Source organism: Nelumbo lutea, chromosome 1, assembly GCF_056320005.1.
Source record: "Nelumbo lutea isolate HS-2025 chromosome 1, American lotus-T2T, whole genome shotgun sequence".
In the NCBI taxonomy this organism is placed as follows: Eukaryota; Viridiplantae; Streptophyta; class Magnoliopsida; order Proteales; family Nelumbonaceae; genus Nelumbo; species Nelumbo lutea.
The window spans coordinates 49649516-49721604 of record NC_142684.1 but is presented as its reverse complement, the minus strand read 5'-3'; the positions used below and the strand labels follow the sequence as shown (position 1 = coordinate 49721604).

General features: G+C 39.1%; 2 protein-coding genes, 1 non-coding gene and 1 pseudogene across 3 annotated transcripts; 2 read left to right on the top strand and 2 right to left on the bottom strand.

Annotated features, from left to right (window-relative positions):
* The first annotated feature begins 28374 nt into the window (after nt 1-28374).
* LOC148874588 (UV-B-induced protein At3g17800, chloroplastic-like) lies at nt 28375-33876 on the top strand. Its single transcript, XM_088982557.1, has 3 exons — nt 28375-28847; nt 29042-29340; nt 32913-33876. The coding sequence occupies exons 1-3, from the start codon at nt 28704-28706 to the stop codon at nt 33715-33717; spliced, it is 1248 nt and encodes a 415-aa protein (XP_088838683.1). The 5' UTR covers nt 28375-28703; the 3' UTR covers nt 33718-33876.
* An 11081-nt stretch (nt 33877-44957) lies between these two features.
* Nucleotides 44958-48179, bottom strand: LOC148874587 (pentatricopeptide repeat-containing protein At3g21470 pseudogene; annotated as a pseudogene).
* A 2347-nt stretch (nt 48180-50526) lies between these two features.
* On the bottom strand, nt 50527-50964 carry LOC148874586 (uncharacterized). The gene has a single exon (XM_088962181.1). It carries the CDS (start codon nt 50962-50964, stop codon nt 50527-50529), a length of 438 nt encoding a protein of 145 aa, XP_088818307.1.
* Nucleotides 50965-52342: 1378 nt separating this feature from the next.
* LOC148874585 (small nucleolar RNA R71) lies at nt 52343-52449 on the top strand. The gene has a single exon (XR_016106048.1). It is a non-coding gene; the product is annotated as a small nucleolar RNA R71 (small nucleolar RNA).
* Nucleotides 52450-72089: the final 19640 nt, after the last annotated feature.

Below are 72089 nucleotides of genomic sequence, written 5' to 3'. Positions count from 1 at the left end.
AACTTACCTTCTTCCTTTGCTTTCTTCTCCACCTCTTGCAGATCTTTACCACTCCTCAAAGTAATGGCTTGCACCTGCTCTCTTGGATTTGCTTCAGTATTGCTGGGTAAAGCACCTTGAACTCTAGAGGATATCATCTATGCCAACTGCCCCACTTGAGTTTCCAAGTTCTTGATCGATGCCTCTTGGTTCTGAAATCTCATTTTTGCACTTGCTATGAACTTGGTCATCAACTCATCTAGATTAGATTTCTTTTCTGGCTGAGTGAAATTTTGATGGAAGGGCTTCACCGCATTTTGATTTGACCAAGACAAATTGGGGTGATTCCTCCATCCGGGGTTGAATGCACAAGGGTACTGATTACCTTGCTGCCTTTGCAAATTCCCTACAAAATCTACTTGCTTGGGGGACTGCATGAACTGATTTCCAACTTGACATTCGGTGCTGATATGACCTCCCCCACACCATTCATTGACTATGGTTTGGACATGCATGGCTGGCAACTACATTTCATCTATCTTCTTGCTAAGGACACCGATTTGTGTAAATAGTATTGTATAGGTGTCTACATTGTGAAGACTGGGTTGTCTCCTAACTTGGGCTCTCTTAGAATGCCACTAGTAGTTGTTTGCAGCCATCTCATCAATGAGTGCATGGGCAACTTCAGGGGTCTTATTATTAATGGATCCTCCAGCTACAATGTCCATAATAGTCTTATTTTCTTCGGTCAAACCATTGTAGAACGTCTAAACTTGGAGCCATACGGGAAGTCCATGATGAGGGACCTTCCTCAGTAATTCCTTGTAACACTCCCATGACTCATACAATGACTCCCCGTCCTATTGAGAAAAGGTGGTGATATCATTCTACATCTTTGCACTCTTGGGCGAAGGGAAATACTTGGATAGGAAGCAGCTGGCCATTTCATCCTAAGTAGAGGTCGATCCAGCTGGTAGAGAGTTCAGCCAAGTCTTAGCCTTGTCCTTCAATGAAAAAGGAAATAATCTGAGCCTCACCGCATCATCACTGACTTTGTTGTGCTTGAATGTGCCGCATATCTCCAAGAATTTGGCGATGTGAGTGTTCAGATCTTCAATGAGAATGGATTATCTTAATGATTGCTGGTTTGATCTCAAAGTTGTTAGCAGCTATTGCCGGTCTCACGCTCGAGGCTGCCCCGGTGAGGGTTGGTTTGGCATAGTCCATCAAGGCTCTTTGCTCGGCCATCTTTGTACTTTCAGCTTTCTCTTTCCTAGAAGCTCTAATGCGATGGCGGAGAGTTCGTTCAATCTCTAGATCGTAGCTTATGCTCTTCTTTTCACTTTTGTGTGTCATAAACTGTACAAGTCAAAGTCATAAAGATACTAATCCACATATATCATGAACATATTGCACAAAATCAGATTAACAACAGTAAATGGTTCCTAATATTGTTGTGATAATCCCCGGCAACGGCGCCAAAAACTTGATGCGTTTAGAAGACACTAGCAAGTGCACTAGCCGACCAAGTAATATAATGATGTGTAGAGTATCGTTCCCATAGAGATTAATCCAACAACTACTAGTACTGAATCAACCTTTTGTTATTTGACAAACCGAAAGATTAAACAAAGAAAAACCTAACTCCCAATTAGCAAACTACCCTAAGCATTCTCGGATCAGACCGCCTTTAATGATGAGAAGAATTACTGCATGCAAATACTAACAGAACTAGTTCAGCAATTAAATCATTAAGCTGTCCAACCAAAGTGAATTCAATCATGGGTTGGCTAACCCCTAATTGTATGAGCAACCTCTCTCGAGCACAGCCCATTCAATCTTTGAGCAACAATTCCTATATCTCTATCAGAAATTTAATTGTCATAAATGCATTAAGAACAAGGATTTCGACAGAAATTAATTCTAGTTGAATGAATGCCAAATGAATTATGCATATTATCACTAAGATGCATTCAATCCATTTCCTTGATCAATTAATCAGATTACCTAAACCCTTTCTCAAGCAATTCAAGCAATCCAAGAAACAAGAATAATTCGGCCAAGATTACTCTATTAATCGAAAACCCTAATCAAGAAATCCCAAGAATGAATCACAATCAATCGGATCTGCTTAAATTTTTAATTACAAATCTGAATTAACATCCATCTTGGTTCAAAGAATAGAAAGAAGGAAAGATTCAACAAAGAAAAACCATGAAACCCTAATTGAATCTAGGTTACCAAATTTGCATAATCAAAGAAGATAACCTAGGATTTCTACATCAATCTTCAATCTTCTCTTCAATTTGCATTCAGCAACCTTCTCTCCTTCTCCAACACTTCTCCTCTTTGATTTTGTCTTCAAGGGTCCGAACCCTAATTTCCTTTTTTTCTTTTCTTTCATACTCTTCCTTTCTACCTCTTTCAATTCTCTAAAATCAGCCGCCTTTTGGAGCCTCCCTTAGGGTTGTGGTTGGGCTACTGTTCTTGGTGGGCCAAACTGCTATTGGGTTGCTCTCCTTGGTGGGCCGAAGTGTCTCCCATAGGGTTTTGGTTGGGCCTTTCTTCTTGATGGACCGAAGTGCTTCCCTTTCCACCATATCAACATGTCTTCATGCTCTCTTCACCCTCCCAAACTCCTAATTTCTTGAAATTCTGTTCAATTAGGGTAAAAACCATTGAAACTCATCATCAAAACCATGTATAAAGAAATAAAAATAATGTGTAGCATGCGCACACATCGATAAACTCAACCGATCCGTATATGGACTTAATTAAGCTTCTAGGAGTTGGAACATCTGGTTTGACTCTACCGTCAAACAGTTTGACTTTGAGCAAAATTCAGATGAACCTTATGTTTATAGGAAACCAGTGGTGATAGGTTAAGCTCTTGAATCTGTATGTAGATGACATTCTACACATTGGGAAAGATGTAGGAATGTTAACTACAATGAAAGTGTGGCTTTCATAGCAATTCTCCATGAAAGATCTTGGAGAAGCCTCCTACATACTAGGTCTTCAACTCTATAGAGATAGATCGAAGAGGATAATAGGATTATCCCAGTCTGTTTACATTGACAAAATAGTCAAGAGATACAACATGGAGAGCTCTAAGAAAGGAAATGTTTCTTTCAAGCCTGGAGTCACTCTCTCCAAGGGTATGTCTCCCATGACTCCTAAAGAGATTGAGGGCATGAAAGAGGTTCCCTATGTCTTATCCATAGGGAGCATCATGTATGCCATGTTGTGCACTCATTCTGATATTTTTTAGGCAGTAAGTGTGGTAAGCAAATACCAATCTAACCCAGGATAGGAGCATTGGACCGCTGTAAAAAAAAATACTAAAATTCCTTCGAACGACAAAAGAGTTTTGTTTAGTATTCGATGGTAGTTCACTATAGATCTAGGGGTATATTGATGTCGTTTTCTAGTTAGATCCAAATGGTAGAAAATCTACATCTGGTTATATCTTCATGATAGGATTGTGTGTTGTTTGCTGAAAAAGTAGCAAATAGGAGTCCACCACAGACTCCAAAACCGAAGCCGAATACATTGCTGCAAGTGAAACTGCCAAGGAAACCATTTGGATGAAGAAGTTCATTCAGGAATTAGGAGTAGTTCCATCTAGCACATCACCCATTCCATTGATGTGTGACAACACTAGAGCATTGCTCAAACTAAGGAGCCATGAGCCCGCTCGAAGTCGGAGCACGTCGAGAGGAAGTAGCATGTACTACAGAAGATAGTTGGAAGAGGGGATGTCCTGATTTAAAAAGTTGCATTAGCAGAAAATGTAGCAGACCCATTGACTAAGCCACTAACATAGAAAGTGTTTGAGAAACACGTGGAAAGTATGGGACTCCGGCTTGTACCTTTTGACATTTATTGTAAATGAATAAAGTACATAATTGAATCATGTCATTGTGGTGTATTTCTGTGTAATACCCTTAAACTAGACACTTGTGAGACTCCTGTTAGTTTAGAATATTCACAGTCGTTGGATAGATCTGGGGAGATTTATCCTACCAAGGTTGACACTAATGTACCGCCAATTTGGTTGGGGTGGGTTGCCTCAGCTGCTAGGGTGAGACCTGAGGTACATGTAGTGTGAGTTTTCTTGAAACTTTGAACCGTACCAAAGTTCCAGTATTGTCCTATACCTTGGAGATAGATGGGCAAAACTAAAATGTTACTGCTGACCCCTAGACTCGATTATGATAATGCACTAGGTGTCGAATTGGGTTGTCTTTAATATGCCAATCAGTGGAATCCTTGGAGGGGATCAAAACTTGTGTATGTTGGGATAGTCCGAGAATCCATCTGAGTGGGTGATCATAGTGACAAGATCAGCCCCTTTATCAAACAAAGTGATTGTTCGGGGAAGCACTCTCTCTAATGGAAACCTAAACTGCTGGTAGTTTATTTCAACCATTGAAATTTGTTTTTTCAAAATATATTTATATAAATATATATATATATATATATATATATATATTATGGTTTTAAAATGCTTGCAAAAGGTTTTAATTCCCGGGATCCATGTGAGTAGAGAGTGTAGAACTTTACCTTGCAGCCGAGGGAGAGGTCCTCTCTTGTCGGGCAATGTTTGATCATTATGGGCTAAGAGGTTATGTATAAGACCATTAAGGATAATACCTGATGGGCTAATCTTGCATCTGCCCATAATCATTGCATTTTCATAAGGTGGTTGGACCCAAGGACCATTTAGTGTAAATGTTGGGCCCATTAAGAGCCCATGGTGATGGACTCAGGGGTTCACTGTCTCCTATAGTGAATTCGGCTAGGCCTTGTAACAAAGGCTGGGATGAACCCATGTGGTTGACGTGTAGATCAATGTTTGCATCCAATGCCATACAAGGATAGCCAACCGGGTAGCAGGTTAAGAGGGCTAGTGAGCACATAGACTTAATGGACTTAAAGCCCATCCAAACTGGCTTAATAAGATTAATTAAATAAGGGGTGGTTATGGGATTTGGATCAGTTGATAGGATAAGGGATTATCCCTATCCACTCAAGGAGTCCAGATCCAAATAAAGATTTGGATCAGGAAATTCCTAATTTGATTAGGAAGGCTGACTTTTATCTGCAGATAAGATAAGGAATTACCCTTATCTCTTAAAGAGAGTCCAAATCCAAATATAAGATTTGGATTAGGAAACTCCTAATAGGATTAGGAGAGCCTCTCTTTAAGGCTATAAATAGGAGAGTAGGGCAGACCTTCAAAAACACTCACAGTCTGTTGAATTAAGAGAGAAGACACTCATAGTTTGACTGCTCCTATCTTTTGCTCTTTTCTTCTTGTTCTTGTCGCTCCTACCTAGTTCGATCTCCACATGTGGGAGTGATCAAGAATAGTTTTTGATATTGTTTCTTGCTAGAAGAGGAAATTTGAAGTTGTGCTCACTAGCCCTTTACTACATTCTTGCTGAAGAGTCGTCCTGCTGATTCTGCTTCACCTCACACTATGTCATCTTCAGTGGGAGAGGATTTTGGTTTTCTCCTTGAGCGTGAACACCTTCATTGGGAGTTACTATTACTTTGTATTAGGTATATCTCTCTCCTCCCTTTTGGTTTCAGATTTGGTCTAGTTTGTTTTAAGATTGATCCTTGAAAATGCAGTTTTTTAAAATAGGGAATATGATTCCTAGATGGGAGAGAGAAATTTTTGAAATTTTGCCCAACCTTCCTGTAGGGTTCAGCCATCCATATGATCGATCTCTCATCCCTTCAAAGGGCTATGGAGCCAAGCTAATAAGAGACCTAGTCACCTCCTCGCCATAGGCAATATAAGACCTAGTCGCCTCTTCGGCATGGGTACCATAAAGCAGCTCATTTTTCAGCCTCACTCGTGTGCAGACAGGTCAGGTTCATACCCGACAATGTCTGCTCACTTCAGCATACATTGACTTCAGATTATTTTTACGTATGCCTGGCTTGCCAACTCGGCACTTTGGGGTAATCCACACTTAGAAAAATCTACGCACATTCAGAATTTGCATGCGAGATGGAGAACAAATGCATTCTATTCATCCAAAAGCAAGTTCGAGTATATTTGCAAAAAAATAAACAAAAAATAAGAAAAGAGACAACTACTTATCCGAGATCGGAGGCTCGGGATATTACATATGTACGGGGGATCCAAGAAAAGAGGCAGCAAGTCAATCATTACGAGGCTCCTCACCCCCACATTCGGCATCTCCAGATGGGTTGATCTCCATGGTGTCCTCGATAGCTACATCTTCCTCAGCCTCCTCTATCGCTTCCTCACCGAGGTCATCATCACCCTCTTCCTCAAAGCCCAGGTCCTTCTCCACTCAATGAGCATTTCATTAGTGACCCCGATCATGGATGGCCTTGAGGTTGAGGTCAGGGAATTTGCGTTAGTTGAACCACCTACAGAGTTTGAAGCCCCTCTGGCATGCCAACATGCCGATCTTCACCCTCAACTTTCGAAACTCCTATGGACTCTTGTAAGCTTTAACGGCAGCCTTCCCGACATCCTTGATCGCACCATCAAAAATGGCTTTGCACTCCTTCATAAGGGCTTTCAGCTCCTTGGTCTCCTTCATCAAATGCTCAATAAACTCCTTATGGGCTTGCACATCCTTCTCCAACTTGGGGATTTGACCATGGACCTTTTTCAGCTCACCTTGATCACTCGCAGAGGTCTACTCGGCTGCTAGGGCCCTCTTCAGGTGCAGTATGGATTGCCACACAAGAGAGTGAATTAAGGAATTCACCTACCAAAGAGAATAAGAAAAACATAATTTTCTAAGTATCAAAAGAGAACGAACAAAGAAAATGAGCTCGGATATGTACCACCATACAGTGACCGACTGCCTTTTCCCCGAGTTGAGCAACTAGTAGCTCAGAAAAATGAACGACCTCCTCGGGGAAGACCTCTTCCTTGCTCTTGCAGAGACTTAGCATGGGGTTCATGATGCTTGAAGACGCTTCAGAGCCTTCTCCTGAAGAAATGACTCTGTAAGTGGCTTGGAGCTCAGACGCTAGAGTTTCCTCAGGTAGGTGAGGCCAGGAACCCTTACCTCGGTCCTCTTTTACCAGGTCAATGACTAGAGGGTTCTCGGTAGCAATGGACTTGACAGGGGGCCGGGCAATGGTCTCCTACACATGGGCTCTTTGAGCAGCCTTTCTTTTCTTCCCTCTCTTCATACTCCCGAAGAGCTCGCTCATAGGTATGTCTTCCATGATCCCTATGGAAAATCACATCAGAATAACTAAGGCAATCAAAAACTAATTTAAAGAAACAGATAAGTGTGTGCACCGAGATGGTGACCTACCAAGAAGGCTTAGCCCGACTCTCATGAGTTTGTCATCGAACAAAAAGTCTATTACTTTTAGACTGAGCTGCACCTAAGAATGGATTTCTATCTTTGTTTCCCTATCTAACTAGATACCGGGATTGCTAATGGTTGTCCTCCAGTGTGTCGGGAACAGCCACCCTCTAGCGATGGAAACTATGAAGTAACGCCTCTTCCAGGCTGGGACCTTGTTCGGAAAACCTTATAAGACTCTATATCTAGGTTGGGGGAACATGTAATAACAACGTTTTTCTTCCAGGGGAACACAAGAAGAATTCTTTTTGATAGAGTAGATCAAGCTAAAGATGTTGAGGTTCAGGGGTCTACCATTGTTGTAGAAAAGGGAAATAATACCTACAATGGAGCGGATAGAATTGGGATGGAGTTGATCTATGGTGACATTGAAGAACTTGATGACCTCAATTATGAAGTGGTGAAGTGGAAATCATAGTCGGGCCATGAGCTGCTCCTTGTAAACCATGATCTCATTATGGTCATGGTCCTAGGGGTATCTTCCTAGGGGGATGCTATACACATGGTCATCGGGGAATGTGTAGCAAGTTGCTAGGACCTGGAGCCTTTCAGCCATCAGGGTCAAAGGCCCAAAGCGATCTGGCCCCCGGGTGTGGCATGAGCTTGAGGCCTCCTTTCTGGAGGCCTTGCAGTCTTGCCTCTCTGTGTCCGCCTTAGACAAAGTGGAGTCAGAACTCTCAATCAAAGCACTTGCTCCAGCAAGACCCAACTCCTCAACCCAAGCTGAGGTCCCCACCTCGGCCCCTACGGACTCACCACTTGCATCAAAGAGACTCCTGATGCTAACACTTTACATCCTGAGCTAGAAACAAAAGGAAAGATGAATAGAAGACAAAGACAAGGTAAGGGCAACACACCAAAGACCAAAGAAAGGAACCACCTCGGAAACAAGGGCAGATGGCACCTACCTGGAGATGGACACACGACCTCGGGAATATGAGCACGAGATGTGTGGCGAGGAAAATGGGCCACAAGGCCCCAATTTATAGCCACTATGCCTGGGATTTGACGGTCAAGATCTACACGATCCAATGGTTCTCACGGAAACCAGCTGCACACCTCCTGAGGTGAAATCAGTTGAGTGCGCATTTTGATGTCCGTGGAGCATATAACCTGCATGACGTCCGCGCATCCACAGTATGTGACCTAGGTTTTCCTGATCGAACCAAGCGAGTCATTGTAGTCCAACCGTCGAACCGAACTCCGAACCAAGGGGAACTTGGGCCAAATCCACCTGGGCTTGTCATGAACTCCCTGCACCTGTTAGACAGTTGTATGCCCTTAGCTCCAATCAGAATGATGTACATTATGAATTTATTGTAAATGAATAAAGTACATATTTGATTCATGTTACTGTGGTGTGTTTCTATGTAATACCCTTAAACTGGACAAATATGAGACTCGTGTTAGTTTAGAATATTCACAGCCATTGGATAAGTTTGGGGAGATTTACCCTGCCAAGGTTGACATGGTGTGCTACCAAATGTTGGGGTGGCCTATCACAGCCACCAGGGTGAGAACAAAGACATATGCAGTGTAGGATTAATTAAATCTTTGAACCGGACTAGATTTTCAGTATTGCCCTAGACCTTAGAGATTGATGGGAAAAACTGGAAAGTTACACCTGACCCCTAGACTCGATTATGTTACTGCACTAGGTGTCGAATTGGGCTGTCTTTGATATGCCAATCAATGAGATCCTTGGAGGGAGTCAAAACCTAGGTATGTTGGGACAGTCTGAGAATTCATCTGAGTGGGTGATCATAGTGACAGGATCAGCCCCTTTGTTGGACAAAGTGAATGATCGGGGATGCACTCTCTCTGATAGAAACCAAGACTGTCGGCAGCCGATTTCAATCGTTGAGATTTGTTTTGCAAAATATATTTTATATGAGATATAAAAGTATATATATTATGGTTTCTAATTGTTTGCAAAAGGTTTTAATTCCTGGAATCCATGTGAGTAGAGAGTGCAGCACTGTTCCTTGCAGCCGAGGGAGAGGTCCTCTCTTGTTGGGCAATGTTTGATCATTATGGGCTAAGAGGTTAAGTGTAAGACCATTGAGAGTGATACCTGATGGGCTAATCTTGCATCTGCCCACAGTCTCTGGGTGTTACAAGGTGGCTTGGCCCAGGGACCACATAGGGTAAGTGTTGGACCCATAGAGCCCATGTGATGGGTTTCAACGGGTGCACTGTCCATAATAGTGTATTCGGCCAGGCCTTGTAACAAAAGCTGGGCTGAACCCATGTGTCTGATGTGTAGATCAATGTTTAGGTCCCACACCATACAAGGAAGCCCAACTGGGCAGTAGTTAGGAAGGCTAAGTGAGCACATAACCTTATTGGGCCTAAAGCCCATTTCGAACTAGGCTGATTAGATCAGTTAAATAAGGGGTGAATTCAGAGATTGGAGCCAACTGTGATACTATCCCGTTGACCTTCAAGTAGTCCTTGAATTCATCAGAGAGATACTCGCCACCTTGATTTGATCGAAGGGTCTTAAATTCTCTCCCTAACTATTGCTCGACCTCTTACCTAAACTCTTTGAACTTTTCAAAGGATTCGGACTTGTATCTCATCAGGTACACATAACCATACCGAGAATAATCATCGATAAATGTAATGAAATACACGTGTTGGTTACGAGTCCAAACACTCAGGGGACCACATACATCAGTATGTATAAGGTCAAACGTGCATATACATCTTTCAGGCTTACAATTAAATGGCCATTTCGTCATCTTACCCTGAAGGCAAGGCTCACAAGTAGGAAGATTTTCTATAGTTAGAAAATCCAAAAGACCATCCTGTTATACAGTTTTGTATGCCCTTAGCTTCAATCAGAATGATGTACTTTATGAATTTATTGTAAATGAATAAAAGTGGATATTTGATTCATGTTCCCTTGGTATGTTTCTATGTAATACCCTTAAACTGCACACTTAATGAGACTCGTGTTAGTTTAGAATGTTCACAGCCAGTGGGTCGGTCTGGGGAGACCTATCCTAATAAGCCTGACACTGTGGTGCCACCAAGTCAGTCGGGGTGGCCGGTCTCAGCTGCAAGGGTGAGACCCTAGGTACATACAGTGTAGGATTAATCCTACACTGGACCTTGGAGATTAATGGGCAAAATTGGAAAGTTACACCCGACCCCTAGACTCGATTATGATACTACACTAGGTGTCGGATTGGGTTGTCTTTGATATACCAATCAGTGAGATTCTTAGCGGGGGTCAAAACCTGGGTATGTTGGGACAGTCTGAGAATTCATCTGAGTGGGTGATCATAGTGACAGGATCAGCCCCTTTGTCAAACAAAGGTAATGATCGGGGATGCACTCTCACTGATGGAAACCAAGACTTTTGACAGCCAATTTCAAACGTTCAAATTTGTTTTATAAAATATATTTTATATGAGATATAAAAGTATATATGTTATGGTTTCTAAAATGTTTGCAAAAGGTTTTAATTCCCAGGATCTATATAAGTAGAGAGTGCAACACTTTTCCTAGCAGCCGAGGGAGATGTCCTCTCTTGTCGAGCAATGTTTGATCATTATGGGCTGAGAGGTTAAGTGTAAGACCATTGAGGGTAATACATGATGGGCTAATCTTGCATCTACCCACAGTCCCTAGGTGTTACAAGGTGGCTTGGCCCAGGGACCACTTAGGGTAATTGTTGGGCCCATAGAGCCCATTTGATGGGTTTTAGGGGGTGCGCTGTCCATAGCAGTGTATTCAGCCAGGCCTTGTAATAAAGGCTGGGCCAAACCCATGTGGCTGATGTATAGATCAATGCTTGGGTCTCATGCCATATAAGGAAGCCCAACAGGGCAACAGTTAGGAAGGTTAAGTGAGCACATAAGCTTAATGGGCCTAAAGACCATTTTGAACTGGACTTATTTAGTAAGTTTAATATGGGCTAATTTTGAGATGGATCAACAGATAGGATAGGGACTTAACCCTATCCACTCAGAGAGTCCAGATCTAAAAATAATTTGGATTTGGAAACCTCCTAATAAGATTAGGAGAAGGTTGATCTAATCTGTAGACAAGATAAGAGTTTATCCTTATCACCTAGAGAGATGTTTTCATCCAAATAAGATTTGGATCAGCAACTCCTTATTGGATTAGGAGCTGATCCTTTGGGTTACAAATAAGGAGGGGGGCAGCCTTTAGAGAAGACATACTCACATCCTCTTCAGAGCAGAAATCACAGAAGAAAGATTTCTACAATCCCAACAAAGATCTTTCTTGCCGCCTCCATCCTACAGCCGCCAGACATCCAGTTCGATCTCTAGTTGTGAGAGAAGTCAAGATTCGATCTTGACATCAGTTCTTTGTGAAAGAATTGATAGAAAGTTGTGCTCACATGCCATCCTGTTGTTTCTTGCGAAGGATAGAATTCATGGAGAATAATACTAATGATTCTGCTCCATCCTGCACGGTGTCATCTTCAGTGGGAGCAGTCTTTGGATCCTTCCTTGGGCGTGAACACCTTCGTTGGGAGATAATGTTTCTCTGTATTAGGTATAACCTTTTCCTACTCCTTTTGGTTCAGATCTGGTTCAGTTTATGGTTCAAGAATAATCCTTGAAAATATGTTTTTCTAAATAGGGAATGCGATTCCTAGTTGAAGGGAGAGAAAAAATTATGAAATTCGTCCCTTTATTCCGCAAGATTTGGGCGTCCATAGGATGGATCTCTCATCCCTTCAGTGGTATCAGAGCCATGGTTCAAATCTTGAACCAATTTGTTTTAGATCTGAACCTGTGCAAATGGGCAGAAGGCGTTCTACCCAATTTGCACAAATATGGGTTTTGGGAAATTTGTTCCCAAAATTATGGGAAAATAATCTAAAATTAATTTTTATATAATTTTGACTATTATTTAGAATTGTTCTTTATGATTTTCTTGATTTATGGGTTGTTCGTACAAGAGGAGATCAAAATCTTGATTTGTGCAGGGAACTTGCGATTTTGAAGATTATGGATTATTTTATTGCATTTGGTCTGTAAAATAATTTTTTTTTATTTTTTAGACTGAATGTATAGGTATTCGATCTGATGTAATTATTAATAGAAATTAGGATTTCTGTTTATTTTATTTTGGATCAAAGATGGTGGTGCAAGGAAGGAGATTTCACAGATGGGAGAATCGCAATCTGTGATTTGCAATTTATGGAACTGCAAACTGTGATCTAACCTGTGTTTTGCAGGATGGATTGTGCGAACAGCCCTATTTGACTGATTCTTAAATTTCTTTTATCAGTATTTAATTTCATATTGTTTTCTTGAATTAAAGATTTAGTTAAAGATCAAACCCTAGACCCATTCGAACCAAGATTGGTTCAAATTGTTTGGACCAAATCTAGGGTTCGATCAAGGCTGAAAGTCAGCCCTAATTTTCCCACTAATGGGCCTGAGGATTGATAATTAATTAAATAGTGAATTCGGCTCAACCTATAAAGGCTCAGTTTTAATTGTTTAAAACTGCTTAAAGCCCACTCTGCGGATAAAGCTATATGGGCCGAACCCACCAACCCTAAATGGTTAATATTATGGATTTAAAAATGGGCTTTAAATGGGCTTTACAAATAATTAATTGATTGGATCAATTTATCCTTGCATGTGATGTATGGATGTGTGATGTGCAACCTACATGGGCCATAAGTACTTGGTCTATGTTCAATTGACAGTGGCTCTTGCACACACCATGGTTGAATGCACATCATTGCCATGGTGTCCCTTTTGGTCATTGGAAGACCTCCCTCAGTGGGGGGCCCCACACCTCATCAAGAGGTTACGTGTGGAACCCTAGCCGGTTTAGGCCCACTGAAATCTGGCTTTATGAAAGTTAGTGGGAGCCACTTTGGTTTGACCTAGATCAAACTAGGGCATAATTAATTGTTCCCTCCTGCCAATATGAGTGCATGTGATAGGGAGATTCATATGATGAAATCTCTAAAGTCCTTCCATCGCTAGCATGAGGATGGATCCTTCAGTAATGAAGAAACATACCAGAAAATGGGCTATATCAACAAATTGGAGGCTCTTGGATCTGGGCTGAATCTGGTAACATAGATCAATGCTATTCTCAACTCTCTGCCTCCATCCTTTAATCCATTCATCATGAATTACAACATGAACAAGCTGAACGTCAGCTTGTAGAAACTCATCAATATGTTGTAGAGGGCCGAAGAATTGATTAAAAAGGATGAGCCCATTGCCATGCTTGTTGAAATTGGCAAATCGAGCAAGAAAAGGAAGGCAAAGGGAAATCCCTAGAAGAAGGCTGCCAAACCCAAGAAACAGATGAAGAACAAGGCATCAGATGCCTGACATTTTTGCAAGAAGACCGGCCACTAGAAAAATCCAAATCCAAGAAAGGTAATTTTGAAACTTGTGTTATAGAAACCAATTTATTGGTAGCTTCTGCGTCCTGGTGTATTGACTCTAGGACTTCAACTCATGCGTGTAACTCACTGCAGGGGTTCAATGTAAGCAGAAGGCTAAGTGAAAGAGAAGTCACACTCTACTTGGGGACTACTACAACTGTTGTAGTCATGGCCATAGGAACCATGGATTTATTTTTTAGAGAATGAACAATTGTACTGAAAGATTGTCTTTATGTACAAAATTTAAGGAGAAATTTGATTTCTATCTCAAAACTGTGTGTAGATGGATATTCTATCTTCTTTACAAATACGATTACTATTAAAAGAAATAACAGATTCATCGCATACGGGGAACTAGAGAACGGTCTCCATGTTCTACATCCTTCTCTTGAAATTAACATAACCGAAACTACGTCGGCTGAAATCCCCAAGAAGACAGCCCATGATACAGTTAATCCCATGTGTCTGTGGCATTACCGACTTGACCACATCGGTGTTGACTGAATCATAAGGTTGGTAAAGGATGGTCCTTTGGATTTTCTAATTGTAGAAGATCTTCCCACTTGTGAGCCTTGCCAAGGCAAGATGATGAAACGACCATTTAATGGTAAGCCTAAAAGATGTACAGGCACAGTTGACCATATACATACTGATGTATGTGGTCCCCTGAGTGTTAGGACACGGAATCAACACGTGTATTTCATCACCTTCATAGATGGTTTTTCACGATATGGTTACGTGTACCTAATGAGACACAAGTCTGAATCTTTTGAAAAGTTCAAAGAGTTCAGACAAGAGGTCGAGAAATAGTTAGGGAGAGAAATTAAATCCCTTCGATCAGATCGAGGTGGCGAGTATCCCTCTGACGAATTCAGGGACTACTTGAAGGACAATGGGATAGTATCACAATTAGCTCATCTTGCTACACCACAACTTAACAGTGTTTTAGAGAAGAGGAATAGGACCTTATTGGATATGGTCCAGTCACTTCTCATACACTCAGAGTTATCCACATCCTTTTGGGGTTACGCATTAGAGACTGCGATTTACGTGTTGAATCGTGTTCCAACCAAATCGGTTCTGAATACTCCATATGAACATTGGACCGGAAAAAAATCAAGTGTCAGACACTTGAAGATTTGGGGTTGTCCAGCACATGTTAAAAGAAAAAGTGCAGACAAGTTGGAATCCAAAACCAGTCGTTGCCTATTTGTAGGCTACCCAAAAGGCTTTGTAGTTTACCTATTCTATGACCCAAGTGAGCAGAAAGTGTTTTGTAGTTGAAATGCACAATTCTTGGAGACCGATCACATTCTGGACACCCATCCTTAGGAAGTTGTTCTTGATGAGGAAAGCTCAGGAGTAGTGGGAGATGTCCCACAAGTTATAGGTAGTGACCAACCTAGAAGATCAACTTGGGTATCTAGGCCACCAGTCCATTATGGTTATGACCAGGATAGTTACCTGGTGGAAACCTTGACTAGTGAGGAGGATCCCATGACTTACGCAGAAACTATGTTGGACATAGATTCCCATAAGTGGGTGGAGGCCATGAGAGTAGAGATAGACTCAATGGAGACCAATAGAGTCTGGACTCTAGTAGATCCGCCCTCCGAGGTAAAAGCAATTGGTTGCAAATGGATTTACAAGAGGAAGAAAGGCCCTGATGGTTGGGTTGAGACCTTCAAAGCTCGTCTGGTGGCGAAAGGGTACACTCAAAAAGAGGGCATCGATTATGAGGAAACTTTTTCGCCTGTGGCCATGCTTAAATCCATTAGGATCCTGCTAGCTGTAGCAGCATACCATGATTATGAGATTTGGCTGATGGATGTCAAAACTACTATCCTGAATGGAGATCTTACTAAAGATATCTATATGCAGTAGCCGCAAGGCTTCATTGCTACAGGTCAGGAAAACATGGTATGTAAACTTAATAGATCCATTTATGGACTTAAGCAAATTCTAGGAGTTGGAACATCTGTTTCAACTCTGCTATCAAATCGTTTGACTTCAAGCAAAATCTGGATGAACCCTCTGTTTATAGGAAGTACAGTGGAGATAAGGTTACCTTCTTGGTTCTGTATGTAGATGGCATTCTACTCATTGGGAATGATGTAGGAATGTTAACTATGGTGAAAGTCTGGCTTTCACTACAATTCTCCATGAAAGATCTTGGAGAAGCCTCCTATATACTGGGTCTTCGACTCTATAGAGATAGATCAAAGCGGATAATAGGATTATCCCAATCTGCTTACACTGACAAAATAGTCAAAAGATACAACATGGAAAACTCCAAGAAAGGAAATGTTCCTTTCAGGCATGGAGTCACTCTCTCCAAGAAGATGTCTCCCAAGACTTCTAAGGAGATTGATAGCATGAAAGACGTTCTTTATGCCTCTGCCGTAGGGAGCATCATTAATGCCATGCTGTGCACTCGTCCTAACATCTTTTAGGCAGTGAGTGTGGTAAGCAGATTTCAAGCCAACCCAGGGCAGGAGCATTGGACTGCTGTGAAAAAAATACTTAAAAGAGTTTTGTCTAGTATTCGACGGTAGCTCACTACTGATCCAAGGGTATACAGATGTCGATTTCCAGTCAGATCTAGATGATAGAAAGTCTACATCTGGATATGTTTTCACGATAGGATCGTGTGCTGATTGCTGGAGAAGCAGCAAACAGGGGTCCACTGCAGACTCCACGACCGAGGCCGAGTACATTGCCGCAAGTAAGGCTGCCAAAGAAGTCGTGTTGATGAAGAAGTTCATTCACGAGTTGGGAGTAGTTTCGTCTAGCACATCACCCATCCCATAGTTGTGTGACAACAATGGAGCCATTGCTTAGGCTAAGGAGCCACGAGCCCACTCGAAGTCGAAGCACATCGAGAGGAAGTACCTCATACTGTGGGAGATTGTTGGTATAGGGGATGTCCTGATTCACAAGGTAGCGTTAGCGGAAAATGTAGCAGACTCATTGACAAAGCCACTATCATAGAAAGTGTTTGAGAAACACGTGGAAAGAATGGGACTCCGGCTTGTACCTGATTGGACCTAAGTGCAAGTGGGAGCTGTTAGACAGTTTTGTATGCCCTTAGCTTCAATCAGAACAATGTACTTTATGAATTTATTGTAAACGAATAAAAGTGGATATTTGATTCATGTTCCTTTGGTATGTTTCTGTGTAATACCCTTAAACTGAACAATTAATGAGACTCGTGTTAGTTTAGAATGTTCACAGCCAGTGAATCAGTCTGGTGAGACCTATCCTGATAAGCCTGACATTGTGGTGCCACCAGGGTGAGACCTTAGGTACACATAGTGTAGGATTAATTGAATCTTTGAATTGGACCATATTTCCAGTATTTCCCTGGACCTTGGAAATTAATGGGCAAAATTGGAAAGTTACACCCAACTCCTAGACTCGATTATGATACTGCACTAGGTGTCGGATTGGACTGTTTTTGATATACCAATCAATGAGATTCTTAGCGGGGGTCAAAACCTAGGAATGTTAGGATAGTCTGAGAATTCATCTAAGTGGGTGATCATAGTGACAGGATTAGCCCCTTTGTCGGACAAAGGTAATGATTGGGGATGCACTCTCACTGATGGAAACCAAGACTACCGGCAGCCGATTTCAAACGTTGAGATTTGTTTTATAAAATATATTTTATATGAGATATAAAAGTATATATATTATGGTTTCTAAAATGTTTGCAAAAGGTTTTAATTCCTATGATCCATATAAGTAGAGAGTGCAACATTGTTCCTAGCAGCCGAGGGAGAGGTTCCTCTCTTGTTGGGTAGTGTTTAATCATTATGGGCTGAGAGGTTAAGTGTAAGACCATTGAGGGTAATACCTGATGGGCTAATTTTGCATCTGCTCACAGTCCCTAGATGTTACAAGGTGGTTTGGCCTAAGGACCACTTAGGGTAAGTGTTGGGCCCATAGAGCCCATTTGATGGGTTTCAGGGGGTGCACTGTACATAGCAGTGTATTTGGCCAGGTCTTGTAACAAAGGTTGGGCCGAACCCATGTGGCTGATGTGTAGATCAATGCTTGGGTCCCACGCCATACAAGGAAGCCCAACTGGGCAGTAGTTAGGAAGATTAAGTGAGCACATAAGCTTAGTGGGACTAAAGCCCATTTCGAACTAGACTTATTTAGTAAGTTAAATATGGGCGAATTCTGAGAGGGATCAACAGATAGGATGGGGACTTAACTCTATCCACTCAGAGAGTCCAGATCTAAATTTGATTTGGATATGGAAACCTCCTAATAAGATTAGGAGAAGGTTGATCCAATCTACAGATAAGATAAGGGTTTATCCTTATCACCTAAAGAGATGTTTTGATCCAAATAAGATTTGGATCAGCAACTCCTGATTGGATTAGGAGCTGATCTTTTAGGGTTACAAATAAGGAGGGGGGCAGCCTTTAGAGAAGACATACTCACATCCTCTTCAGAGGTGAAATCATAGAAGAAAGATTTCTGCAATCCCTGCAAAGATCTTTCTTGCTGCCTCCCTCCTGCAGCCGCCAGACATCTAGTTCGATCTCCAATTGTGGGAGAAGTCAAGATTCGATCTTGACATCAATTCTTTCAGAAAGAATTGATAGGAAGTTGTGCTCACATGCCATCCTGTTGTTTCTTGCGAAGGACAGAATTCATGGAGAATAATACTAATGATTCTGCTCCATCCTGCACGGTGTCATCTTCAATGGGAGCAGTCTTTGGATCCTTCCTTGGGCGTGAACACCTTCGTTGGGAGATAATGTTTCTCCGTATTAGGTATAACCTTCTCCTACTCCTTTTGGTTCAGATCTGGTTCAGTTTATGGTTCAAGATTGATCCTTGAAAATATGTTTTTCTAAATAGGGAATGCGATTCCTAGTTGAAGGGAGAGAAAAATTTTTGAAATTCGTCCCTTTATTCCAAAAGATTTGGGTGTCCATACGATGGATCTCTCATCCCTTCACATCCTTTACCAATCTTGTGATACGATCAATACTGATATGGCTAAGTCGGTAATGCCATAGGCACGTGGGATTAACTGTATCACGGGTTCTTTTCTTAGGGATATCAGTCGACGTAGTTTCGGCTATGTTAGTTTCTAGAGAAGGATGTAGAACATAGAGACCGTTCTCCAGTTCCCCATATGCGATGAATTTGTTGTTTCTTTTGATAGTAATCATATTACTAAAGAATACAAAATATCCGTCCATACACAGTTTTGAGACAGAAATCAAATTTCTTCTTAAATTTTGTACAAAAAGACAATCTTAAAGTACAATAAATCATTCTCAAAAATTTAATTCTATGGTGCCTATGGCCGTAGCTGCAATACTTGCAGAAGTCCCCAAGTAAAGTGTCACCTCTCCCTCACTCAGCCTTCTGCTTTCCTTGAACCCCTGCAGTGAGTTACACGCATGAGTTGAAGCCCTGGAGTCAATAAACCAGGACGTAGAAGCTACCAACAAATTGGTTTCTATGACACAAGATTTGTATTATGGACACACCGCCCAGCAGCACACTGTGGAGTAGTCATGGGCAGTGACACGCACAGCGCCCGGCAGCATGCACCACCCGGCAGCGTGCAGCACTAGGGAGCAGCACGCATCGCACATCAGCAGCACTAGGCAGCAACACGCACCGCACGACAGCAGCACGCACCACACGGCAATAGCACTATGAGACGTGCACGCCACCCGGCAGCAGTAGTAGGGTGGGACCCACACAACAACTCATCAGGGTGGGTCCACACTTATTTTACCACATCAGCTCTGCTCGCCAACTCTCCGCTAGCTACTCCATTCCTCATCTCTTATCCTTATCTTATCTTATCTTATCTTAAGTAAGAGTTGTGTTACCATTAGGAGTAGGTAATTAGGAGTTTGAGTTTAAGATTACCCTAGCCTAGCCAAATCCAACAAGGAACCCCCTTTTGTAATCTCCTATTTAAGGAGCCATGAGTTGAAATAAAGGCATTCAGTTTTCCAATCAAGAGAAGAGTAAGGAGAATTCGGGTGGTCTCTTAGACAAATCACCCATTCGGTTTTCCACAATAGGTTCTGCACGCAAGGGAAAGCAGGGCTTTCTCCCCATGGACCAACCCATGACGAGATCCTACGCCCGGGCCCATAACAATTACCTTTCTTGGATTCCAGGTATTGAGGACATTTCCTCTTCCAGTGGCCAGTCTGTTTGCAGAAGTGACATGCATCAAATGCCCTGTCCTTCTACTTCTTGGACTTGGTGGCTTTCTTCTTTGCCTTCCTCTTTTTCTTGCCTATCTTGATAGCTTCAACAAGCATAGCAATAGGCTTATCCTTTTTAATCAGTTCCTCAACCCTCTACAACATATTGTTGATTTCTTGAATGCTGACATTCAACTTATTCACGTTGTAATTCATGATGAACGGATCAAAGGAAGGAGGCAAAGAATTCATGATGGCATCTATCTGGGTTGCGTGAAGCCCAGATCCAAGAGCCTCAAGCTCATTGATGCAACCCATCATCCGAAGACAATGGTCATGAACTTGTTGCCCCTTGGACATTTGTGCGGTCATGAACTGCTTCAAGACCTTTTGCTGAGTAGAACGATTCTGCTCTTCGTACATTGTCTTTAGACTGTCCAATATGTCCTTGGCAAGTTCGATCTGATCAAACTGCCCCTATATCAGATTGTCCAGGGAGGCAATGATATAGCATCAGGCCAAGGAGTTTTTCTCCTCCCAATCCTGATAGTCCCTCCTACGGGCCTCAGAAGCCCTATCACCCGGACGCTCTGGGGCAGGGCTTTTAGCCATCTTGTCCAACTTCTCAGAAGTTAGGACCAACATAAGGTTACCGTACCAGTCGGCATAGTTTGGGCCCTTAAGCTTGTTGTCGCCAAGAAGCTTTGCAAATTGTCCGTTTGCCATTTTTTGATAAAAGAGCAAACATCAGTCCATAGCCTAATTTGATTCATGTTATCTACATAGATATGGCTTTTAATCTATGTTCCATTCCCATTTATTCATCTCTGAGATTTTCCTCCTATCTCAGTGACGGAGACTGCAAGTTGTCTCTGAAAATGTGGGAAATCACATAGGGTAAATGGAGCCAACTGTTTCAGCTACATAACCCCACCACCTTTCTATGAAGGATCATATCCACTCATCATATGAGCTTTCCCTTTGGCCTTTGTCAGACAAGGTTCAGAGCCATTTTAGGTTAAACCTTTCTGTCCAGTGAGTGCTCACCCATCATATTTGTGAATGCCAAGGTACCGTGAGAGTCTCCCATTTTTTGGTGAGGTTCTCCCACATCAGTCTATGATGCCCCTATCATCTTATGAAACATTCCAACAGATCCAACGGCAATTCGAATGGCCCATTTTCTGGTGCTTCCCCTCATTACTTGAAGGACCCATCTTCATGCTAATGATGCAAGGCATTTAGAGAGTTCATCATATGAATCTCTCTATCACATGCACTCATATTTCAAGAGGGAACAAAAGTTACGCCCTAGTTTGATTTAGGTCAAACCAAAGTGGCTCTCACTGACTTTCATAAAGCTAGGTTTCTGGTGGGCCCTAAACGGCTAGCGTTCCGCATGTATCCTTCTTCAGGGGTGTGGGGCCCACCACTAAGGAAGATCATCCAATGATCTTTAGGGACACCATGGCAATGATGTGCATTCAGCCATGGTGTGCGTAAGAGCCATTGTCGTATCTGCATGGACCAAGTACTTATGGCCCATGAACGTAGCACATCACACATCCATAGATCACATGCAAGGATAGAATTGATCTAATCAATTAATATCTATAAGACCCATTAATAAAGCCCATTTTCAATCCATAATATTATCAATTAATATTATCTAGGTATATGGGCTGAATAATAGTTAGCAGTTCGGCCCATATAGCTTTCTTGCAATTAGTGGGCTTTTGTAGTTTTAACACCTTAAAACTGGGCCTTACAAGTGTGGGCCGAATTAAGTCTTTAATTAACCATCAATCCCTTGACCCAAAAGTGGGAAATTAGGGCTGACAATCAGCCTCCATTGAACCACAGGTTTGGTTCAATCAGTTTGGACCAACCTAGTTCGAATTGGTCTAGGGTTTGATTTTTAATTCAAGAAACAATCTGAAATTAATTTACTGATTAAAGAACAAGCAAGAATCAGTCATAGGGCTGTTCGCACACCTCCATCCTACAAAACAAACGTCAGAACCCAGTTTGTAGTTTCACAAACTGCAAATCGCAGATAGCGATTTATGTATCTACGAAATCTCCTTCTACACTGCCATCTTCGATCAAGAAAATAAAATAAATAGAAAACCTAATTTCTATTAATATTACATCTAATCGAATCCTATACATTCAGTCTAGAAAAAAAAATTATTTACAGACCAGAATGTAAAAACAAAACTGCAAATCGCAGGTTCACTGCGCCAATCAAGATTTCGATCTCCAATTGTAGGAACAACCCATAAATCAAGAAAATAATAAAGAGCAGCTCTAAATAAACTCCAGATTTATAAAAATTAATTTTAGATCATTTGCCCTTTAAATAGGAACCGATTTCCTAGAAAAAACCCTAATCTGCGCAAATCGGGTAGAACACCTTTCTACCCATTTGCGCAGGTTCAGATCTGATTTAATTTGGTTCAAGATTTGAACCATGGCTCTGATACCACTGAAGGGATGAGAGATCCATCATATGGATAGCCGAACCCTATAGGAAGGTAGAGAAAATTTTCAAAAATTTCTCTCTCCCATGTGAGAATCGCATTCCCTGTTTTAGAAAAACTACATTTTTCAAGGATCAATCTTGAACCAAAAATCAAACCAGATCTGAACAAATTTAGTAGGAAAGGGATATACCTAATACGAAGATGCAGTATCTCCCAATGAAGGTGTTCACGCCCAAAGAAAAACACCAAAGATTGCTCCCACTGATGATGACACAGCGTATGGTGGAGTAGAATTAGCAGGGTCCATCCAACGAACCGAATTCTTCAACAAGAATCCAATGGAGGTAGTGAGCACGGATTCTGATCAGCCTTTCTCCAAAGACTGATATCAAGACTCTTTTTTATCACTCCTACAATGGAGGAGATCGAATTGGCTAGGGCAGTAACTAGAGGAGAACGCAGATCTAATCTACAGATACAAGGCCTGGCCAATCTAAATACAGATTGAAAACCCCCTAAAGCCCATCACATGGACACCTAATGGGCTCACTTCTTTGTATGAAGTGGGGCGCAAACATTGATCTATACATCAGCCAAATGGGTTCAGCCCAGCCTTTGTTACAAGGCCTAGCCGAATTCATTGAAAAGATAGTGAACCCTCTGAAGCCCATCACATGGACTCCTAATGGGCCCAACACTTACACTATGTGGTCCCTAGGCCAAGCCACCTTATAAAAACCTAGGGACTGTGGGTAGATGCAAGATTAGCCCATCAAGTATAACCTTCAATGGCCTTACACTTAACCTCTCAGCCCGTAATGATCAAACACTGTCCAACAAGAGAGGACCCTCCCTTAGCTGCAAGGAGCAGTATTGCACTCTCTACTCACATGGATCCCAGGAATTAAAACATTTTTGCAAACGTTCAGAAACCGTAATAGATATATGTATATCTTTATATAAATATATTTTGCAAAAACAAATTTCAACAATTGAAATCAACTGCCGACAGTTTTGGTTTTCATCAGAGAGAGTGCATCCTCGATAATTACCTTTATTTGACAAAGGGGCTAATCCTATCACTGTGATCACCCACTCAGATGAATTCTCAGACTATCCCAACATACCCAAGTTTTGACCCCCTCTATGAATCTCACTGATTGACACATCAAAGACAGCCCAATCTGACACCTAGTGTAGTATCATAATTGAGTCTAGTGGTCAGGTGTAACATTTCAGTTTTGCCCACTTATCACTAAGGTCCAGGGCAATACTGGAATTCTGGTCTGGTTCAAGGTTTTAAGTTAAACCTACACTGCATGCACCTCGGGTCTCACCCTGGCGGCTGAGACAAGCCACCCCAACCAACTTGGCGGCACATCAGTGTCAACCTTATCAGGATAGATCTCCCCAGATCGACAGTGAACATTCTAAACTAACACGAGTCTCATTATGTGTCCAGTTTAAAGGTATTACAGAGAAATACACTACAATAACATGAATCAAATTTGTACTTTATTCATTTTCAATAAATGTCATAATGTACATCAAACTGATTGGAGCTAAGGGCATACACTGTTTAACAATCTTCAAATATTGCTTGATGTTGTTTAAGATAATCCCATTTCTTTATTTTTTATTAGTTGAAAATAATTTTAAGTTTTGCAAATTGTTTGCCAACTATGGATGAGACGCCTCAATTATCCCTAGGAATTACAAACGGAATTCTTGTTCTAGAATAGGAATTTCCTTTGAAATAGAAACAAGGAGAAATAATGCCAAACGGAGCCTAACTTTCCCACTTGGGGGAAAAATTTATAAAACATAATGTGACAAGTTTGTCTATTTTAACACTGACTTTTATGGATAAAAAATTATTATATTAATTACTTAAGAATCAAAATAAATGGGTAAATGAAACTTATTGAGATAAATATTACCTAGGGCTAAGTTTAAGTGACCAATTTGTAAACCAATGATTTTGACAACTTTAGTTAAAGTGAAATATAATATAACTCACTTTACAATGATTTTGACAACTTTAGTTAAAGTGAAATACAATATAACTCACTAATTAATTATTTTTATTGAACAAGGACCACCCTTTTTCTCTTTATCGAAAGGTATAGAAGAATACAAGAATCTATATATATATCCTAACAACAACAATTGAAGTAATGTATAATCGCCTTCTTCGAGTAAATGGTATCTCGCATAAGAAGGCCTTCGAACCTGTGAAATGTGATAAAGTAACCTTTGTGTACGTGCACACACGAAGTCTTGTGAACGTGCTTCCTCAAATGGATATTATGGAGAGTTATTGTAAGATTGGCATGTTTCTTCTTCCTTTCCCAATGCCTACGACACCACCGTCTCTCTCACTATACTCTTTCCTATCTAATTTGTTGAATCTTTTTTTGACATGTGTCTTCCTCTAAAAGATAAAAAAGACTGAGGTTGTAATAGAACTAGTGAATGATTCGTACTAAGTACTATATATATAGATATATATATATATATATATATATATATGAATACACATTAATGATTTTTATTATTATTTATAAATTACCATTTTTTAAGACATTTATATTGCTTACGGGTCCACATAAATTGACCCTTATATGTTAAACTCGCAAAATTGTATGGGTTATTAAATTCAACTTGAACCGTTTATTACATTAAATTAACCATTATCATTATTAATTTATTTTAGTATTTAGTTTAAAATTTTTGTTATATAGTAATAATAATAATTAAATTTGTAATTATTTAAATATTTACTTAAAATAATTTTTTCCAACCTAGTATAATTATTATATAATAGAATTGTTAATTCATATTTTGCACTTAAGAATAAAGATTAATGATTTGGCTTAACAATTTTAATGACTGTTAATAAATATTGAATCTTATTTAAGGTTTAATTACTGTATTCGCTAATTATTATGGGGCATGCTTTGAATAAACATTAATGATAACTAATGATTGTTATTTTGTTTTTTATTATTTACTTAATTAAGTACTTGATGATTGTTATTATTATTAATTATTTCTATAAATAATTGATTGTTATTATTATTTACTTAATCCAATAATTTTCAGCAAGTAGTTATTTGAATTAATTTGAATTATTTCATTTTTGTGATTATTTATAATACATATTTAGGGTAGGCTCTTTATTTGATTTAAGAGAGTTACCATGTTTTATCTAGACAATAACCTCATACTAAGCAAGGGGCAACTATAGTATCATTTAATTTAAAATTTACTATTTAACAATAAAAAATCAATGTCTTGTTGAGCAACCCACCCCAAAAAAAGTATCAAAAAGTTGAAATCATTAATTTGTTTATAAAATAGTAAAATTATATGAATGTTTAGAACAATATCACCAATACTACTTAATATTTAGGGACATATGAAGGGATAAAAAGCATTTGAATGATATCCATTCAAAGAGGCAAAGAAGGAAGAAAATCATTCAAAGAGCTACTAAGAAAAAAGATCCATGCCAAACAACATTTGCAGATGCATCCATCATCTAAAGCAAGAGATGAAAAATATATAACTACAACCAAATCATCATCATGTATGGCTACAATCAACCCATAATATAATCAGGACTCGAAAACCCATCCAATAGAGGAAACATGAAATAAAGGAGAATAATGGGACCATCTTAAGTATGGAAGTCACCTCCAAGTTAAGTGACAACACTTCTTTTGGTCAATCATGGTTATGGATTTTAAGTCTAAGCTCCCCACAGTGCATGTAGATTGGCTAGAATTTAGCTTTATGAAAAAGGTAGGGAAACCTACACATAAACTAATGGTATGTTTGAATTATGGAATTTGGGAGATAAAAATAGGAAATGTATGTTGAAATTATAATTTTGGGCATGTTGATGTGTTAAATTCAAGTCAATTAGAATACTCATGGATTTTTAGTTAATTCATTTAGTGGTAATTTGAATATTTTTTTGCATTCCATGTCTTTATTGAGTAATATAGAGTAATAATATATTAATAATTATGGAATCGGTAATAATAATAAGTATATTCCATGTCTTCATATAAATGTATGAATTATAATTTCTGATAATAATTATAATATAAATAATTAACATTAAATATTTATTTTCAAAATAATTAATTAGTTAATATAAATATAAAATGATTATTTCCGAATTATTAATTACCATTATAAAAATATTTATTAATTATCATTTCGAATTAATAATGAGCAATATAGTGAGCAATAAATTATTAGTAATTTAAGTATTAGCAGTAATTATTATAAGAAATTATTTTCCTTATTATTAATGAACAATATTATCACTAATTAATTATTATCAGCAATTAAGTAATAGTAATAATTATTATAAGTAATTATTTTTACTAATTAATTATTATCAGTGAGTAATTATTATTAGTAATTAATAGCTGGAATTAATTAGAAATAGTTAACAGTAATTAATTAGTAATTAGCATTAATTATTATTAGTAATTAATAGCTCTAGTTAATTAATTAGAAGTAGTTAACATTAATTATTATTAATAATCAATAACTGAAATTAATTAATTAGTTTAGTAGTTAACAATAATTAATAGAATAATTTTTTTTTTTTAAGATTGGAAGTAAGAGTTTCCCACTTTTCACAACTCTTAATATGGTGGATTCCACTCTGCATGTGCTATTTTCTTGAACTACCACTAATCAGAATTTGACACATATCTAATGGGCTCTATTCTTCAACTACCATTAATTAGAAATTAACACATGATCATTTTGTTTAAATGTTTGAAAGGACAGTGTTTGCATGGCATGTAGATGGGGTTTTGGCCACTAATTATTCCTTTATCATAAAATTATAATGCAACCCATTGTGTAAATCTGAAATTATAACCCCCCGTAATCTATTAATAACCCCTATAGACCGTACCCTAGGCATAAATTTGGCATCAATCCACGATCATAATTCATCCCAGTTCTACTGTACTGGGATCGTCAGTCATTTTCCTAGGATCGTCGCAGTGCGTGGCGCCCAGTTGGTTGATTGAAACCGGTGGCGCCCAATTTTCTGTGTTTTGTCACCTGGTTGGGATTCTCCTCTCTAGAATCTGTAGGTGGTCCATTTGTCTTTTCATGGCCGAAATGAGCATAACAGAGTCAAATGACGGCAGCCCTAGCCCCACACTTGAAAGCTCGCCCCACACGCTAACCACGTCATATTCCAATCGTGCGTCGAGATGTTCTCAATGCACGCTGAGATGAGATGTGAATGTTGGTCTTATATTGTGAGTCGATCTTTACTCATTTTCAATGAATCCGGTATATGCTGCCAACACTATAAATTCCAACATCCCTCCAAGTGATAGGACACCGGGCATATCATCTACTGAGATGTGCGGTGTCAGATCATGCCAAAAGACTCTAAAGTAATGTTTCCGATCAACGCTGGGATATGAGTGTGGGTCGCGTGTGAGTCGATCAGATCTCATTTCCAGTGAATCCGGAATATCCTGCCAACAGTCCGTTCCAGCATCACTCCTAACACCGCACATCTCGATTTAACGTCTGCGCCTCACAAGGGGGCGCCTACAACGTTCCACAGTACATTTCCGCCTTGCATAGAGAATCGTAATACACGGCGAAGAAGTGCTGTGGACTGTGGGGCGCAGATCTGAACTCGCACATTTGATCTTGAGATTGAGAACTATCTTAAAAATGGGACCAACCACCTACGAGAGATGTGCTGTGCGGTGTCAGATCATTCGTCGAGAAACTCGAAAACGTATTTGTTGGCAGGATATCACAACTCGTTTATTATGTGATGCTCCGTGACTGTCCCATACGCAGTTGGGAACCTAGGCTGTCGGGTCGGGTCAAAGGTTCGGTTTCTCCTAATGCTGTTTACTTGGTGCTGATGAAACAGCCCGCTGCAACTGCAAACAAGAAACCAGTAGTTAAATGTGTTGTGTCTGAGGTGGCATGTGCGTGTATATCCCAAAACCCTTGGTTTCCGTTATCATCTCTGATCTCTAATCCCTCATCTCTCTATAAATCACTTTGCGATTCTGATCTAATCTCTCTTTCTCTTTCTTTCATCAATGGAGATTTTCTTTTAACTTGATTGAAGTACTAGGCCTTTTTGGGGATTTTCTTCCACGAAACAGGAATTCTCTTTCTCTCTCGTTCGCTCGTTTTCTGATTCTCTCTCTGCAGATTTCTGTATTCTCTTCTCTGGTGAACCCACGGCTTGTTTATGGACTATCGTCTCTCCTACAAAAGAATCCCCATTGCTGAAGCTTTGCCCGTTGTGGTGAAGTCTGGAGGGGATTTTAAGTTTTTCTCCAAGATCGGATTTAGATCTTCTCTTTCTTTTCGCAATTTCAGCTTCCCTTCACAGGTCAGGATTTAATTGCCTGTTGATTCTTTTTTTTTTTATAAATAATGATTTAGTAACAGTTTTAAAGGAAAATGATTTTTTTTTTTTAATTTCCTTCATTAATAGCAGGTTGTTTTTAGAGTGTTGATGGCTAATTGGAATTTTCTGAAGGAAAGAGGTGAATTTGATTTTTTTTTCTTGTTTATTGTTTATAGAGAGGCGCTAAGTTCTGTGGTGCTCTGCATTTCGGACTAAATCGTGGAAACAGGAGAGTTAGAACGGTGGTGGTTGCAGCTGCAAGTGCAGAATCTAGTTATTGTGAGTTTAGGAGTGTAGATACGCCTCTTGAGCTTACTTCATCTGCTGGGAAATTTCTAAGTGATATATTGCAGAACCAGAGACATCACTTCAATGTTGCGGTGAAAGAGCAGCTAGACGAATTGGCATCTGATAGGGATGGAGCTGTTGCACGCATGAACCTCAGTGTAGGTTCTTCCGAATCGTGCCTTCACAGGTCAGTCTTGTAAACTTATACCTTTTCCTATTACGGTTCTATGTGGCTTTGGCTTCAAATACCGAGTTCTATTGACCATGGAGTTTCAGTTTTACTGTGTTAATTGAATTTTGTTTAGATATGTTTGTACTGGGTGGTTTTAACTGTGAATTAAAAGTTTAGCTTTACTAGTTTTTTTGGCATGCTGATTGAAAGAAAGTTTTCCTTTTTCAATAATCCTGATCTTAAAAATATGAGCAATTTTATTTCTTTTTTCTATGTATATATGTGAAGAGCCGAGTCTTGGACTGGTGGACATTTTAGCAAGTATTGTAAGGAGTATGGAGAGTAGCAAAGAAAAAAATGTAGAAAAGAAGAAAAAAACGCAGATTTTTACGTGGTTTTGTGTATTGAGCCTGCATACACGACAGGGTTTTAAAAGGTTATGTGTTGTTGAGGATTAATGGCCAGGAGAAAAAAACATCAATGAAAGTTTAAATGAGTAGAAGAACATATGATAAACCAAAATAGAATGATAAAAGGTACAGGCAACCATAAAATAGATGTCTATAAGCAAGAAGTTCTAGGATTTTAGCATTCAACAAAATAATAACTAATCAACTAACAACATAAACCTTTTATATTCAAGTTTCAAAATCCAAAATTCTCAAATTGTTTGAATAACCAATCATAATGCTTTAGATTATCAAAACTTCCCAATATCAAAATCCTTTTCACTAACAGGATCATCTGATAAATCATCCATATAATTGATAGTAGGTTTTTTGTTTCCCAACTGTTTAGAAGAAAAGAAACAACTCAACAGATTTAATCTATGCCAAAAAAGGCTAACAAAAAGAAAAGAAATCCATGAGGAAGAGAAATGAGAGACGAAAATAGGGTAGATAGCATTTTCTTAATGAGAAAATAGAGAAAAAGCAATGAACCTAGAATGCAAGATTTCTAGTCACCCGGAAGTGTAGAATGATAAAAAAAAATATTCCCATTCTTTTTGTTTCTTGTTGTATTTTACTCTTTTATTTGGCCCATAGTTACCAAAATGCCCCATTCAATTGTTTTAAACTTAAAAGAACATAAAATAATCTATTTTTTTCAGTATTAAATAACTCATTGCCATTGGTTCTTAAGGCTTAAGCCTTTCTACGCCTCATTCCCTTAGGCTAAAGGCCTACACCTCATTCTAATAAAGTCCTAAGCCTCATATCAAAGTTATGAGGCTTAAGCCTTTTAAAACAATGAATTCCACAGAGGTTCTCTTGAAACTCTACTATTTGTCAATCAATTTTTTACAGCCCCAGTAGAAAGCTAGTATTTATATCGTTCAATATAGATTTTTGGACCCCCCAGTAAAGAGGCTTCGCCCAATGCCCCCCAATACCTTTCTAAAGTGGTTCAAATTAGCTATCTTGTGCAAAGGGGTTCTGTCTCTGGTTCACTCAATTCAACTCCCAAAGAATCTCCCTCTTGCTGCTGTTGATTTCTCATCCTTCTTAATACAAGACATTCTTCATCAGCAAATTTCTGCGAAACAAGCACATGAACTGGTGTAATCAACCATTTATATCGTTGTCCCAATAATATTTCCCACTTCCTACTAAGCTCCTTATGATGCTTTTTTTATTTCTTTGATATGTAATGCACATTTATATTATTTCTAAGTGTGGAATGCTGTATGGAAGAAGCTCATGTGTGAACATTTGAAAGGATAATATGGGCAGAGGTACAGTGGACCTGGAACAAGATAAATATCGGATATTTTCCTTTTTTAAACTGAAGTTGTACTTATTAAGGTAAAATTTCACTAGGGTGTAATTAATCAAGAAGATTGAGATTAAAAGTCTGTAAAATTGGAGATAACTGATTGTTGAAGAGGGTCTGTCAAAAGAATGTTTCTATTGACTGACTTAGAGAGGATTCTAACTGTCTAGATATTCTTTTGATATGTGAAAGAAGTTAGGCCTTTAGTTTGGTGAAGAGCTTATCCATAGAAGGGATAAAAGGAGAGGGCAGAAGAAAATCATAATATGGAAGGAGCCCAGTTAGAGATCCTGAAGGATGTATTAATCTGGAGTTAGGGATGAACATCTTAGCTGAATGATTTCAGGTGACCTTCACATGCTAGCACACTTAACCAATAGTTCTAGAGTTCTACTTGTACGTATAACCTTCTTGTTCGGTCTGAGGAGACTCTCTCCATTCTCTTGGTTTCAGATATTGTTTTGATACGTGAAAGAAGTTAGGCCTTTACGTTTGATGAAGAGCTTATTCAGAGGAGAAGGGGTAAAAGGAGAGAGCAGAAGAAAATGATAATATGGAAAGAGCTCAATTAGAGATCCTGAAGGATGTATTGATGTGGAATTACGGACAAATGGGTTAGCTACATGGTTTCAGGTGACCTTTGCATGCTAGCACACTTAGCCTATAGTTCCGGAGTTCTACTTGTACAGCCTTGTTGTTGGGTCTGAAGAATCTCCCTCCCCATCCTCTTGGTTCAGCTTGACAGGATTGGCACCAAGAGAATCATGTATGAATTAGAAATTTTATCTTTGATGTTACAGTATTTCACTGCCTCATTACTCACCAACACTTAGCTTCTGGAGCCACTGAAAGTCTGTACCCATACCTATGTCTCTTTTCAGATGTTACAGTATTGCACTTGATGGTCTCAGGTGCTTCCGAAGTTAACGAGCTGCCACAGAACCACTTAAAACTTCCTGCACCATTCCTGTGCTATCCACTTCTTTTATTTCCAGGTTAGACCTTTTTCTACCATGCTGATTTGCTCCAAGAAATACACCATGCTTCTTCTGGAGCTAACATGGTGCATATTTGAGACGATCATGCACCTGTATTTGTATCTATTGTTTATGACATTACAACTATTTCACTTTCCAACTTTAACATTGATTTATTGAAATTCATTATGAAAGATGTTCATGGGAATCATTTGTAAATGTAGAGATATTCTCATGGTGCATGTGAATGAAAGTTCCAACATATTACAATCATAGTACAGGAGGGAATACAATGACTTGTGATGGAATGTGAAGCGTCTAATTCTACATTGAGATTCCAATTGAAATGTCCAATTAATGGGCAGTGAGCAAAGTTGCTCCTTCAACTTATGCCATGATGCTTCAGGATATTAACGTTCAAAAGCATATCCTCTACACTTTTCATCCAGTAAAAAAGATTAGAATGAATTATATTTTTCTGATAAAGCTTTCCAGTCACACTAGAAAATTGGGTTTTCAATCTCAATCCCTACCAGTTAAGCCCACATTCTTTCAGTTGGAATTTAGAAATATTCTTGTTGCTTAACTTATGTCTTCATTAATGGTTGGTTCCCCTGCATTAGAGACCAACGTTTTTTTGCCTCAGTGTCTATGTGACTGCTGTTCATGGATCTTTAATCAAGTATTTAATGAGACAAACTACTGAAGTTGGTTACGTAATATATTAATGTTCTCAGATTTTCGTGTTGAAACTATATTCCTTGATCTCTCCAAGTTCAAAACAAAGCTACCCAAGTCATATCAGGAGACTGACCTTATGATTTTACTGAATGTCAGGAGAATTGCAGAACTGAAAGAGTGTGTGTGTCAAATAGCTATTGAAGATGTCATGTACATGTTAGTTGTTCACAAATTCTCTAAGGTTGAAGTGCCCATGGTCCCAAGGCTCTCTAGATGCGTTAGAAATGGCAAACTAGCGGTATGGCCATCCAAAGACAAGGAGTTCGAGGCCATTCACAGTGATGAACTCTTGGAGATGGTAAGGGAACACGTTCGCACCGTTATTGGGTGGAGAGGAAGATTTAATATGACAGATAATTGGACGACGACTCAGATTCACAAGCTCCAGCTTGGCCGGGTCTACGCTGCCTCCATCTTGTATGGTTACTTCCTTAAGTCAGCCTATTTAAGACACCGACTGGAGTTGAGCCTCTCTCTTACGCACCTAGACCTTCCAATCGGCCGTGGAATACGAATTCCAGTTACAGAGTTGCAACTCCATAGATCAGAGGATCATGTTCTCTTCGGCCGCTCGGCTGGACCAATATCCACCTCTCTGTATCAAAGGTTAGGGAGGCATGTAGATAGACATGAGAATCTAAAAAGTTATGTCATGAAGTTTGACCCTGAGACGTTGCAGAGGTGTGCGAGACTGAAGTCGCGGGAAGGAGTGAATCTGATCGAGAAGCATAGTTGGGCACTCTTTGGGGATGGGAACACAAGTTCCCTTGAGAAAGATGAAGTTGTTGTTGTCACGTTTTCTAGCCTGAAGAGATTGGTTCTGGAGGCTGTTGCTTTTGGTTCGTTTCTTTGGGATGCTGAAAGATTCGTTGACAGTGTGTACAAATTGAAAGAGAACTAATCATGTTACAAGTTTTACTGCAAATGAGAAAGCTATCTCTAACATTCTATTAGCAATCTCCAAGCTCTCTCCTACATGCCACAAAAAGATTGTAGTATAACCATGTAAGACTCTGTATCTGCTAGTTCCAATAAGTTGTGCTCCTTGCTGATTACCCAATGCAGACGAGCCATCTGTCCTGAAATTACCAGCAGGTCCAACCTGGATCTGCGACACACCTTTCACTAAGGTTATGTTCGGTTTGAAGGAAAAGGTAAGGAAAGGAAAGTAAAAGACAGGGAAACCTATACAAGGTTTGTAAAGGTTTCCTCCCTTTTCATTCATTCAAACCAAACACAGCCTAAGGCTCACTTTGGAAAGAGTACAAATATAAATGTCCGGTGCAAAATCTTGTATTTTGAACTATTTTCTGTGTATTTGCATTGTACCAATTTGTATGAGTGCAAATACAACTATATATACCTTTTCCAAAGGCGTAAACTAGCCAATGAACAGAATGCATGTACGATTTGTATGTTCACTTAGGTTATGTTTGGTTTGAAGGAAAAGGTAGGGAAAAGAAGGGAAAAATAGGAAAACCTTTACAATCTTTGTATAGGTTTCCTAAACGTTCCCTTCCTTTCCATACCTTTCCTTCAAACCAAACAAAGCATTAGGGGCCACTTGTGATATTGATTTTCTTCTCGTTAGTTGCAAAAACAAATCAAAACCATGCAGATTGAAAACAATCGTTCCTCGAAAAACACACATAAAACATGCTCTTGATTGTGTATGTATTATTTGTTTTTAAAAGTTTAAAGGGTGATTTTTTTGTTTTAGAGAAAATATAATTTTAAAAAATATGATTTGTTTTTGGAAACAGAATAATTTTGTTTTCATTCTCAAAACAAAAGTGAAGTTAGAGAATATATTTTTGTATTTGTTGCTGATGTGATAATTATGAAAGTTACAATATCTAGGGTTTTGTTGAGAAATAAAACAAGAGGAAGAGAAGAGAAGAGAAGAGAAGAGAAAGAGAGTTATTGTTCATTCTCTCAAACTTGTAATTTTATATTTTTTTGAGAAATTATAAGTAAGCCTTCATATGCGCATCCAAATACAAAGGAGCATGAAATGGCAAAATTACCCTTATCCTAAACAATCACAACCCTCCTCAAGATGAACATATATGTCAATCATACTTGGCTAGTCTAGGTTCTTGGCAAACTTTAGATGATGATAGCCTTTAGTGAGACAATCAGCAAGTTGGTCTTCCAACTTTAACACAAGGTAGGCAAATCTCTCCACTAGCTATCATTGAAATAAGAGATTTTGATGAATTTTTATATTATACCCGAAGGTAGACCATATGAAGCGAAGGTCAATGAAGCAAAATCATTTGATAGATTTAAGATTATGCTCAAAGGCAAATTGCACCAAATGAAATTTTTTGATGAATTTTGATGGGTATTTGATTATGCCTGAAGGCAGATCGCATGAAAAGAAGGCCGCTCGAAGAAAACAAATTTTAATGGATTTTATAAATTTTGAATTATTTAGATGAAAAAAAGTTTGATGATTAATGACTTTTGGATTTGGACAACTTATATGAGAGCAACTTGCACAAAAGGATTATGAAAGAAAAGATTTTTAGGTAACTTTGGATTTGGATAGACAATGCCAAGAACTTCGGATTTGGTGCATGCCAAAATTTTGAATGAAAGAAAATTTGATGAAAAATTTTTGGATAATGAAATAAATTTGTATGAAAATTCTTAAATGGTTGGGATGAAAGACTTCTGAATGATTTTGGGTTTTCGGGAAAACTTTATTTGGAAAAGATTTTTGGATGCTTTAGAAAATATTTTTGGATGGTTTGGATGAAAGGAAAATGAATGCAATTGAGCTTTTCGTGTTGTTTTCATTTTTTCGAATTAAATAAGGATTAAGTGGATGGTCAGAGCTTATTTCCAACAAAGCAATGACACTCAAAAAAGCCCGCCTACCCTTATGGGGTGCGAGATTTGATGATAGAAGCACTATTAGTTTTAAAGATATGTGTCTTAGAAATGTTAGATGTTAATTGGAAATTCATTTAAAAAAATATTCGAGTAAGAGGTGGTTACCCCTTCCGTGCAGAGATTGAATCTTCATGACTTGTTGAATCGAACTTATTGTGCTTTGACATACTTGCCCCTAGATTGGAATGTATCATTCTCTTTTTTTTGTTTTTTTCCCTTTTTGCCCCTAGTTTAGTGTTTCTAGGTCTGACTTTTCTTTTTCCTTTTTTAACCTCTGGGGTGTCTATACTTGATTCCATCATTGTTAGCAAAAAAATGCAAATTTGCTAACCTCTCAAAGATCAAGGAGGTCTTATTAGATGGGACGAAATGTGGCTTAGGACATGGCTTCTTTGGTTGATGGCTAGTTTGAAGGTTTTGGTAGAGCCTTTGAGGACCAAAGTATAGAGGCACACACCTACTACCCTTCCTCTACTAGGTAAAATGGGATTTTAATTCTATTTACATGAGAGTGTGTGTGAATTGTAAGTGTTTAAACATGCAAGAAAAATGAATAGGAAAGAAGCTAAGAGTGATGGGAGAATTCAGCCACATGTTCAACTTTACAAGTAAGTTTCTAGGTGGCATACTTGGGGATTAACAGAAGCTAAGTTCTCTTAATGCTTGTTTAACTAAAACAAAGGAAAGGAAAGAGTAGAATAAGAAACAAATACAATTTACTCCTACCCAAAAACATAACTAATCACATTTAGTTACAAACGAAGGAAAAAACACAATTTTTAAGAGATCACCAAAGGAATAGAGGGGAGGGGAGAAGAAAAAACCCAAAAAAAAAATAAAAAAAGGAAAAAATACTTAAGGCTAGTCGCGATAGACATCCAATGTGCTACGGTGGAAGATATTATGTGATAGTAGGGTTTGAGAAAGGTAGATGGGTGTGATTTAGGTGCGATGGGTAGTTCTAAGGTGCAATGAGTTAAACATGAAGTGTGATGGGAATGTTCTAAGGTGCGATGGGAAGGTTATGAGTTGCGATAGGAGTGTTCTGAGTTGTGATGGGAAAGTTTTGAGGTGCAATGGAAGGGTTCTAAGCTGTGATGGGAGTGGTTTGAGTTACGATGGGAAGGTTTTGAGCTGCGATGAGAGGGTTCTAAGCTGTAATGGGAAGATTCTAGAATGTGATGAAGCTCTGAAAGAGATGGTTTTGATGTTCTGGGCTGTAATGGAACTGAATTCAAGTGTGATTTTGCAGTTTTGGGCTGCGATGGGATTAAGAGAAGGTGCAATTTTGGACTTTAGGGTTGCGATGAGGTTTTAAGGAGGTGTGATTTTGGACTTTTGGGTTGTGATGAGGCTCTAAGGAGGTGCAGTTTGGATTTCTGGGTTGCGATGAGGTTGGAATGAATTGCGATTTTGATTTTATGGGCTGTGATGGGATTGAAAGGAATTGTGATTGCGATTTTCTGGGCTGTGATGGGATTGGAATGAGGTGCGATTTTGAACTTTTGGGTTGCAATGAGGCTTTATGAAGGTACAATTTGGCTATTTGAACTGTGATGAAACTAAGAAAATGTGCAATTTTAGACTTTTAGGTTGCAACAAAGATGAACTGAGGTGTGATTTTGAAGAAGTGTTTTGGGTGAGACCATGGTTTTGATTTCGATGAAGATGTGGTTTTGGGTGAAACTCTAGTTGTGATTTTGACAAAGGTATGATTCTGCATGAAGTTTTAGGTGCGATTTGGGCACAAGAATGGTTTTGGGTGTAATTACAGTGTATGAGGAAGATGTCTCCTACGCCAACCAACACAGAAACCTAATTCCAAGTCGTGCTGGAAAGGTTTGTTGCGCCTAGCCTTTTTGAGATGCGATTTGAGATCTCACTCCATCAACTTTTAAACTTACCAATGCAAAACAAATAGGTCTGAAACTGAGTCTGAACAACACTCGATAAAGGTTCTAGTTTTCTCTAGTGGAGTCACCAGATGTGAGCTTTGGGAAGCTCATGGACGTATCAAAAAGATGGAGCTGCTAGCCATTTTTTAGAGGAAATGAACCCTCATTTTTAGATTTGAAAAGTCGATTTATGTATTTGATAGTGACTCTGTTCTTCATGGAAAATGCACAAAAATGAGAGATTTTGGATTCTAAGAATTAGGAGAGGGAAGGTGTTAGGCACCCCTCTCTATAAGCTACTATAACAACCCAATACGAGAGTTGTTCGAGTTCAATTTCTAGTGAAACACAAATTAACAAGATTACTCAAAGCTCCTAAAATCTGGTGAAAACATTCCCAACTTCACCCAAAATTGATTTGAGGTAATGTTATAGGGTCTTAGGCATTGGTTTCCCCAAGACCCCTGCCTCTCTACCCCTTTTTCTCAATCTGGAGAAAGTTGAAAATGCAAGTTCCCATGGTTTTAAGACTTTAAGCAATTCGAAACTAAATTAAAAGCAAAGAAACGGTGAAATGAGAGACTTACCTCTCATGTGTGACCTTGAAACAAACTTTCCAGCAGCTAAAAAGACTTCAAACGAAGCTTGAGTGAGTTACTAAGCTAGGCTAAGCGTTTCTGGTGTTAATTCTGGAGAATAGGGGAAACAAATTTGTTACTTCAGCTTGGCTTCAAGGATCTTTGGACTTCAAGTATAATGGGTGTATTATAGAAACTGAGAAACCCCCCCCTTCTCAAGCTCGAGTTGGGCATCTATTTATAGAGAAAAAAAGGAGGAGAAAGAGCTTAAAACTCATTCAACTATAGTGCTTGTCTGCTTGGGACTCAACAGTGATTTTTCATACTGATAGTTAACGATTTTTAAAAGAAACAAATGTCTAGTCAAGCTTTCCTATTTGGTGAAACATTTTCTTCAATTTGGGGGTGGTTTTCATGGGCTTCGTGTGTCCAATGGGAGTTTGGGGCGTGCCTATCATGGCAGTCTCTTTTTGGGGCTGTCAGTGATAGAAAATGTAAATTTAATGAACTTTAAAATGTTATTTTGTCTTTTCTTGGTTTTAAGTGGGGATATCTTAGGGTTTTTGGGCCTTTTGGGGTCTATTAGGCTTTGTTTAATTGGTTCAGGTGTTCTAATGGGTCAAGAATGGGTTTGACATCAGCCATCACCCTTTTGAGGTTTCAAGTTGGGACAGATGACATGGAAATTTAATCTAATGTGTCAAAATGGCATTGTTTTAGTTCAATGGTCAAAAGGATGAATTTGGTCATGAAATTTTGTGTGTTGGGGGTTTTTGGGTCTTTGAACATAATGATAATGTCTGCTTGGTCGGATAGGGTCAGGATGATTGAGATCTATGGCTGACAAATTTGTATCAACAAGATTTGCTAAAATAGGATCTTGGTTTGATGAAGGGTCAAACGAGGGAATTTTGATCTATAATTTGGTAGGTAGGCATTTTTTATCATCTTGAATCTGATAGAATCTATGGATCTTTGATTAGAGTTGTGGATTAGTAGGTTTAGTTCAGATCATGGTCTTAGCTTATGGTTTTTCAATCAATAAGAGGGCCTAGAATGGAGTCTTAATTTTTCATTAGTCAAATGAAGGAGTTTGGTCGTGAAATCTGACGCTCTGGGATTTTCTAGGTTTTTAAACATATTGATAATGTCTAATTGGTCATATGAAGTTGGGATGATGGATGGTATAATCTAATTAATGAGATTTGCTGAAATAGGATCTAGGATTGATGATGGGTCAAACAGGGGAATTTTAATTTACAATTTGGTGGGTAGGCACAAATTAAGGTGAGACATCAAGCAGGCAATTCTGATCTGAGAAAGATATGGTCGACATTGGTATCGCTCTGGGCCATCAAAATGGAATGTTGGTGTTTTTGTAGTTGATTATCGTAAATTTATGGTGGGATTCACTAGTTGATAGCTTCATAGTGATCTTGTGGGGATGGGTGTATTGGATTTGATTTTGAGGAGTTGGAGTTTGAATATCACATAGATCGGGTTCATCAGAAAGGGAGTTGGTGTGATGAATGGTGGATTTGTGGAGTTTAGTCATGAAAATTGATGCATAACTAAGTTATAGTTTTCCAAGTTTGGGGATGTTGTCTGATCGGACGTTGATGTTGATATCAAGGTTCCTATTTGTCTTGTGGATTGTGTCAAATGAGGGTATTTTGGGATTTGGGAAAGTCTTAAGTTAATCTGGTTGTGTTTCCATATTTTTGGGGTCTAAGAGGAGGATACATAGAGGTAGGGTGAAGGGACCGAGCAAATATTAGGTGCTAACAGTATGCAAACAAATATTAGATCGGAAAACCATAGTGTTGTAATGCCTCCTTTCTAATCTTGGATACCTTAATATGTGCAACATATTTATATAATAATATTTAACATGTAATAATAGCCCAAAACTGCCTAATCCGATACCATTTCAGAACACATACAACCTATAAACTGCATTTATGGTTTCCACTATAAGTGGCATAATAAAAAGAAATTATTTAAGCAACAAATATAGTGCTTGTTGTGTATTTATATCAACCCCAAAAAAGTCAGTAACCCAAGCCAGGATGTGAATGCTACCAACCAACAACCATTTATGGTCTGCAATGAAAAATAAAAATTTACAGAGAAGAGAGAAAGGGGGATGGGGAATTAATAACATAGATGCTTATGAAAGCAAAATTAAAGGCAGAAATATACATGTCCAAAAGGACCCTAATATAAAACCACTCTATCTTGTTTGTCTTCTAGGCATAAATTAAGAGATGTTTTAGGATCAAAGTCACAATACTGTGCAAATAAGAAGGCATATACCCAAATGATCATTTAATCTAGTAAATGCATAAGTCATCAAATTAGAGACATCAAAATTATAGAGAAATTGGTGGAATTACATGATAATTAATGGAACAACTCCAATAAGGAAAATATTGTCAATAACTAAAACTACCAAACCATGGTTATGTACAAACGACAATATATGCATTTTTCAAAGTTTGATGCATTTGAACAAAACCTTCCTAGGAAAAATTAATCCAATTTAGAAGATCTTTTATATACTATCAAGTCAGTTCCACTCAACCAACGAGAGTAACCCCATCTCCGACAAATCAAACTATTTACTCTATTTGATACTTGTTTGATGTTTCCTATCTCACCTCCCATGTCTTTTGGCTTATGTAGGTCCAAACAAATCTAGATTGTCTTCCTACAGCTCCATTCTTCTAAGGACAATTAGAAATAAAAAATGTAAGAGTAGAAAAAACACATACAAGACCATAATAGCCAAAAGTTAAAGCTATTCTTTTTACTAGTATCCAACAATCAGATTCTCACCACTCAAAAACTCAAAGATGGTCCCCCATGTTTCTCAAGAACTGAGGACTTTAACCCAAATCCCTAATTGCTCCAATATTCTTTGCTACTGGTGGAAATGGAGTATTATTTCACAACATCCTAAACATATTTATCATGTTGGAAGGGTTAGGATCCATCGTATGGATGGCCGAACCATGCTAGATGCTTAGGCAAATTTTCAAAAATTTCCTAATTCTTATAGGAATCAAATTCATAGTGTTTTGAAAAACTGCATTTTTCAGGATCGGTCTTGCACTGAACCAAACCAAATTTGAAACCAATCAAAGATGGAGATTTATACCTGATACAGATACCACAAATGTAGATCCCAAGGTGAGTTCATGCCCAAATTAGTCTTAAAATCAGCCTCCACTAAGGATGGAAAGTGTATAGGTGAAGGTGATTCAACAACATAGTTTTAAGCAAAATTGCAACCCAACTGCTTGGATTGAACTAGGGAAGTTAAGCCTGATATACCCTGAATTTTTCTTGCAAAAGTTAAAGGAAAAACTAACATATATCAATCCCAAATAGCTGAGTTTGAACTGGAAAAAAACTGGAAGACAAAAGGGTGCAGAGAGAACCAAAAATTGTAAAATTATGAAGATGTCTTGGACCGGTCTACCCCCTGCTCTTTTATAATCCCTTATGGAGCTAAATCCAAATCTAAATCAGATATGTACTCTAATTAGAGATATACTTTATCTTCTTATAAGATTAGGTCCTCCATACCCAAATTCGCTCCATGTTACATGACAACTTAAGTTGTTATGTGATAGCTTAATTAATCATATTAATTATGAGCCTTAGGCCCATCAACTATAAGGTTCATAACCCAAGGGTGTTGCATGACGAACTTAGGCCTGATTTGTATGGTGTGGAACCCCACAATGACCTCACATAAGTCCACATGTGTGAACGTCGAAAAATATCCCTCCCCGACTGTTCACTTCATGGGCCCAAATAAATGGAGTCGCCACCCATCAGAAATAGCTAAAGGGGAGTGATGGGGCTCCCAGATTTGCTTTTAGTAAAACATTTTAGAATAAATAGTGACTTCATACCACTCGACTGAGGCAAGGTTTATTTGGGTAAGTTGAGAGGGAGAGAAGGAAGGGGTTAGGCACCCCTCTCTCCGGCTAGTGTGAATGCCAAAATTCCCTCTTTGTTTAAGTTCAAACTAAGAATTCGGATCCTCCAATAACTCAAAAGGAAATGGATGCTTCTCTCCTTCCCTCCAGACCAACCCCTTTTGGATGTAGGGGTTTGAGCAAAAGAGTGATTTCTCACCCCTTTTCTATCAGAACCCTCACCTTCGGACTCGATGGATTAGTTTAAAAGAGTGGAGAAAGTACCCACTAACCTTTTTGAAGTAAGAGAACACGATGATTTGAGCAAAAGAGTGATTTCTCACTCCTTTTCTATTAGAACCCTCACCTTTGGACTCGATGGATTAGTCTAAAAGAGTGGAGAAAGCACCGACTAACCTTTTTGAAGCAAGAGAACACGATGATTCTTGAACTTGAATTCAAGAGCATAATGGTGGACTAAACAAAAGGAACAAAAAAAAAAAGAAAATAGATAAATAAATAAGGAAAATAAACTTAAGCTAACATACATATCTAGCAAAATCAAGATTCGACAAGATGTGTGGTAATGGTGTTATCTCTATGTAGCCTTCAAACTTCTGGAGATGCTGATTTAAGGGTTATTCTCAGCTTGGATTGATGCTGGGTGGGCTTCGGCGATAGACTGAGATGTATAGCTGAACTCAAATATGAATAGTGACTGAGATTTCGAAAATTAGGAAGGAATAGGAGTGGTAGAACTAGGTTGAAAAGAAGAAAAAGAAGAAGAGAAGAGAAAGAATGTGAAGCCACTGGAGAATTGATTAGGGGGAATGACGCTTTTCTGTCGCCGCTACCGAGAGGAAAGGGACAATGAATGGTGAAGAATTCTCTCCTTCCCCCCTCTCTCTTCGACAACTCTATGTTTTTCTTCTCTTTAGCCTCAAAGCTCTCTCTCGTTTTCTTTCCACTCTCGAAGTTCTCTCTCAGGCAAAGCTCTCACTTTCTTAGAAAATAGGAAAGCACTCTCTCGCTTCTTTCTTCCTCTCTCGCTTTCTCTCTCTCTCTCTCTTGAAACTCTATGCTCTCTCTCTACCTCTTTCTTTGTCTCTAAGAAGCCTTCTTAGAAATCCCTCTTCCACTCATTTAACTCAGGGGGCTTCACATACCCTTGAGCTGCTCTTCTCTACCACTATTATCTTTCTTCCTTGGATCGGGTGCCCTCTATTTATAGGGAGAGGGAAGGGTGACTTTTGCCGAACCTAAGAAAAGGGGGTTTAAAAAGGTGGGGTTTAGAGGAATAGGGAAGATTCACAACTTGGGGTACAAAGGGTAATTTTGTAATTTTGTTAAGAAGGGCAATTTGGTAATTTGAGGGCTTTAGGGTTTCCAGGTAATTTGGAGCAAGGGGTAGTTGGGTAATTTTAAGGGAGTTTGATGAGTTGGGGTCGGAAGGGGTAGATTAGGAAGGATAATTGGGTAATTTTGGTTAAAAGGACAACTCGGAAATTTTGGAATGGACGGTATGGGTATTAGTGTAAGGGTAATTTGGTAATTTGGAGAGAGGGTAATTTTGGTAGTTTGGGCAAGGGTATTTTGGAAATTTGTTCAAAGGGTATTCTAGTAATTTGGAATGGGGATATCTTGGGAGTTTAGTCTTAAGGGTATTGGTAATTTAATCTGGGGATATCAGATGAGATCAATAATGGGTTTTAAGGATTTGGGGATTGAGATTTGGGTTCTTTGGACAGTCTAAGGTGGGTGGTAAGGTTATATTGGGCCAATTGGGCCTAGGTTTGACAGATCTGGAAGGGTGGTAGTTCGGTTAATCTAGGGCCTTAAAACATAATCCTTGTGTGATCGAGGGGCAAACAATGTTTGTTTCAGATGAAATTTCATAGGGTAGGATTTTTGGGTAGTCTGAGGTGATTGGTAAGGTTAGATTGTTCCAAATAGCCCCAAATCAGGAAAATTTGTAATCCGGTTAATCTAGGACCTTGAGATGGAACGTTGGTGCAATTGAAGGGTAAATAGAGGTATTCTAATTTGACATTTCATAGGTGGGTATTTGGGGGTGTCTGGGATTTGATGATGAGGTCTTATCAGACTTAAAGGGTCAAAATTATAGGAATTTGGGTCAATGTGATGTTCTAGAGCGGAATCTTGGTTTGATGGCAGGGCAGATGGGGGAATCCGGGGTTGAGAACTTATGGTAGGTATTTTGATGTATCCAAAGTTTAATGGTATGGCTTGATCTAGTTTGGATGTCTTACGATCAAGGGGATCTGGGTTCTAAGTGCTTAGGCTAACGAGAGACATCAGAATGAAATCTTCGCTTGATGGATGGGTGAACGGAGGAATTTTGAGCAGGAACTTTACGAGTATGTGTTTTGGGAGGTACTGGGTCTGATGGTTGTGTTTGATCTAAGGGTTGTGGTGTAAGTGGGGGTTGATCAGAGCCATCAGAAAGGTATCAAGTAGGTTTAACGATGAGTTTGGGGGCTTTAGGGCTAAAAGTTGTGATTTTTGGGTTTTTGGATGTTTCAGAAGGATGGGAAGGGTCTAATCAAGAATTTGGGGTGAATTGGGGTTCAAGCGGTGGATTGAGCAAAAATCGGGTGCTAACAAATGCCCTTCTTTGTTGTGAGGTAGGAAACTGCGAAACAACAAAGACCAAAAGAAGCACACAAAGATTTTTGTGAAGGGTAGGCTTGGAAGAGGGGCAAGACGAGGGAGGAGGATTGAGACGAAAAAGAGTACCCGTATAGCATTATTTCATCATGTGCAGGGTATTTTATTCTTGGTAGAGCGACCCCTACTAGGTAGCAAGAACCTTCAGAATCAAGGTATGTTTGCCTGTAAAAGAAAGAAACAAAACAGCAACAGTGATAAAGTGACTTATTAGTTTACCTTATGGAGTTACTAAAAATTGGATATTTTGAAAAAAAAAGGCCACTACTAAGTGAAAACCACATCTAGTCAGGGTAAATCTATGAAAACTGGATTAGGGTAAATCTACAAAAATCTGGATCAAAGTAAACCTGGGAAAACTAGATCTAGGTAAATTTGCAAAAAACTAGATTAGAGTAAATTTACCAAAACTGGATCAGGGTAAATCTGTGAAAATTGGATTGGGGTAAATTTGCAAAAACTGAATTAGGATAAATCTACGAAAACTAGATCAATGTAAATTTGCAAAAAACTGGATTAATGTAAATCTACGAAAAACTGGATCATGGTAAATCTGTGAAAAGTGGATCAGGATAAATCTGCAAAAACTGGATGAGGATAAATCAATGAAAACTGGATCATGGTAAATCTACGAAAACTGGATCAGAGTAAATCTATGAAAACTAGATCAAAGTAAATCTACGAAAACTAGATCAGGGTAAATCTATGAAATTGGATCAGAGTAAATCGACAAAAACTAGATCAAAGTAAATATGTGAAAACTGGATCAGAGTAAATCTATGAAAATTGGATTAGAGAAAATCTGTGAAAACTAGATCAATGTAAATTTGTGAAAACTGGATTGGAGTAAATTTACAAAAACTGGACCAAAGTAAATCTGTGAAAATATGGATCAAAGTAAATCTATGAAAACTGGATCAAAGTAAATCTGCGAAAACTGGATCAAAGTGAATCTGCAAAAAACTGGATCAAAGTAAATGTATGAAAATTGGATCAGAGTAAATCTGCAAAAATTAGATTAGAGTAAATCTACAAAAACTAGACCAGGGTAAATCTGCGAAAATTGGATTAGAGTAAATTTTTGAAAGCTGGATTAGGGTGAATCTACATAAATTGGATCAAAGTAAATCTGCAAAAAATTGGATAAGGGTAAATCTGCAAAAATCGGATTAGAGTAAATCTACGAAAATTGGACCAAAGTAAATTTGCAAAAACTAGATCAGGGTAAATCTGCGAAAACTGGATCTGAGTAAATTAGCGGAAACTGGATTAGGGTAAAGCTGTGAAAACTGGGTCAAAGTAAATTTGTGAAAACTAGATCAGGGTAAATCTGCGAAAACTAGGTCTGAGTAAATCGATGATAACTGGATCCGAGTAAATCGACGAAAACTAGATTAGAGTAAATATGCCAAAACTGGACTAGGGTAAATCTGCGAAAACTGGATCAAAGTAAAAATGCGAAAACTGGATCAGAGTAAATCTATGAAAAATAGATCAAAGTAAACTACGAAAACTGGATCATGGTAAATCTATGAAAACTGGATCATGGTAAATTTATGAAAACTAGATTAGAGTAAGGCCCTGTTTGATGATTAGGTACTTGTTAAAAGAAGTACTTTACAAGTACTTGAAGTACTTATTTTAACAGCTACTTAAGGCTGTTTCGTAACGTACTTTTCAAATCACTTATTATGTTTTTAAGCACTTATTGGGGTGGGAATGTTTGGTAAGCTACTTTCCGCATAAATGCTTATATTAATGTAAATGACAATTTTAGCCCTTACTTCACTCATATATATATATACAATGCTTTTCACATGTTATACTATACATTTCATCTGAGAGCCCACATGGACCCCACTTCATGACAACTAGGAGCCCACATGGACCCACACGTGAATCGCCATGTGGACTCAATTAATAGCAATAATAATAATAATCATAATAGTAATAAATAATCACAATAATAATAAAACAATAGTAATAAATAATAAATATTAATAATTATTTGGCACTTCACCGAAACCCTAACCCTAAAAATCATTCTTGCATTATGCAAGTCCCCGAATTTTTATACATGTCAACCAATGCATTAAAGACAAACTGATTTGGTTTGATATTGCTACAATTTATAAGATTATGGATTTCTTTTCCATAATCCAAAGAACCCATTTGTGAACAAGCTGATAATGCACTTGCTACAGTAACTTCATACGGCTTAAATCCCTCAGCTTGCATCTTAGTGAGAACCTTCAGAGCTTCTTCGCAATATCCATTTCTGTGCATATCCAGCAATCAATGAATTCCATTTCACCAAATTCTTGACTGGAATGCAATCAAAGATCTCTCTCGCCTCCTTGACGTTACCCTTCTTGCAGTAGCTAGCAATTATTGACGACCAGGAATAGTAGTTCCGCTGTGGCATCTCCTCAAATAGCTACCTTGCCGTCTCCAATTGCCCAATCCTCACATATCCATCGATCATCACAGCCCATGTCACCACATTCCTCATCTCATGTGGAGAGGAATCGAATAAATGCCTAGCAGCAACAATATCCCCATTCCATGCAAATCCATCAATCATCTCTGCCCATGTAACTTCCGTCTTCTCTGGCATCCATTCAAAAATAAATGATGCAGAACCCATGTCACCATTCCTTGAATACCCTTCTATCATTGCATTCCATGTTACCATATTCCTATCGGGCATTTCGTCAAATACCTTGCGGGAACCAACTATATCACGGCATTTAGAATACATGCTAACCAATGAAGTCCCTATCCTCGCATCTAAATCCTCCCCAATTTTGATTGACTCAGCATGCAAAGCTTTCCCGTGGCGAAGCATGCATAGAGACCCACAAGCCTTGAGTAGTAGAGGAATAACACCATAATGGTGGATTCCTTTGCGGTGAATTTGGATGTAAAGAAGAAGAGCTTCTTCCGGGGCTCCTTGAGAGAGGTACTTTTTTATGAGATGAGACCAAGATCCATGAGTTGGAGCCATCATGAACTCTCTTTTCTGACTTCCAACCTCCTCTCCCTCTCTGTTGATTGTCGTTCACCACTAGAGCTAGTTATGTCTTTCAATTCGTCCAAGATAGAAAAGAAACTAGAGAATATTCTTTGAAGACAGGTGCGAGGGACAATCATTCTGGCTGAGTTCGATGCTATCTCTGGGAACACAAGCGCTATTGCACGAAGGATCATGGAGAAATTGTCGTCTGAAGCTGATACGAGACTGTTTCTCGCAAAATCGGTATATATTTCACATATTGAGACTGGATGGTCTCACCTTTCTATGCATGGCGAACGACACCAGCGGATGGTGAACAGGGTCCATCACTAATCATCACCGGTGGACCTACAACTGGTGCACCGCTACTTGGGTTTAAGTTTTGAATGAATGGAGGAGGTATAATCCTCATGGGCATATTTTAGGCATTATAAAGAATTATCAGGGACTGGTTCGACCCATTTTTTGGAGAAAAATGCCAACTTGAAGTCACTTTTTTAAATAAGTACTTTAATAAAAAGTACTTCTTCCCCACTTTTTTACCAAACACGTAAGTACTTAAAAAGCACTTAATGTTTGGTCCCATGTCTTAAAAGAAGTACTTGTTAAAAGAAGTACTTCTTTTAAGTGTTCTCAAACACTACCTAAATTTGCAAAAACTAGATCAGGGTAAATCTGTGAAAACTAGTTCAATGTAAATCTACGAAAACTAGATCAGGGTAAATCTGCAAAAATTGGATCACAATAAATATGTGAAAACAGGATTAGGGTAAATCTACGAAAACTGCATCAAGGTAAATCTACAAAAACTGTATCAGAGTAAATCTGTGAAAACTAGATCAAAGCAAATCTACAAAAACTAGTGATGAGAATGAAAATTATTATATTTTTATCCCTTAATATTCAGTCTTTTATACTTATTTAGTGCCTAAATGGACTCATTATTTTTATATTTTGATTTAGGACATGAAATGAGGTGTTAAGTGAAAAACAAGGACAATTGGGTATAGCTCTCTCATCTGGAATCCGATTGAGATGATTCAAGATGCATTGGAAAGATAAGGAAAAATTCTACAAATTTTATGTTCTGAGTTTTGATAGATACGGACTGCATCGAGGTCAAAATCTGGCACGAATTATCTACAACCGCACTGCTGACATGCTGGAGCCATTCCTTAGCCTGCAAGTTTTCATTAGGGAATTCACCACTCTTCCACTTATATGAGAACTTGGTTTTTGAACCCTTTCTTGATGAATCAGACTTGGAGACTATTATCTAGCGAAATTTTACGAGATTTTGTCCAAAATCAAGCAAAATCTTTGCAAAAGATTCAAATTAAACACAACTATGCTCGATTCACTATGTTAATTACAGGAGTCTCACTAATGCACTGCCCATATTTTAATTAAGATCACACAGGTCAACTAAATCTAGGATAAATCACCAACTCACAATGTAAAATCAAGAAAATTTAAGAGACTTCAATATGAGTATATGAACACTTTATAAACACTTCATAATAAGCAACTCACCTAGATTGTCAACAAAAGAATATACAATTGCAAATTCAAGTGCCATGGATTTTACCAACGAAATAGCATAGAGTCACCAACCAACACATGAGATCTTGAAGGTCAGCCTTTTTCTCTTGTTTTTTTTTTTCACAAAAACCCCCACACTTAAGCTTTTCAACACACCACTTGTGGGGCATTTTATTCTTTTCTAAGTTATTAATATGCCTTTTGATGTAAATACAAATGTGGGTAACGAATGCACCTGGTTACTCAACATATAATATACTTAGAATGCTTTGCATACTCTTATTCTCAGTTGCTGTTTTACGCAAAAATCGACATTTGTGATGATTCCTGGTTACTAAGCAACCAAAAACATTGGAGTAGACACATTTTAATTTAATTGACCTTAACTCATGTCTCTAAAGTAAATAATTTGACTTCCATTACAGTTACAATCAATAGCATCCAAAGGAGTAAATGTAACTTCATTAATTAGCTGCCTTGCTAAACTACCCATTAATCTGCATCTCAAAAGCATCATACACACCAAATTGACTTCCTAAATTTATGCCCTTTACATTACAACTTAGTAAATTCACCCTAAATTCTTTTGACATGATACGTCCTAAAAATAGCATGAGTAGCATTCTTTCATTGACTCTCAAAAAGATAAACACTATTAGTACCAAGCATAGTTCACACAATTTTTGCAAAAATTTTGCTTTGCCTAGAACAGAGAAATTCAAAAGAAAAGACTACTACAATTAATAAAGAAAAACTACTGCTATTAATAAAACATCACACCTAATCGCCCCACACACTTAACATGAACATTGCCCTCAATGTTCATAGAGATAGAATGTGAAGATGAATTCAGCAATGAGGGTAGTGGGACTTCAAGTAATTGAAGGGGTTTAGAGAACTTCCCTGAAGAGCATTCTGAAATCTGGAATGGCTCCTTCTATTTGGACCCTCTAACTGCTAAGAACCAAAAGAAACTAGGAGGATAGAGTGATAAACACCCAGAAAGATCTGCAATCCACAAAATTAACATCCTAGAAAAGAAACTCGAGTGATACGAAAAAGAAAAGCAGAAAACAAATAAAAATAAGAACTACTTATCAACATTGGGTTGCCTCCCAGTAAGCGCTTGTTTTCCGTCTAAAGCTCGACATTGCAATGGGATCAATGAACATCTAGGTACACAGTTGGTGGGGTAGGCAATTCTCCACCCACTACATATGGTTTGAGGTGCTGACCGTTGACATCTTCTTCAAAATCTTGTTCTACCTCACTAACTTGACATATTTCTTTCACACATGAATCGATCACATCAATTCTCATGCAAAGTTCTTCCTCCATAGGATGCTTCATAGCCTTGGACATGTTAAACTCCACTTTGTCATTGCCAATTTGAAGGGTCAGCTTTCCTTCATTCACATCAACCAGGGCTTTCCCTATGTTTAGAAACGGTCTGCCAAGGATCAAGGTGCAATCACGATCCTCCTCAAAATCGAGCACAACAAAGCCCACAGGAAATATAAACTTGTCCACTTTCACAAGTACATCCTCAATCACGCCATGAGGTTTCTTGATGGAATGATCCGCCAGTTGCAAAGTCATCAAGGTAGGTTTCACTTCTCACAGGCCAAGTTTCCTGAAAATAGACAAAGGCATCAAATTAATGCTAGCACCTAAATCACACAAACACTTAGGAATTGTAAAACTCCCTAGGTCTTTCAATTTGGTAGGCATCTTGCTGGTGATGATTGAACTACACTTTTCAGTCAATGGGATAGTTTGGTCATCCTCCCATCTCCTCTTGTTATTGATGATATCCTTAAAAATTTAGCATATTGAGGCATCTGGGCAAGAGCCTCAGCAAAAGGAATATTGATTTGCAGTTTCTTAAAAAAGTTCAAAAATTTGGAAAATTACTGTTCAATTTGCTACTTCTTTAGTCTTTGAGGAAAAGGGATTCTCATAACAGGGTGAAGGTTGGGCATTAGAGTGATTCTCCTTGTCACCTTGGTTCCCCTCGGACATATCACTGGTTTCTTCATCATAGATTTCAGCATTGGTTGATGAAGGACTCTCGACATCTGTACCTGCCCTCTTACTTTGCACATCTTGCTTTAGCTCCAACACTTTCCCACTCCTTAGTGAAATTGCTTTGAGCTGCTCCCTTGGATTAGTCTCAGTGTTGCTTGGTAAATTGCCTTGGTTCCTAGCCAAAACAGCATTGGCTAGTTGGCCTATCTACATCTCCAAGTTGTGAATTAAATATGAATGGTTCTTTGCAATTTGATCAAATTTAGCTTCCATCCTTCTCTAGGACTCATCTTGGCTGCTCATCTTACTACTCATCATGTCCATGAATTTATCCAGTTTGGCTTCAAAAGAAGCTGATCTATCCTACTGAGGATGTGGATGGAATCTTGGTGGTCCTTGCTATCTAGGCATGTTGTTGTTTTGGAAATTGGAACTACATGCATTGTTGTTATTGCTACTCCATGAAAAATTTGGGTGATTTCTCCACCCTGGATTATATGTATTGGAGTACAGGTTGTTGATCTTCCTTCCTTGAAATTGATTCCCCCCAAAGTTGCATTGCTCCATAAAATTTCCACCTACAAAATTAAAATTTCCAATACAACAGTCAGAACTAACATGACTTATAACATTACAATACTCACAGATTGGTTGAATTGAATTGTTGATGGCGTTGGCTTGCACGTTCATGGTGCCCAATTGCTTGATTAAGGTTAAAATTTGAACCTGCAAGGATGCTATGGAGTCCACTTTTGATTTGCCTCCCTGTCTAACTGGACTCAGATGCGCGGTTGGCCACAAACAATTATTAGCTGCCATTTCCTCTAAGAGATCAAAAGCAGCATCTATAGTTTTTCTCATCAAGGAACCTCCTGCAGTAGCATCAATAGTATCTCTAGTGGTGCGAGTGGCTCCATTGTAGAAAGTCTGAATCAAAAGTCCCTTAGGTAAGCCATGGTGAGGGCAGCTTCTCTACAAATCCTTAAATCTTTCCCAAGCCTCATACAATGATTCATTCTCAAATTGCTTAAAAGTAGTGATGTCTTTGATGATCTTTGTGGTTTTGGCTGGGGGAAAATACTTAGCCAAGAAAGCCTATGCCAGCTGTGCCGATGTGGTTATGGAATTTGCTGGTAGAGAATTTAACCACGCTTTAGCTTTATCCTTCAAAGTGAAAGAGAAAAGCCTCAGCCTAATAGCATCATCTGAAACTCCATTGTATTTGAAGGTATCACAGATTTCCAAGAAATTTTCAATGTGAGCATTAGGATCTTCATTGCCCATGTCATAAAATTGCACACTTGATTGGATCATTTGGAGTAGAGCTGGCTTAATCTCAAAGTTGTTGGATTGATGTTCGGCCTTGCAATACTCTGATGTGCACCATGCAGTCCAGGCATAGCAAAATCTCTAAGAGTTCTCTCATTATCATGTCGATCTGCTTGGTTACCTCCATTATCCTCCGCCATCTCTGGAACCCTTTGTTAGACAGTTTTGTATTCCCTTAGCTTCAATCCGATTTGATGTACTTTTGTTATTTAGTGTAAATAAATAAAGTGCATGTTTGATCCATGTTGTTTGGTATAAATCTGTGTAAAACCCTAAAATTGGACACTTATAGTGACTCATGTTAGTTTTTAAATGTTCACAGCCATTGGATAAGTCTAAGGAGATTTTTCCTGCCAAGGCTGATACTGGTGTGCCACCAAGTGTTGGGATGGCCTGTCTCAGCCACCAGGGTAAGACCCAAGGCACATGTAGTATGGGATTACTCGAATCCTTGAACCGGACCAGATTTCCAGTGTTGCCCTAGACCTTGGAGATAGATGGGCAAAACTGAAAAGTTACACCTGACCCCTAGACTCGATTGTGACACTTCACTAGGTGTCGGATTGGGCTATCTTTGATATGCCAATCAGTGAGATCCTTAGCGGGGATCAAAACCTGGGTATGTTTGGACAATCTGAGAATTCATCTGAGTAGGTGATCATAGTGATAGGATCAGCCCCTTTGTCGGACAAAGGTAATGATCGGGAATGCACTCTCTCTGATGGAAACCAAACTGCTGGCAATTTATTTCAATCATTGGAATTTTGTTTTGCAAAATTTATATATGATATATTTATATACGGTTTCAAAGTGTTCGCAAATGGTTTTAATTCCCAGGATCCATGTGAGTAGAGAGTGCGGCACTGTTCCTTGTAGCCGAGGGAGAGGTCCTCTTTTGTCGGGCAGTGCTTGATCATTAAGGGCTGAGAGGTTAAGTGTAAGACCATTTAGGATAGTACCTAATGGGCTAATCTTGCTCCTGCCAACAGTCCTTGGGTTTTTATAAGATGGCTTATCCCAAGGACCACTTAATGTAAGTGTTGGGCTCATAAGGTCCATGTGATGGGCTCAGGGGTTCATTGAGCTTTTTAGTGAATTAGACTAGGCCTTGTAATAAAGGCTGGGTTGAACCCATGTGGCTAGTGTGTAGATCAATGCTTGGGTCCCACGCCATACAAAGAATCCCAAAGCCCATTTCGAGCTGGGTTGATATGATCACCCGTCTATCAGGCGAATCTGAGATTAATGTTACTAAAAGGATTGGGCCTTTAACCTTATCCACTCTGGGAGATCAAATTCAAATCAGGTTTGAATCTAATAACCTCCTGATAAGATCAGGAGTAAACAAACTTAATCTAGAGATAGGATTAAGATAATCCTCTATCCAAATACTGATTTGGATTGGGATAACTCCTAATTAGGAGGTTAATCAAGAAGAAAAGATGAGAAACCCTAAGAGATTAGATCTCATTCACACTCCAAAGAGAAGAGAAGCAATTCAGCCATCTTCGTCCCAGGAGTTCTCCTCCAGCCGCCGCCACTCTTTCTGACAAGATTCGATCTTTGAAGAAGAAAGAAGTCAAGAAATCAGTTCTTGACATCAGTCTTGCAGAAAAGACTGAAAAAGATTTGGTGCTTAGAGTTTCTAGAGGATTCTTGAGAAGGATCCAATGTGTAGGATGCACTCTGCTAGTTCCGTTCCACATACAGTTGTGTCATCTTCAGCAGGAGCGGATCTTGGTGTTCTCTTTGAGCATGAACACCAACTTTGGGAGATACTGCTTCTCTGGATCAGGTATAATCCTCCCTTTTTCTTTTTGGTTCAGATCTGGTTTGATTATGGTTCAAGTAGGATTTTTGAATATTGTATTCTAAATTTAGGGAATACGATTCCTAGTTGGGAGAAGGTAGGAAAATTTTTGAAATTTGCCCACCCATTCCGCAATCTTTTTGGCATCCATTAGATGGATCCTACCATTCTTTTAGTGGTATTAGAGCCACAGGTTTGAATCTTGAATCAAAAGAAAATTAGATCTGAACCTACGCAGATGAACAGAAGCTGTTCTACCAAGATTTGCGCAAATTGTTTTCTTTTTCAAGAAAATGTTTCTTGTTAAGGGCGATTGATCTGAAATTAATTTTTGTTAAGTCCAAAATTTATTTAGAATTATTCTTTATTTATTTTGATTTAATGGACTGTTCGAACCTGGAGATCGCAGTACAGATTTGGCGCAGATGGTCTGCGCACCCTTTTTCCTTTTTTATTTATTTATTTTATTCAATTTGGTCTGTAAATATTTTTTTATTTTTCTAGACTAAATGTATAGAATTTGATCAAGAATGTAATAAATTAATAGAAATAGGATTTTTGTTTTTTATTTTCTTGATTAAAGAAAAAGGAAGAAGAAGGCGGTGCTGGAGATTTGTAGATGAAGAAATCGCTTTCTGTGATTTACAGTTTGTGAAACTGCAACCTTAGTGATTAACATCTGTTTTGCAGGTGGTCGAACAATTCATATTTGATTTATGATTGTTGAAAATCAAAATTATTAATTTCAAATCTTTCATGAATTAATTCTTGAATTGAAAATCTGTTTCGGACCATTTCGGACTAGATTGTGTTAGACAGTCTTATATGCCCTTAGCTTCAATCGGATTTGATGTACTTTTGTTATTTAGTGGAAATAAATTAAAGTGCATGTTTGATTCATGTTGTTTGGTATAATTCTGTGTAAGACCCTAAAACTGGACACTTATAGAAACTTGTGTTAGTTTTAAATGTTCACAGCCATTGGATAAGTTTGGGGAGATTTATCCTGCCAAGGCTGATATTGATGTGCCACCAAGTGTTGGGATGGCTTGTTTCGGCCATCAGGGTAAGACCCAAGGCACATGCAGTATGGGATTTCTTGAACCCTTGAACCGGACCAGATTTCCAATATTGCCCTAGACCTTGGAGACAGATGGACAAAATTGGAAAGTTGCACCTGACCCCTAGACTTGATTATGACACATCACTAGGTGTTGGATCGGACTGTCTTTGATGTGTCAATCAGTGAGATCCTTAGTGGGGGTCAAAACCTGGACATGTTGGGGCAGTCTGAGAATTCATCTGAGTGAGTGGTCATAGTGACAGGATCAGCCCCTTTGTCGGACAATGGTAATGATCGGGAATGCACTCTCTCTAATGGAAACCAAACTGTCGGTAGTTGATTTCAACTGTTGGAATTTTGTTTTGCAAAATTAATATATATATATATATATATATATATATATATATATGTAAGGTTTCAAAAGATTTGCAAAAGGTTTTAATTCCCGGGATCCATGTGAGTAGAGAGTGTGACACTGTTCCTTGCAGCCGAGAGAGAGGTCTTCTCTTGTCGGGCAATGCTTGATCATTAAGGGCTGAGAGGTTAAGTGTAAGACCATTTAGGATAATACCTGATGGGCTAATCTTGCACCTACCCACAGTCCCTGGGTGTTTATAAGATGGCTTGGCCCAGGGACCACTTAATGTAAGTGTTGGGTCCATAGGGTCCATGTGATGGGCTCAACGGGGTCACTGAGTCTTTCAGTGAATTCGGCTGGGCCGAACCCATGTGGCTGGTATGTAGATCAATGCTAGGGTCCCACGCCATACAAAGAAGCCCAACTGGGCAGCAGATTGGAAACTGGTTAAACATTGAACACTTAATGGGCCAAAAGCCCATTTCGAACTGGGCTGATATGATCACCTGTTCATGGGGCGAATCTAAGATTAGTATTAGTAAAAGGATTTAGTCTTTAACCTTATCCACTCTAAGAGTCTAAATTCAAATTAGATTTGAATCTGGTAACCTCCTGATAAGATTAGGAGTTAACTAACTTAATCTGCAAATATGATTAATATTATCCCCTATCCAAATACTGATTTGGATTGGGATAACTCCCAAAATATTGGGAGGTTTCTTAATCAAGAAGAAAGAGGAGAAAACCATAATAGAAATATCAGATTTCGAACTAGGGTTTTGTGTATGCAAGAGACACCTCCTGCGAATTGAGATTTGATCTCTCACAGACTCTGGAGAGAAGACACAGTTCTGCCCTCTTCATCCTTTGATTTCTCCTCCTCCAGTAGCCGCCATTCCCTGTTGGAAGATTGGATCTTTGCAGCAACAGGAAGTCAAGAAATCAGTTCTTGACAACAGTCTTGCAAGAAAGACAAAAAGATTTAGTGTTCAAGGTTTTCATAGGATTCTTGCGAAGAATCCAGTGTGTAGGACGCACCCTGCTGGTTCCGTTCCAACCACAGCTGTGTCATCTTCAGCAGGAGTGGATCTTGGTTTCTTCTTTGGGCGTGAACACCAACTTTGGGAGATATTATTTCTCTGGATTAGGTATAATCCTTCATGTTTCCTTTTGGTTTAGATCTGGTTTGATTATGGTTCAAGTAGAATCCTTGAATAATGTATTCTAAATTTAGGGAATATGATTCCCAGTTGGAAGAAGGTAAGAAATTTTTGAAATTCGCCCACCCATTCCACACCATTCTTGGAATCCATTAGATGGATCCTACCATTCTTTCAGTGGTATCAGAGCCACAGGTTCAAATCTTCAGTGGTACCAAAAGAAAATCAGATCAGACCTTGCGTAGATGGATAGAAGATGTTCTGCGAGATCTACGCAGATTGCTTTCTTTTTTTTTCAAGAAATGGTTTCTTGTTAAGGGCGATTGATCTGAAATTAATTTTGTTAAATCCAAAATTTATTTAGAATTGTTCATTATTTATTTTTGATTTAATGGATTGTTCGAACCTGGAGATCACAGTGCAGTTTTGGCGCAGATGGTCTGCGCATCCTTTTTCATTTATTTTATTCAATTGGGTCTGTAAATAATTTTTTTTTCTAGACTGAATGTATAGGATTTGATCAAGAATGTAATTAATTAATAGAAATAGGATTTCTGCTTTTATTTATTTTCTTGATTAAAGAAGAAGGAAGAAGATGGCGGCACTGGAGATTTGCAGATGGAGAAATTACCTCCTACGATTTACAGTTTATGAAACTATAACATTTGTGATTAACCTCTATTTTGTAGGTGGTACGAACAGTCCATATTTTGATTTGTGATTGTCTAAAATCAAAATTATTAATTTCGGATCTTTCGTGAATTAATTCTTGAATTGAAAATCAGTTTTGGACCATTTCGGATTAGATTGGACCAAATCTGACATTCAAAAGGGGCTATTTTTCAGTCCATATTTCTCACACTTGTTATTCCAAATCTGATGTTCAATTATAGGGATTAATTCAGCCCACCTATAAAGCCCAGTTTTAAAGGGTTAAAACCGCAAAAGCCCATTATTGTGAGAAAAGCTGTATGGGCCGAACTGCTAACTACAATTTTGCCCATACACCTAGTAAACATTAATTGTTAATGCTTTAGGTTTTTAAATGTGCTATTCGATGGGCTTTATAGTAGTTAATTGATTGGATCAATTCCTCCTTTACATGTGATGTTTGGATGTTTGATGTGCTGCGACCATGGGCCATAAGTACTTGGCCCATGTTGACTCGTTAGTGGCTCTTGCACACACCATGGCTGAATGCACATCATTGTCATGGTGTCCCTTAAGGTCATTGGATGACCCCCTCTCTACTTGGTGGGCCCCACAACCCTGAAAAGGGATACGTATGGAACCCCTAGCCGATTAAGGCACACCAGAAATCTGACTTTATGAAAGTCAGTGGAAGCCACTTTGGTTTGACCTAAATTAGAACTAGGGCATAATTTTGTTCCCTCCAACAAATATGAGTGCGTGTGATAGGGAGATCCATATGATGGACTCTCTAAAGGCCTTCTGTCATTAGCACAATGATGGGTCCACCAGTAATGAGGAAACACACCATAAAAGGGGCTTCACTAGAAAATGGGAACTCTCTCACGGTACCTTGGCGTAACCTGAATATGATGGGTGTGCACTCATTGGACAGAAAGGTTTACCTAAAAACGGCTCTGAACCTTGTCTGACAGAGGCCAAAGGGAAACTCATCTGATGAGTGGATATGATCCGTCACAGAAAGGTAGTGGGGTTATGCAGCTGAAACAGTTGGCTTCACGCACCCTATGTGATTTCCCACATTTCCAGAGACATTCCGTCGTCTCCGTCATTGAGAAAGGAGGGAAAATCTCAGAGATGAATAAATGGGAATGGAACATAGATTAAAAGCCATATCTATGTAGGTAACATGAATCAAACTTAGGTTGTGGACTAACATCTTTGCTGTTTTATCAGAAAATGGCAAACGGTCAATTTGCAAAGCTTCTAGACGATAACAAGCTTAAGGGCCCAAACTATGCCGACTGGTACAGAAATCTTATGCTGGTCCTAACTTCTGAAAAGTTAGATAAGGTGGTGAAAAATCCTGCCCCGAAATGTCTGGGTGATAAGGCTTCTGAGGCCCGTAGGAGGGACTACCAAGATTGGGAGGATAAGAACTCCCTAGCCCGCTGCTTTGTCATTGCCTCATTAGACAACTCAATACAAAGGCAGTTCGATCAGATCAAACTAGCCAATGACATATTGGATAGTCTAAGAACAATGTATGAAGAGCAGAACCGTTCTACTCGATAGAAGGTCCTGAAATTGTTCATGACCGAGCAGATGTCCAAAGGGCAAAAAGTTCATGACCATTGTCTTCGGATGATGGGATACATTAATGAACTCGAAGCTCTTGGATCCAGGCTAGATCTTGGCACACAAGTGGTTGCCATCCTGAATTCTTTGCCCTCTTCCTTCAATGCGTTCACAATGAACTACAATATGAATAAGTTGAATGTCAGCGTCCAGGAACTCAGCAATATGTTGTAGAGGGCCGGGGATCTTTTAAAGAAGGATGAGCCTGTGGTTATGCTTGTTGAAGCTAACAAATCGGGCAAGAAAAAGAGAAAGGCAAAGAGGCCCCAAAAGAAAGCTGCCAAACCCAAGAAGCAGAAGAAGAACAAGGCATCTGATGTCTATCACTTCTACAAACAGATCGGCCACTGGAAGAGTAATTGTCCTGCCTACCTGGATTCTAATAAAGCTAACATCGAAACTTGTGTCATAGAATCTAATATGTTAGTTACTTTTGTGTCCTAGTGTGTTGACTCCGGGGCTTCAATTCATGCGTGTAACTCAATGTAGGGGTTCAAAGTTAGCAGAAGATTGAGTGATGGCGAAGTGACACTATTCTTGGGAACGACTGCAAGTGTTGCAGCTGTGGTGATAGGAACCGTAGAATTAGTTTTTAGAGAATGAGTCCTTGTACTTAAAGATTGTCTTTATGTACAGAACTTAAGAAGAAATTTAATTTCTATTTCTAAACTGTGTGCTGATGTATATATTGTTTATTTTAGTAATATGATTACTGTTAAATGGAATAACAAATTCATCGCATGCGGGGAACTAGAGAATGGTCTCTATGTTCTACATCCTTCTCTGGAAACTAACCTAAACGAAACTACGTCGGTCAAAAATCCCAAGAAAAGGAATCGTGGTACAGTTAATCCCATGTGCCTCTAGCATTACCGACTTGGCCATATCGGTGTTGACCGAATCACAAGACTAGTAAAGGATGGTCCTTTGGATTTTCTAACCGTATAAAATCTTCTCACTTGTGAGCCTTGCCTTCAAGGTAAGATGACTAAGCGGCCATTTGACGGTAAGCCTGAAAGATCTGGAGGCACACTTGACCTAATACATACTGATGTATGTGGTCCCCTGAGTATTAGGACACGGAATAAACACGTGTATTTCATCAACTTTACAGATGATTTTTCGCGATATGGTTACGTGTATCTAATGAGATACAAGTCTGAATCCTTTGAAAAGTTCAAAGAATTCAGACAGGAAGTCGAGAAACAGTTAGGGAGAGAAGTTAAGGCCCTTCGATCGGATCGAGGTGGGGAGTATCTCTCTGACGAATTCAGGGACTACTTAAAGGACAACGGGATAGTATCACAACTAGCTCCTCCTGCTACACCTCAACTCAATGGTGTCTCAGAGAGGAGGAATAGGACCTTGTTGGACATGGTCCGGTCACTTCTCGTACGCTCAGAATTACCCACATCCTTTTGGGGATATGCATTAGAGACTGCTATCTACGTGATGAATCGGGTTTCAACCAAATCAGTTCTGAAAACTCCATAAGAACTATGGATCGGAAGGAAGCCAAGTGTAAGACACTTGAAGATTTGGTGTTGTTCTGCACACGTTAAAAGAACAAGTGTGGACAAGTTGGAGTCCAAAACCAGCCATTGCCTATTTATATGCTACACAAAAGATTTGGTGGGTTATCTATTTTATGACCCAAGTGAGTAGAAAGTGTTCTGCAGTCGAAACACCCAATTCTTAGAAACCAAATACATCCTAGACACCCATCGTCAGGAAATAGTTCTTGATGAGGGGAGCTTAGGAGCAGTGGGAGATGTCCCACAGGTTCCAGGTAGTGACCAACCTAAAAGATCCACTTGGGTATCCAGGCCACCAGTCCGATATGGTTATGACCAGGATAGCTACCTGGTGGAAGCCTTGACTAGTGAGGAGGATTGCATGACTTACATGGAAGCTATGTTAGACATAGATTCCCAGAAGTGGGTGGAGGCCATGAGAGCTAAGATGGACTCGATGGAGACCAGTGGGGTCTGGACTCTAGTAGATCCACCCTTCGGGGTAAAAGCATTTAGTTGCAAATGGATCTACTAGAGGAAGAAGGGCCCCAATGGCAAGATTGAGACCTACAAAGCTCATTTGATGGCGAAAGGGTATACTCAGAAAGAAGGCATCGATTATGAGGAAACTTTTTCGCTCGTGGCCATGCTTAAATCCATTAGGATCTTGCTAGCTGTAGCAGCATACCATGACTACGAGATTTGGCAGATGGATGTCAAAACCATGTTCCTGAATGGAGATCTTGGTGAAGATATCTACATGCAGCAGCCGCAAGGCTTAATTGCTGCTGGTCAGGAACACATGGTATGTAAACTTAATCGATCCATATATGGACTTAAGAAGGCTTCTAGGAGTTGGAACATCCATTTTGATTCTGCCATCAAAACGTTTGACTTTGAGCAAAATCCGGTTGAGCCCTGTATTTACAGGAAGTCTAGTGGAGATAAGATCACCTTTTTGGTGCTGTACGTGGACGATATCCTACTCATTGGGAATGATGTAGGAATGTTGACTTCGGTCAAGGTATGGATATCACAGCAGTTCTCCATGAAAGATCTTGGAGAAGCTTCATACATACTGGGTCTTTGACTCTATAGAGATAGATCAAAGCAGAAAACTAGATTATCCCAGGCCACTTACATTGACAAAATTGTCAAAAGATACAGCATGGAGAACTCCAAGAAAGGAAACGTTCCTTTCAGGCATGGAGTCACTCTCTTCAAGTAGATGTCTCCAAAGATTTTTGAGGAGATTGAGAGCATGAGAGACGTTCCCTATGCCTCAGCCATAGGGAGCATCATGTATGCCATGCTGTGCACTCGCCCAGATATTGCTCAAGCGGTGAGTGTGGTAAGCAGATTCCCGCCCAACCTAGGGCAGGAGCATTGGACTGCTGTGAAGAACATACTCAAATACCTTCGAAGGACAAAAGAGTTTTGTCTAGTATTCAAGGGTGGTTTACTGTAAGTTCTAGGGTATACTGATGCCAATTTCCAGTGAGATCTAGATGATAGAAAGTCTACATCTAGATATGTTTTCACGATAGGATCGTGTGCTGTTTGCTAGAAAAATAGCAAACAGGGGTCCACTACAGATTCCACAACGGAGGCCGAGTACATTGCCGCAAGTGAAGCTGCCAAGGAAGCCGTGTGGATGAAGAAATTCATACACGAATTGGGAGTGATTCCATCCAGCACATCACCCATCCCGTTGTTGTGTGACAACAATGGAGTAATTGCCCAGGCTAAAGAGCCTCGGGCCCACTCGAAGTCAAAGCACATCGACAGGAAGTACCACGTACTACAGGAGATCGTTGGTAGAGGGCACATCCTAATTCAGAAGGTAGCATCAACAAAAAATGTGGCAGACCCATTGACTAAGCTACTGAAACAGAAGGTGTTTGAGAAACACGTGGAAAGTATGGGACTCCAGCTTGTACCAGATTGGACCTAAGTGCATGTGGGAGTTGTTAGACAATTTTGTATGCCCTTAGGTTCAGTCCAAATTGATGTACTTTTGTTATTTAGTGTAAAGTGCATGTTTGATCCATGTTGTTTGGTATAATTCTATGTAAGACCCTAAAACTGAACACTTATAGAGACTCGTGTTAGTTTTAAATGTTCACAGCCATTGGATAAGTCTAGGGAGATTTTTCCTGCCAAGGTTGATATTGGTGTGCCACCAAGGGTTGGTATGGCTTGTCTCGGCCACCAGGGTAAGACCCAAGGCACATGCAGTATGGGATTAACAAATCCTTGAACCAGACCAGATTTCCAGTGTTGCCCTGGACCTTGGAGATAGATGGGAAAAACTGGAAAGTTACACCTGACCCCTAGACTCGATTATGACACTTCACTTGGTGTTGGATCGGGCTGTCTTTGATATGCCAATCAGTGAGATCCTTAGCGGGGATCAAAACCTGGGTATGTTGGGACAGTTTGAGAATTCATCTGAGTGGGTGATCACAGTGACAAGATCAGCCCCTTTGTCGAACAAAGGTAATGATCGGGAATGCACTCTCTCTGATGGAAACCAAATTGCCGGCAGTTGATTTCAATCGTTGGAATTTTGTTTTACAAAATTTATATATGATATATTTATATATGGTTTCAAAGTGTTTGCAAATGGTTTTAATTCTTGGGATCCATGTGAGTAGAGAGTGTGGCACTGTTCCTTGCAGCCGAGGGAGAGGTCCTCTCTTGTTGGGCAATGCTTGATCATTAAGGGCTGAGAGGTTAAGTGTAAGACCATTTAGGATAGTACCTGATGGGCTAATCTTGCACCTGCCCATAGTCCCTGGGTTTTTATAAGATGGCTTGGCCTAGGGACCACTTAATGTAAGTGTTGGGCCCATAGGGTCCATGTGATGGGCTTAGGGGTTCACTGAACTTTTCAGTGAATTCGGCTAGGCCTTGTAATAAAGGCTGGACCGAACCCATGTGGCTGGTGTGTAGATCAATGCTTGGGTCCCACGCCATACAAAGAAGCCCACTTGGGCAGCAAATTGGAAACTAGTTAAGCACTGGACACTTAATGGGCCAAAAGCCCATTTCGAGCTGAGCTGATATGATCACCCATCTATGGGGCGGATCTGAGATTAATGTTACTAAAAGGATTGGGCCTTTAACCTTATCCACTCTAGGAGACTAAATTCAAATCAGATTTGAATCTAGTTACCTCCTGATAAGATCTGGAGTAAGCTAACTTAATTTGGAGATAGGATTAAGATAATCCCCTATCCAAATACTGATTTGGATTGGGATAACTCCTAATTAGGAGGTTTCTTAATCAAGAAGAAAAGAGGAGAAACCCTAAGAGAAAATTATTAGATTTCGAACAAGGGGTTTTGAGAAAGCAAGAAAGCATCCTACGAACTGAGATTAGATCTCATTCACACTCCAGAGAGAAGAGAAGCAATTCTGCCATCTTCGTCCCAGGAGTTCTCCTCCAGTCGCCGCCACTCTTTCTGACAAGATTCGATTTTGAAGAAGAAAGAAGTCAAGAAATCAGTTCTTGACATCAGTCTTGCAGAAAAGACTGAAAAAGATTTGGTGCTCAGAGTTTCTAGAGGATTCTTGAGAAGGATCCAGTGTGTAGGATGCACTCTGCTGGTTCCGTTCCACATACAACTGTGTCATCTTCAGCAGGTGCGGATCTTGGTGTCCTCTTTTTGCGTGAACACCAATTTTGGGAGATACTGCTTCTCTGGATCAGGTATAATCCTCCCTTTTTCTTTTTGGTTCAGATCTGGTTCGATTATGGTTCAAGTATGATCTTTGAATATTGTATTTTAAATTTAGGGAATACGATTCTTAGTTGGGAGGAGGTAGGAAAATATTTGAAATTTGCCCACCTATTCCGCAATCTTTTTGGCATCCATTTGATGGATCCTACCATTCTTTCACCCTTCCTTGCTGAGTTCTCCCATTTTCTTGAACAAACTTCTCGATTTCAGGTCTGAAAGGAAGAAGCTTGGGTTGTGAACTTCGAGTTCTTCGCATAAACTGAAACCGTATTTAAAGAAAGAATGCAAGCAAACAAAGTTAGCAAAAACTAATAAAAAAACTGTGCTTTAAATTAAGAGAAACTAAATTAATTATGGTGTTAAATAAAATTCATTCCCTGGTAACAACGCCAAAAACTTGTCAACTATCCGCAAGAGTACGAAGTTGTGCAAGTAATATAGTAGAGAGTTCAAAATCGTTCCCACGAGAAATGAATTATTTAGCCACCTATTAATTTCTTCTCAACTTGTTTAAAGCAATAATCAATTTGGTTTGCAATTTAGGAATTCAAACTAGCGTTACTGATTAAGGAAATTAAGTGACAAAAACAAGTACCTTGAACAAAGTCAATAATCCTAGCAACTTTGTTATTGTCATTTAATTTCCTTGATCAGTAACGCTGGTTTGAATTCCTAAATTGCAAACCAAATTGATTATTGCTTTAAACAAGTTGAGAAGAAATTAATAGGTGGCTAAATAATTCATTCCTCGTGGGAACAATTTTGAACTCTTCTACTATATTACTTGCATGACTCCATACTCTTGCGGATAGTTGACAACTAGATCAAAGTAAATCTGCAAAATCTGGATCAGAGTAAATCTGTGAAAACTAGATCAGGGTAAATCTATGAAAACTAGATCAGGGTAAATCTATGAAAATTGAATGAGAGTAACTCTACAAAAATTGTATCAAAGTAAATCTGCAAAGAATTGGATTAAAGTAAATTTGCGAAAACTGGATCAGAGTAAATATTCAAAAACTAGATCAAAGTAAATATGTGATGAACTGGATCAAAGTAAATCTGCAAAAACTAGATTAGAGTAAATTTGCGAAACTAGGTCAAAGTAAATCTGCGAAAACTAGCTCAGTGTAAATCTGCGAAAACTAGAGTGTCGAGATTTGTGTTAAACGAAAAAGAGAATACCAAAGACACTCACCTAACACTTAGTAACCGGGTCTCTTCACCTAAGGCAAGTGTTGAGATTTGCATCAAATGGTGGAAGGTTATCAAGTTCAGGAGTAGAAATCCATTGTTAGAAATGATAAGAATACATGTCTGATTTTAAAAATCAATCTCAGGTTATCAAGACAGTCTGCAAATAGAAGGGTAAATAAGAAATTTAAGCCAAGTTTCTGTAATATTCAAAGTAAGACAGTTTTACCCCTTAAGCCCAACACTGATCTATACAGAGTTTGAGGATACTGGAATCAGGGTGCTTAACTAATTTTGTCAGGGAGGATCTTGAGATGGGAAAGATCTCTATGACCAGTGTAATTTTAAGGCTGCATTGCTAAGGGACTAGTAATGTTTAAGTTGGGGGGTGTGATAACTCTACATTTTGATGCCTTAAGAGCACCAATTCAAGGGTATTTTCAGCCTTGGAATAGTCAAAGTGTACCCTTTTCCCAGTTAAAATCAATTATGTGACCTCTGAGGGTCTCTGTGCAAATTATGTAGAAAACCAGGAAGTTTTCTAGGTTGAAGTGCAGTTTTTGGGAAGCTGGTGTGAAGACCAGCTGAGAGAGGGGGTGTTTTTGTAAAGAACTGAGAACATGAGGGCGCCTCCTATCTGCTAAACCCAGTTGGCGCCCATCCTATTGTATTGCCATACTCCCCTCTTCTTAGCAAATCCTAGGGAGCCTTTTTAACCTAATCTTTTCACTCTTAGCAAATCCTAGCCGCCCCTAGGTATTTAAGCTCCACCCTCCACCTCTTTTAATCTCAACCACTCATTTAGGGCTCTCCTTTATAGCTTTTAAACCCTAGGGTGCTACCTATTTTGCTAACCCTCACCATTCAGCCCCTCACCTCCAAATCTCAGCCACTCTCTCCATCTTATATCCCAACCATTCAATCTAGGGCACCACCTATTCTTTTAATCTTAACCCTTCAACCCTAGATATTGTAATTTACACCCTCCTTTTCTAGGCATCCAAATCTCAGCCCTACATAATATTGAGCACCCTCTCCTTTTATTTTCAGCCATAGGATCACCCCAAAACAATCTTAGCCATCCATTAGAAACCCTAGAGCATCCTTAACTTTGCTAAATCCCAGCTGCCGCCCCCCATCTTTCTCCCTATTTTCAGTTGTGTCCACCCTTCTCTACAAAAAGGGTTCTAGGGGCCCTGTAGAAGGGGTTGATCAATTCACCCAGGTAAGAAGGAAGCCTGATCTTGAGAAGTTCAAGGGTAGAGGAAGAGGAGGGCGCCCAGGCAAGAGGAGGGGTTCCTACTTGTAGTTTTCCAATACCACTATTGCCACCTCTAGATTTGAATCCCAACCACTTTTTCTTCAGTTTTAGAATTACTTTCTGTTCTTTAATTTCCAGTTCATTTTTCCTTCCTGCAAATTTTTTTTAATAGATTTAATTTGTGTTTTATTTATTTTCTGTAGATCTGAAATTCAGCTAGGTAAAATGGAAGGCCTAGCTCGAGAAGTTCGTGGGTCAAAGGAGAGATTCGAAGACTGCTACCTCTGATCGGGTTACAGATTTTTATTTCATTTCTTTCATTTATTTATTTCTATATTTATTAATGTTTTTGCACTTTCAACTTTCAGTGTTGTTCAAATTCTATATTTTTCCAGTTTAATTAATTAATTCTTTTATTTCCGCAACTCCCACTTGTGTTCTCTTCTCCCGGATCTAAGTACATAATTATTTTTCCTTCGCTTCTCTGTGGATATGACCCGTTTTGACCATTTACTATGTTTATAGTTGTTGTGAGAAACAAAAAATTATAAATGTTTAAACTGGTGTTCTAGAGTGATTAACCACATGCCCTCGAACACACCATTTTCCCAAGAAAAACTTACCTAGGTAATTGCATTTACTCGGGTAAGTAACTTATCAAAAATTGAATAGAGCCTAAGTTTAAAGCGTGATTGGTTTAGTCAATGACACCTGCCACTTGAGAGGACAGGCTTAGTGGCAGCCCTATTGGGTTTTATTTAAATCAGGGAATGGAGGTCGAGACCTACAAATCAAATTTCCATGAAGCCCCTAAAGTAAAGCAACCCAGAACTGATAATATAGACCAACCGATTTCTCGTTCTACTAATTAATGTTTTGCACAAAAGAAAGGGCTAGTTGATCCCTCTCTTTACAGATAGCTTATAGGTATACTTCAATATGTCACCATTGCCAAACCTGAACTGGCATTCTTAGTGAACAAAGTGTGCCAGTTTATGCAAGCACCCACCATGTACATTTTACTATTGTGAAGCATACACTACGCTATGTCAAGGGCATCCTCAATCATGGCCTACTTACCTTTTGTCTCTCTCTAATTGCATGCATTAATTGATGCTGATTGTAAGAGGGATGGGCGATCCATCATATGGATGGCCGAACCTTGTAGGGAGGTTGGGAGAAATTTCAAAAATTTTCTCTCTCCCATCTAGGAATCATATTCCCTAATTTAGAAAACTGCATTTTTAAGTATTGTTCTTTAAACAAAACCAAACTAGGTCTAAAACCAAAAAAGGGAGAGGGATATACTTGATACAAAATCAAAAGGAACTCCCAACATAGGCGTTCATGCCCAAAGAGGATACCAAATGAGCCTCCACTAAAGATGACACAACATATGTTGAGGTGGGATCAACAAGAAGGGTTCTTTAGCAAGAATCTGTGATTCTTCAGCAAAAACTGAGTAGGGTGGTGTGAGCAGGACTTCAGATTGTTTCTTCACCAAGAAACAATATCAAGAACAGTTCTTGATCACTCCAAGAGGTGGAGATCGGACTGGGATGGCACCAAGAGCTAAGGGAGAGAAAAGACTACAAAAAAGAGTGTGTGCTTTCTGTGGAATTCTCCCCCTATTTATAATCCTTTCAGGATCTGCTTCCTAATTTGATTAGGAATGAGATTTCCTAATCTAAATCTTGTATTTATATTTGGACTCTCAAGTTGATAAGACCTATCTTATCCAACTGCTAATCCCAATCAGATTATAAACCCAAAATAACACATTTTAATTAAATCACTTAAGCCCAGTTCGAAATGGGCCTTAGGCCCATTAAGTCATATTGCTCACTTAACTCATTATATGCTGGCTAGTTTGGTTCTCTTTGTATGGCATGTGACCCTAACATTGATCTATACATCATCCACATGGGTTCAGCCCAGCCTTTGTTACAAGGCCTGGCCGAATTCACTGTACGTCACAGTAAACCCCTGAGTCCATCACCATGGGCTCTTAATGGGCCCAACATTTACACTAAATGGTCCTCGGGTCGAGCCATCTTGTGAAGGCCCAAGGATTGTGGACAGATGGAAGATTATCCCATCAGGTATTACCCTCAATGGTCTTACACTTAACCTCTCAGCCCTTAATGATTATACACAGCCCAACAAGAGAGGACCTATCACTCGGATGCAAGGTACAGTGTTACACTCTCTACTCACATGGATTCCAAGAATTAAAACCTTTTGCAAAAATTTTGTGAAACCGTAATATATATATCAACATATAAATATATTTTGCAAAACAAATTTCAACACTTTGAAATCAATTGCCAGCAGTTTAGGTTTTCATCAGAGAGAGTGCATTCCCCAATCATTCACTTTTTCCGACAAAGGGGCTGATCTTGTCACTATGATCACCCACTCAAGTGAATTCTCGGACTGTCCCAACATACCTAGGTATTGACCCGGTCAAGGATCTCACTGATTAGCTTATCAAAGACAACCCAATCCGACACCTAGTGTAGTATCGTAATTGAGTCTAGGGGTCAGGTGTAACATTCCAGTTTTGCCCATCTATCTCCAAGGTCCAGGGCAATACTGGAATTTGGTCCAGTTTAGGGTTTCAAGAAAACCCACACTACGTGTACCTCAGGTCTCACCCTGACAGTTGAGACAAACCACCCCAACCAACTTGGCGACATACCAGTGTCAGCCTTGGTAGGATAAATCTCCCTAGATCTATCCAATGGCTGTGAAGATTCTAAACTAGCATGAGTCTCATATTTGTCCAGTTTAAGGGTATTACATAAAAGCCCACCATAATAACACGAATCAATAATGCAGTTTATTCATTTACAATAAATGACAATAAGTACATCAATCTAATTGTAGCTAAGGGCATACACTGTTTAATAGCTCCCACTTGCACTTAGGTCCAACAGGGTACAAGCTGGAGTCCCATACTTTTCATGTGTTTCTCAAACACTTACTGTGTTAGTGGCCTAGTCAATGTGTCTGCTACATTTTCTGTTAATGCTACCTTCTGAATCAGGATGTCACCTCTACCAACAATCTCCCGTAGTACATGGTACTTCCTCTCAATGTGCTTCAATTTCGAGTAGGCTCATGGCTCCTTAACTTGAGCAATGGCTCCAGTTTTGTCACACAACGATGGAATGGGTGATGTGCTGGATGGAACTACTAATAATTCTTGAATGAACTTTTTCATCCAAACGACTTCCTTGGCAGGTTCAATTGAAGCAATGTACTCAGCCTCAGTTGTGGAATCTGCTGTGGACCCTTGTTTGCTACTCTTCTAGCTAACTGCATAGGACCCCATCGTAAAGATGTAACCAGATGTAGACTTTCTATCATCTAGGTCTGATTGGAAATCAGCATTAGTATACCCCTGGATCTGTAGTGAACTACCATCGAATACTAGACAAAACTCTTTTGTCTTTTAAAGGTATTTTTTGGTATGTGTTTCATATCTGTCTAGTGCTCTTGACATAGGTTAGATTGAAACCTACTTGCCACACTCACTGTCTGAGCAATGTCGGGCTGAGTGCACAACATGGCATACATGATGCTCCCTATGGTAGAAGCATAGAGAGTCTCTGTCATGCCTTCAATCTCCTTGGGTGTTTTGGGAGACATGCCCTTGGAGAGAGTGACTCCATGCCTGAAAGGACATTTCCTTTCTTGGAGTTTTCTATACTGTATCTTTTGACAATCTTGTTAATGTAAATAGATTGGGATAATCCTAGTATCCTCTTTGATCTATCTCTATAGAGTCGAAGCCCCAAGATGTAGGAGGCTTCTCTAAGCTCTTTCATGGAGAATTGCTTTGGAAGCCATACTTTTGTCATAGTTAACATCCCTACATCATTCTCAACGAGTAGGATTTCATCTGCATAAAGAACCAGGAACATAACCTTATCTCCCACTGTCTTCCTATAAACACAGGGCTCATCTGGATTCTGCTCAAAGTCAAACTATTTGACGGTAGAGTCAAACCGGATGTTCCAGCTCCTAGAAGCTTGCTTAGGTCCATATATAGATCGTTTAAGTTTACATACCATGTGTTCCTGACCTACAACTATGAAACCTTGCGGTTGCTGTATATAGATATCTTTAGTAAGGTCTCCATTCAAGAACGTGGTTTTGACATCGATTTGCCAAATTTCGTAATCATGGTATGCTGTTACAACTAGTAGGATCCTAATATACTTAAGCATGGCCACTAACAAAAAGGTTTCCTCATAGTCGATTCCCTCTTTTTGAGTTTACCCTTTTGCCACAAGACGAGCTTTATAGGTCTCAATGTTACTATATGGGCCCTTTTTCCTCTTGTAAATTCATTTGCATCCAATTGCTTTAAACACAAGGGGTGGGTCTAGAAGAGTCCAGACCTTGTTTGTCTCCATTGAGTCCATTTCGACTTTCATGGCATTTACCCACTTCAAGGAATCTATGTCCAACATAGCTTCCATATTAGTAACAGGATCTTCCTCACTAGTCGTGGCATCCACCAAGTAACTTTCTAGGTCATAGCCATAATGAACTGGAGGCCTGGATACTCAAGTATACCTTCTAGGTTGGTTATTATCTAGAGCTTGTGGAACATCTCTCACTACCCCTAGGCTCTCCTCATTAAAAAGAACTTCTTGATGAAGATTATCCAAGATGTAATCTTCCTCTAGGAAGTAGGCATTTCGACTGTAAAACACTTTTTATTCTTTTGGATCATAGGATAAGTAACTTATAGAGCCTTTGGGGTAACTTACAAATAGGCAACGACTGGTCTTGGATTCCAATTTGTCAGTACTAATTCTTTTAACATGTGCTGGACAATCCCAAATCTTCAATTGTCTTACACTTGGTTTCTTATATGTCCATAGCTCATATGGAGTCTTAGGAATGGATTTGGTTGAAACCCGGTTCAACATGTAATTCACAGTCTTTAATGTGTAAT

Coding starts and splice junctions, on each gene's coding strand:
- LOC148874586 (XM_088962181.1), bottom strand. CDS start 50,964: ATGACTTTGCAACTGGCGGATCATTCCATCAAGAAACCTCATGGCGTG.
- LOC148874588 (XM_088982557.1), top strand. CDS start 28,704: ATGGACTATCGTCTCTCCTACAAAAGAATCCCCATTGCTGAAGCTTTG. Junction 28,848..29,041: donor ATTTCAGCTTCCCTTCACAG/GTCAGGATTTAA, acceptor TATTGTTTATAG/AGAGGCGCTAAGTTCTGTGG. Junction 29,341..32,912: donor TCCGAATCGTGCCTTCACAG/GTCAGTCTTGTA, acceptor ACTGAATGTCAG/GAGAATTGCAGAACTGAAAG.